Here is a 72,089-nt window from a genome sequence, read left to right on the forward strand (position 1 = left end):
CACGCCTCTGCAACATTGCGCGGACATCGGGGACAGTGCCTCTGGATTGGCAGACTGGGGTGGTGGTCCCCCTTTTTAAGAAGGGGGACTGGAGGGTGTGTTCCAACTACAGGGGGATCACACTCCTCAGCCTCCCTGGTAAGGTCTATTCTGTGGTGCTGGAGACGAGGGTCCGACGGGAATTTGAATTTCAGATTCAGGAGGAGCAGTGTGGTTTTCGTCCTGGCCGTGGAACAGTGGACCAGCTCTACACCCTTGGCAGGTTCCTCGAGGGTGCATGGGAGTTCGTCCAACCAGTCTACATGTGTTTTGTGGACTTGGAGAAGACGTTTGACCGTGTCCTTCGGAGGCCTGTGGGGGGTGCTTCGGGAGTATGGGGTACAGAACCCCCCTGATATGGGTTCGGTCCCTGTATGACCGGAGTCAGAGTTTGCTGCCCTTTGTCACCGATTGTGTTCATACCTTTTATGGACAGAATTTCTAGATGCAGCCGAGGCGTAGAGGGGGTCCGGTTTGGTGGCCTCGGTATTGCATCTCTGCTTTTTGCTGATGATGTGGTTCTGTTGGCTTCATCAAGCCTCCAACTCCAACTCTCACTGGAGCAGTTCGCAGCCGAGTGTGAAGCGGCTTGGATGAGAGTCAGCACCTCCAAATCTGAGACCATTGTCCTCAGTCAGAAAAGGGTGGCGTGCCCTCTCCAGGTCGGGGATGAGATCCTGCCCCATGTGGAGGAGTTGAAGTATCTTGGGGTCTTCCACCCGGAAGAGCTGGATGAAGTGACTGGGGAGAGGGAAGTCTGGGCGTCCAGTAAATAGAGAGCTTCGCCTTTCGACTTAGCTCCTTTTTCACCACAACGGATCGATACAGAGTCGCATCACTGCAGACGCTGCACTGATTTATCTCCCGTTCCACAAGACCCCAAGATATTTGAACTCCTCCACTTGGGGAAGGATCTCATCCCGGACCTGGAGAGTGCACTCCGCCCTTTTCCGACTAAGCACCATGGTCTCAGATTTGGAGGTGCTGATTCTCATTCCAGCAGGTTCACACTCTGCTGCGAACCGCTCCAGTGAGTGTTGGAGATTACGGCCTGATGAAGCCAACAGAACCACATCATCTGCAAAAATCAGAGATGCAATACTGATGCCACCAAACCGGATCCCCTCTACACCTACAAATTCTGTCCATAAAAGTTATGAACAGAATGGGTGACAGTTGGCGGAGTCCAACCCTCACCGGAAACGACTCAGGCTTAGTGCCGGCAATGCGGACCAAACTCTGACAGCGGTCGTACAGGGACCGAACAGGCCGTATCAGAGGGTTCGGTACCCCATACTTCCAAAGCACCCCCCACAGGACTCCCCAAGGGACATGATCTGCTCTGGGTCCTTTTCCTTTTCCTTTAAGTATCAATGTACGTGTTTTATTTATTTGTATTTTGTTCAACTGTACCTATTCTTCCTGTGTGCTGTTGTCTTGCCCCTTTTTAATGTATGAGACCTGTCTAAGACAAATTTCTGTCATCTCTGGTGTCAGACGAGTAAAGTTTCGATTCAAATCTATTCTACTGAATATTTTCCATATTAGACGCAAAAAAACAATAACAAAAGCAGTCCAGACGCGCCATCCGTAAATATGGATGACCATGCTAAAGAAAAAACAGTGTGCAGTCTGCAAGATATGAAAGACAAGAGCAGAGCATTTTAAAAGTGTACAGTGTTTCAAGGAAACATTCTGATGCTGCACTTGAACATTTACAAAAGAAACCAATGCAGACATTAATTGTCATGATCTATGCATTGAAAAAATAGCAGAACTGCAAGTTGAAAACCAACAAGTTTAAGAAGAACTTGGTAGACTTTACACAAAACATGTACATCTCGCATCCCAACTGAAAGGAGTCGGCAGTTTAGAAGATCACCTCAAGTGACCGAGAGCTACAATTTTATACTGGTTTACCATCGAGAGCTCGTTACATGTGGTTATTCTTCATTCTGTTGTTGTGTGTTGACAACATGTAATGACACCAAATCGCGTCTTTCTGTGCCTTCACATGAAGTTGAAATTAAAGCTATATGCTACAAAGACCTAGCATACCGCTTCAAAACATTAAATTTAGCAGAGAAACTGGCTTTCTTAATTCAGTGGCCAGAAAAGGATTGCTTACGAAGCAATATGCCAACTGTATTCAATCCTACCCAAAGTGCACCAGCATAATTGACTGTTTTGAAGTATTTACAGTATTCAAAATCCTGGTGCATTAACAGGACGTGCACAGATGTGGTTCGACTATAAGCGTCACAATACACACACCAACCGGAGTCGTTTTATTTGTATCAAAAGCTTTTGGTGGTAAGGTCATGACACAACGGTGTGGTTATCTTGACAAACTTCCAGTGGCGCGCTGTGAGTTTGGGACCTAGTTCTTCAATGATCTAATCCACCTCTCAATAACACCATCACATCGCAAAAATAATGTATAATAATGTGCAAAAACGCTACACATGTATGTTTAGTTTGTGGCATTAAAAGAAGAGACAGAGGCATTCCCCATATTTGAGGATAAATGCCATTGTTACTAAAGCAAGAAACACAGTTATCTTCACATTTTAATCCGTCAGCTCTAAACTGCTATAGAGGTTGTCGTGTATACACTACAATATTACAGTTTAATATCAATATTTATCTGATAACATGACAAAAACGTTAAACATTTTGGTGGCGGCACGGTGGCCGACTGGTTAGAGCGTCAGCCTCACAATTCTGAGGAGCCGGGTTCAATCCCCGTCCCTGCCTGTGTGGAGTTTGCATGTTCTGCCTGTCTCTGTTTGGTTTTTCTCCGGGCACTCTGGTTTCCTCCCACATCCCAAAAACATGCATTAATTGGAGACACTAAATTGCCCATAGGCATGACTGTGAGTGTGAATCATTGTTTGTTTCTATGTGCCCTGCGATTGGCTGGCAACCAGTTCACGGTGTAACCCGCCTCCTGCCCGATGACAGCTGGGATAGGCTCCAGCATGCCCGTGACCCAAGTGAGGAGAAGCAGCTCAGAAGATGGATGGATGGATAAATGTTTTGGTTTTTTGTTTTATAATCAGGGCAGGAAGCCTGTTAGCCGAGTCGGTGATTTTATTTATTTATTTATTTATTTTGACTGGGAGAAGCCATTTCCCACCAGTGGGTTTTAAAAAAAAATGCCAGTGATCTTCCATGTGTAGTGCCAAAGCCACAAGTTGGAAGGAGGCGAGACAGCTTTGCAGTCCTTTATGGAATAGATGTCATTATTGAAGACTACTTGAGGCGTGGATTCACAAACTGTGAAATATTAGTTGTTCTGGAGGAATCTCATGCTATCCGAGTCAGCCTCTGGACCCTGGAAAGTAAGCGACAGAAGAACCAATTGTGGAGGAGACGAAACAAGATGGATGACGCTCAAGTGGCAGGCTTCATCGACCACCAGTTGCAAACGTCTGGCAAGCAACACCGCTACAGATGGATGTTTTTTTCTTTTTGTCTTGAGTTTGTTGTCACATTTCTGTCGGGCCAATTATATATTACTCGTGCACTCACTGTAGTAGTCTCGCCACGCTGCACTATTTGCATATCTGTTGTTGCTCAATACTGGCCACTCATGCCAGAGTAGCCTCTGCTCCATTTGCACATTGACTGAGGAGTATTTGTTTTACTCATTTCAGTAAGCTCCTCTTTGAATAGTTTCGATAATGTATTGAGAGTTTAATTTTTCTTTACTGTTTTGTGTTTTGGATACGTACTTACGACTGATCGGGGGCTGTTCCCCGAAGCACCTTAGCGCATCAAAATGGTGAGAAGCCGTAGTTCCGAACCAGTGGATGAACAATTTTGGCGTATCCGAGGACACTTTTGATGATCTCTGCTCTCAGCTGGCTGCTGAAACCTTTGACTGACAATGGCAGGCTGGCCACCCAGCAGTTCATGTACAATAACAACTCAAGCAGAGCCAGAAGAACAGCTGAGCATGCATTTGGAAGACGAAAGGGCAGGTGGAGATGCCTGTTGAAACGCAATGACTGCCACTTGAGCAAAGTCTATGGTCTTAACATGTTGTGTTGCATCATCTGTGTAAACTGAATGGGGATAATGTTCCCTTGTTAAAGTGAAAAAACTTTGGAAAAAAAAAAAATCTTCCACACATTTTTACAAACAATTAATGTAAGTCGTGTAAAACTGTTAAACTTTGATAATGCAGCATTGTTCACAACCCTTTTACATTTATATGAATAAAAATTAAAATGATAAATATTGGTCAGAGTATTGGATGCTTGCAATATTATATTTAATGTAACATCACACTGTGCCCGTATATGACAGTCATACTGCTCAAAATGGAGAGCATTTCCTAAACAAGTGAGAGAGAAGTGAACTAACCTGCTCCGCGTAGCACAATGAGAGGCTGCAGAGTGAAAAGAGCATAAAGTTGTTGACGTTGTGGCTCGTTCTCCACTTTTGATTCCCAACGTTCCTGTTCGTACTCTGCTCTCCTTCTTGCACACATTTTCACAACACTTTCCACGAGCGAAAACAGAATGCACATTCATTCAAAAGCTGCTGTCGACTACTACTCACGCCAGGCACTCCACACACAGACTGTCTGACTTGAGCCCACGTTCAAGCTTAAATGTCCCTTTGCTCTTTCATCTTTGCTGACGTCACGACAGCCAATCACGAGGCACAAGCAACTCATGGTCCATGGGGATTCCAGTCTAACATCAAAGGACATCCACAATAAAAGTATAATAATAATACAATATGCACTGCACATCTTGCTGTATTTATCTATATTGTATTATTTTATATTTAGTTTCCATCGTATTCATTTCCCTCGCTGGCCCCGTTGGTGGCGCACCAATGACGTAAAGGAAATGACGACACAGAAATGAGGCATTTGGTGAGCAATGGGTGGTGCGCGGTTGGGAAACGCTGACAAAAAATATTATTTTGCGTAACTGTAACATACAAAAGTCACACAATATTTACTTTGTAAACGAAAAAAAACAAGACTATCAAACAAAACTTCTTGACTTGCAAGCAAAAATCAGACATTGGGAGATAATGTAACAAGCAAAAAAAAAAAAAAGCTTACTTGCAATGAAAATATTTTTTACTTGCGATGACGATATTCGCGTGTGCGCTCCTCAGCTTTATGGCAAAAACAAACAAAAAAACAAATAAACAAACAAACAAAAAAGCCTCATGAAGATTTGAGGCTTTCCTTCAATTTGTGCCGGAACAGATTCAGAGTCAGTGAGAACAACATTAGTGACATCTGGTGGACGAAAGAAGTCACAGCAACCGACGTCACTAAACTGAGTGAAACAAGACTCTCTCGTTGTCTTTTAGCAATAAAAGATAATATACGATGTTGGTCGATGTAGTATTTACGTAATTCTGATCGTGTTAATTTAATTTAAAATGGGAATGCATTACAATGCTATGTACAGTTGACTTTGGAGAAGATCCCCCACCAGCGTGCCAACTCACATGTGTCAATACTTACGCAATATTGGGATTCATTGCAGATGAGCTCATTGGGTTGGGTCAGCCTCTCACCCAGCTGGATCATTTGAGTGTGGGGCAATGGACTTCAGAAGTATGACTCGCATCATTCATCCTGGCTGGAGTCTACATTCCGCCTCAAGCTAACACGAACGCCGCACTGCAAACGCTTGCCGAACGAAATAAAAAAAAAAAACACCCGGACTCACCCCTCATTATTCTCGGGGACTTTAACAAAGCTAAACTCAACCACGAACTCCCAAAATACAAGCAGCACATCGACTGTCCTACCAGGGAAAATAACATTTTAGACCACTGCTACACTACGGTAAAAAACACATACCGTGCTATACCTCGTGCAGCCCTGGGCTCGTCTGATCACTGCTTATTTCACTTAATACCGACGTACAGGCAAGAACTTAAATGCGCGAAACCTACAGTGAAAACAGTGAAAAAGTGGACCAAGGAAGCCAAGATGGAACTTCAAAGCTGCTTAGACTGCACAGACTGGAGTGTCTTTGAAAATTCAGCTGGCAGCCTGGATGAATATACGGACACTGTTACATCCTATATCAGTTTCTGTGAAGATCTGTGTGTATACCAACAAAGTCATTTCGCACATTCAAAAACAACAAGCCGTGGTTCACTGCTAAACTTAAGCAGCTTCGCCAAGCTAAGGAGGACGCATATCAGAGCTGGGACAGGGCCGTGTATAATCGCGCTAGAAACCTGCTGACTAAAGAAATTAACATTGCAAAGAGGAACTATGCAGCAAGGTTGGAAAAACAGTTTAGCGCTAACGACTCTAAATCAGTCTGGCATGCATTCCAATCGCTGCCCAATTACAAGCGACGATCCCCCCCAAGCTGAGAACAATAGCACACTAGCCAACGACTTGAATACCTTCTACTGCAGATTTGAAAAGGAAACTTTCACACCCCGCACCCATCCGGACGCACCCCCGACCACAATCACACCTCTGACTTCTGCATTAACCATCCACGAACAGGATGTGAAACGCATCTTCAAACAACAAAAGATTAACAAAGCGGCAGGCCCAGACCATGTGTCCCCATCCTGCCTCAAAGTCTGCGCGGACCAGCTCGCGCCAGACTTCACTCAGATCTTCAATAGATCTCTGGAACTGTGCGAAGTACCATCCTGTTTCAAACGCTCCACCGTCATTCCAGTCCCCAAGGAACCTGCAATCTCGGGTCTAAATGACTACAGGCCTGTCGCCTTGACATCTGTGGTCATGAAGTCCTTTGAACGTCTCGTGCTGGACCACCTCAAGAGCGTCACAGGCCCCCTGCTGGACCCCCTGCAGTTTGCCTACCGAGCGAACAGGTCTGCGGATGATGCAGTCAACATGGGACTGCACTTCATCCTAGAACACCTCGACAGTGCAGGGACCTACGCGAGGATCCTGTCCGTGGACTTCAGCTCAGCGTTCAACACCATCATCCCTGAACTCCTTTCCTCCAAGCTCAGCGTCTCACCTGCCATCTGCCAGTGGATTTACAGCTTTCTGACGGGCAGGACACAGCAGGTCCGGCTGGGGGAGGCCACCTCATCCACACGCAGCATCAGCACTGGGGCGCCTCAAGGTTGTGTCCTCTCTCCGCTGCTCTTCTCTCTCTACACGAACGACTGCACCTCAGCGCACCCGACTGTCAAACTCCTGAAGTTTGCAGATGACACCACTGTCATCGGCCTCATCAAGGACGGTGACGAGTCTGCATATCGACAGGAAGCGGAGCGGCTGGAGCTGTGGTGCGGCCGACACAACCTGGAGCTGAACACGCTCAAGACTGTAGAGATGATCGTGGACTTCAGGAGGCATACTTCGCCACAGCTGCCCCTCACGTTGTCCAGCTGCCTTGTGTCAACCGTCGAGACCTTCAAGTTCCTGGGAATTACAGTCTCTCAGGCTCTGAAGTGGGCGACCAACATCAACTCCGTCCTCAAAAAGGACCAGCAGGGGATGTACTTCCTGCGGCTTCTGAGATAGCACGGCCTGCCACAGGAGCTGCTGAGGCAGTTCTACACAGCGGTCATCAAATCAGTCCTGTGTTCTTCCATCACAGTCTGGTTTGGTGCTGCTACAAAAAAGGACAAACTCCGACTGCAACGGACAATCAAAACTGCTGAAAGGATTGTTGGTACCCCCCTACCCACCCTTGAGGACTTGCACGCTGCCAGAACTAAGACAAGAGCATGCAAAATCCTCTCGGACCCTCACCATCTCTTCCAGCTCCTTCCCTCCGGTAGGCGCTACCGATCAATGCAAACTAGAACTAGTAGACATTCCAACAGCTTCTTCCCTCTTGCGATCAAAACAGTAGGTGAGGTGTTCTTAAACATCTCACCTACAATTCCATTGCAACACGGTGGCAATTTTTTGTCTTGAGTTTGTTGTCACATTTCTGTTGGGCCAATTAGATATTACTCGTGCACTCACTGTAGTTGTCTCGCCACGCTGCACTATTTGCATATCTGTTGTTGACCAATAATCAACATCAGCCTCATTTGCCTCAGCTCCCCTGAACTAATAAGTGCGATGGAAACACAAACCACATGGGCCACAGGAAACTTTTGCTACCGGGAGCTCAAAGTTGCTGGGCTGGTTGGTGGAAAAGCCCCCAAGATTATTTGGGGAGACAGATGAGTTAAATTAATTTGAAATAATAAAAATAGCCAGGTCAACAACAACAATAAAGTGTGAAAAAGTGTAAATTAATAAAGTGCAAGTTTCAATAATGGTATGGATTGGCATTTGCAAATTAACATATTAATGGCTTTTTTTGGAGGGTGGGGGGGGCATCCTTGGTTAAACACAGAAAGACTTATTCCCAATTTTGCACGGAGCAAAAAACCGAAAATAATTAAATAAACAAATAATTAACAAATCTATATTTTTATGTCAAAATACTGTATACAGTATGCATTATATTGATTGTATTGTAGTATTTCTTTAATTGAGACGAGCGCTCCGCTTAACCAAACTGCCTGTTTTGTGTGTGTGTGATTGTGATTGGTGGGGGGTAGATTGTGAGGCAGCAATGCCTGGGTTCATGACCCTTGTCCTGCATGCTTCCCCTCCTGTCCTGTCCTGTCCTTCCCTCACAGAGTGTAGCACTACTGCCCCATACAATACTCATATCTAAAATGTCATTGTTCTATCCTCCTTTTTGCTTGACTTAACAGCCGAACCGGACAAAAGAAAAAGTAAAATAAAAGTAGTTAGATGAAAGCCAAATTATAATGTTTCAGTTTTTCACTAATCAAATGGGTGGGGCCAGAGAAAAAAACATCGAATAAAACCCTATTGCAGAGTAATTATGGATAATCAACTGATGTTTCATGAACTATTTCCAGGTGGGGTATTCCGCAGGAGACCAAGGCATCAGAGGCATACATGGAGACCATGTCAACAAAACACCTCAACTTTGATGTGCACTCTGTATTCTTTTCACAATGCCCTCATCTCGGAGCATCACCTGACAGGAAGGTGTCCTGTGACTGTTGCGGCTCTGGGTGCTCGCAGATCAAATGTCCCGACAAAAGACAGGACACATTTAGAAGGATCAAAAGACTTTTGCTTGGTTGCTTCCTCACCCTCACACATGACACTGCGACTTAACACACGGTACAACAATTACGTTCAAGTACTGTGCCAGATTCATGTTACAAAATCACAATTCTGTGACTTTTCTGTGTGATCACCTTCAGAATTGTATATTACGAGAACAACCCCAAATCCAAGTTTCAGAAGATACGTTATGAAGGCAACAAGGTTTTCAAGTGTGGAGTGTTGCCAGAATTGCTAGGAAAGTGGTACATACGAAATACAGTGCTGAATCTCGGTGTAACATCTGATCTGTAGGCCTGTATCTGGAAAGGTAAACAGAATATAGGGAACAACTGTTGGTAATTTTTGTGAAAAAACCCTTGAACACCCCAGGCCTTCGACACAAATGAGATGCTTCCTTGTGAGGTGATTGAAATTAGAAACTTTATAATGCTGTGCTGTTTTTAGGTGCTTCATGTTCGAGCTCGAGCTTTTAAATCTGAAGGACGCTCAATGAACACCGCAAAGCAGTCCGTTACAATAAATTATGCTGACACGTTTCTTAAAAAAACACAATGGGAAGCTGCATCTTAAGTGTTCTCTTTACGGCCACAGTATTAGAGGATGAAGCCTGCTTGCCGTGACTTGTGTCCAACGGCGAAAGATTCTTGATACTGTTGACTGATGAATCCCAAAGAGGTAGCCGAAAAATTCCTCAGACAGATAAGAGACGCAGCTTTATCAGTGTCAGACAAATCACCTGAGGAGACTTGAGGGAATGTTCTTTAGTGGCAGGAAAAAACGATGACACAAATCCAAACAAGAACATGAAAGTCTGTAACTTGGGCAGTCCTGTGCAAAATGTTATTTTCTTGTCATCAAATTGTGAAGGGTCAAGGGTGCGCTGTTTCAACTCACTTTCTAAACTGTGAACTTTATCCCTCAGTGACCGACATTCAGTGTTCGATGATTGAATCTGTTCATGTAACGACGCAATGTGTGTCTCGTCTGTCTAGACCTCAGTCCCAGGGACTTCATCCATCTGGACCTCTGCTCTGGTGCAGGAGTTTGATGCTGAGTCAGAAGAGCTGCGGCAGCTAGCTCTCTACTTGTGTTCACAAGTCTTTTCTCCGAAACCTTTTGAGATTGGAGACATCTTTCCAGTTTGTGGACAGCCCGATTTCGATCAGCGGTGGAGGTGAAACTGAATAAACTTGGCACGTAGTCAGGCTGGAGGGGATCATCGCTCTTCCTTTCTGAAACAAAACAACTAAGAAAGTAATATTCCATTTATTATCATGATTTCATTCTCACTTCCTAAATTTGGCTTGTGTACATGTATTTTGATGGATATTTATTGAGAATCACAGTCCATCAGTTAAACACAACAAGGCTTTTAGAGGGGAGTGACAAACTAAAAAAAAGGAAAGAGAGTGAAAGGATAACTAAATAATATAGGAAAAGAAGACAAACAAGACAAAGAGCGAGCTCCAAACATGACGAGGAAAGGAAATCATTATATACCGAGACCAATGTCTCAAAAGTATTCTCTGTCAATTGACTGTCTGTTGTGGTACTCGAGCAAGTACCGGAGACAAATTCCTTGTGTGTTTTTGACATACTTGGCAAATAAAGATTCTGATTCTGATGGCACATTAGATATGAGTGTTGTATGAGGCAGTAGTGCTGCATCCTATGAGTAAAACTGCAATTTTATTGCTTTGTGGGATAAGTTTTCGTGACCCCTTTGTAAGTAAAACTTGATTCCTTTGGCGCATCCATTCGACACGCCCACAGCGTCGTTGGGCTGGGAGGTTTATTCAAATTTTGAAGCCTGATTTTATATTCTTAGCAATTTGTTTTATTCATTCAAATTTGGCAGGCTTGTCAACATTATCCTTCTCTGTGGTGTGTCGAATTTACATGCCATTTTTTGGCTTCGTGCCACTTTAAAAGCATTTCAGTTCTTTTCAGTGGAGAAAATGGATTTGAGATACAACTAAATTGAGTTCCTCTTATTGTTGGAAGCGTATTTTATGATGATCACATATACCGGTCACTGCTTCTTGGCAGTCGAGCTCAATCAATCATTCATTAATTTGATATGGACATCACTAAAGTATTGGAAAACAAAGCATGCATTAGTTTGTGTATTTTGGCACCAGTGCTCATTTGGAACATTTGTCATGAGAGGTTTTTAGAAAAGACAGACAACACGATGATGACTGTCCATCCATCCATCCATCCATCTTCTACCGCTTATCCGGGTCGGGTCGCGGGGGCAGTAGCTTTAGCAGGGACGCCCAGACTTCCCTCTCCCCAGCCACTTCATCCAGCTCTTCCGGGGGGATCTCGAGGCGTTCCCAGGCCAGCCGAAGGACGTAGTCTCTCCAGCGTGTCCTGGGTCGTCCCCGGGGTCTCCTCCCAGTGGGACGTGCCCGGAACACCTCAACAGGGAGGCGTCCGGGAGGCATCCGAATCAGATGCCTCAGCCACCTCATCTGGCTCCTCTCAATGCGGAGGAGCAGCGGCTCGATTCTGAGATCCTCCCGGATGACCGAGCTTCTCACCCTATCTCTAAGGGAGAGCCCGGACACCCTGCGGAGGAAACTCATTTCGGCCGCTTGTATCCGGGATCTCGTTCTTTCGGTCACGACCCACAGCTCGTGACCATAGGTGAGGGTAGGAACGTAGATCGACCGATAAATTGAGAGCTTCGCCTTTCGGCTTAGCTCCTTCTTTACCACAACGAACCGATACAAAGTCCGCATCACTGCAGACGCTGCACCGATCTCCCGTTCCATTCTTCCGTCACTCGTGAACAAGACCCCAAGATACTTGAACTCCTCCACTTGGGTCAGGATCTCATCCCCGACCTGGAGAGGGCATGCCACCCTTTTCCGACTGAGGACCATGGTCTCAGATTTGGAGGTGCTGATTCTCATCCCAGCCGCTTCAGACTCGACTGCGAACTGCTCCAGTGAGAGTTGGCGCTCACGGCTTGATGAAGCCAACAGAACCACATCATCAGCAAAAAGCAGAGATGCAATACTGAGGCCACCAAACCGGACCCCCTCTACGCCTCGGCTGCACCTAGAAATTCTGTCCATAAAAGTTATGAACAGAATCGGCGACAAAGGGCAGCCTTGGCGGAGTCCAACCCTCACCGGGAACGAGTCCGACTTACTGCCGGATATGCTGACCAAACTCTGACTCCGGTCGTACAGGGACCGAACAGCCCGTATCAGGGGGTTCGGTACCCCATACTCCTGAAGCACCCTCCACAGGACTCCCCGAGGGACACGGTCGAACGCCTTCTCCAAGTCCACAAAACACATGTAGACTGGTTGAGCGAACTCCCATGCACCCTCGAGGACCCTGCCGAGGGTGTAGAGCTGGTCCACTGTTCCACGGCCAGGACGAAAACCACACTGCTCCTCCTGAATCTGAGATTCGACTTCCTGACGGACCCTCCTCTCCAGCACCCCTGAATAGACCTTACCAGGGAGGCTGAGCAGTGTGATTCCCCTGTAGTTGGAACACACCCTCCGGTCCCCCTTCTTAAAAAGAACATGAGCAAGGTTTTGTCCGAGGTGGGAGTTGAAACTCCTTCTGACAGGGGATTCTGCCAGACGTTCCCAGCAGACCCCCACAATACGTTTGGGCCTGCCACGTCGGACCGGCATCTTCCCCCACCATCGGAGCCAACTCACCACCAGGTGGTGATCAGTTAACACCCGAGTGTCCAAGACATGCGGCCGCAAGTCCGATGACACGACCACAAAGTCGATCATCGAACTGCGACCTAGGGTGTCCTGGTGCCACGTGCACGTGTGGACACCCTTATGCTTGAACATGGTGTTCGTTATGGACAATCCGTGACGAGCACAGAAGTCCAATAACAGAACACCGCTCGGGTTCTGATCGGGGGGGGAGGGGGCGTTCCTCCCAATCACGCCCTTCCAGGTCTCACTTGTCATTGCCCACGTGAGCATTGAAGTCCCCCAACAGAACAATGGAGTCCCCAGCGGGAGCGCTCTCCAGCACCCCATCCAAGGACTCCAAAAAGGGTGGGTACTCTGAACTGCTGTTTGGTGCATAGGCACAAACAACAGTCAGCACCCGTCCCCCCACCCGAAGGCGGAGGGAGGCTACCCTCTCGTCCACCGGGGTGAACCCCAACGTACAGGCGCCGAGCCGGGGGGCAATAATTATACCCACACCTGCTCGGCGCCTCTCACCGTGGGCAACTCCCGAGTGGAAGAAAGTCCAACCCCTCTCGAGAGGACTGGTACCAGAGCCCAAGCTGGTGTGTGAGGTCGAGAAGTTCCGACTAGATATAGTCGGACTCGCCTCCACACACAGCTTGGGCTCCTTCCCTGCCAGAGAGGTGACATTCCACGTCCCTAGAGCCAGCTTCTGTAGCCGGGGATGGGATCGCCAACTTCCCCACCTACAGCCACCGCCCAGCTCACACTGCACCTGGACCCACGTTACCTTTTCGGCTGTACCCGGCCGGGCCCCATGGGTGCAGGCCCGGCCACCAGGTGCTCGCCTTCGAGCCCCACCACCAGGCCTGGCTCCAGTGGGGGGCCCCAGTGACCTGCGTCCGGGCAAGGGAAAACGAAGTCCATTGTTTGTCGTCATCATTAGGGGTCTTTGAGCCGTGCTTTGTCTGGTCCCTCACCTAGGACATGTGTGTCATGGGTGACCCTGCCAGGGGCATAAAGCCCCAGACAACTTAGCTCCTAGGATCACTGGGACACACAAACCCCTCCACCACGACAAGGTGATGGCTCAAGGAGGGGACGATGATGAATGTGGTAGATAAAATACACAAATATAGATTTTTGTAAATCCGTATGATAGTCATTATTTTTGATATTAAACATTTACAATTTCAAAGTGGGCGGCACGGTGGGCGACTTAGAGCGTCAGCCTCACAGTTCTGAGGACCCGGGTTCAATCCCCGGCCCCGCCTGTGTGGAATTTGCATGTTCTCCCCGTGCCTGCGTGGGTTTTCTCCGGGCACTCCAGTTTCCTCCCACATCCCGAAAACATGCATGAATTGGAGACTCTAAATTGCCCGTAGGTGTGAATGTGAGTGCGAATGGTTGTTTGTTTGTATGTGCTCTGCGATTGGCTGGCAACCAGTTCAGGATTTACCCCGCCTCCTGCCCGATGATAGCTGGGATAGGCTCCAGCACGCCCGCGACCCTAGTGAGGAGAAGCGCCTCAGAAAATGGATGGATGGACAATTTCAAAGAAAGCTTCTTGATCACCGCAATTCCCACCAGCACACTTTGTGTTTATTAGGTCAATCCTTAGTAGATAATCTTTGACTGAAACTGAACAAGCAAAAGCTTTCTCTCCACTGTGTCTTGTCATGTGTCGTTCGCTCTTACAAGCAAAAGTTTTCCCACACTGAGAACATTTCCATCTTTTGTTGTCAGTGTGACATGTCATAACACCTTTGGACTTTTTATCATCATCATCTTCATCAGAGCGAGGTGTTTCATGGTCTGTGTTTTGGTTTGGGTTGTGTTTAGTTTTGTTCCATGTTTTCCTGTGTTCCATGTTTGTCGTGTGCTCATTAGGTTGTCGTGTCCACCTGTTCTCGTCTACATTGTGTCGACCAATCAGCTCTCTCCAGCCACTCGTGTCTTTTCCAGGTGTTCCTCGTTGTCTCGTCAATTTTTAGTTCCCTGGTTTCTTTCAGTTATTGTCGGTTCATTGTCTTTGCCATGTCATAGTCGCCAGTTGTCTTTATCATTGCGGTATGTCATTGTCAGGTGTCATTTTCCCTATCTATTCCACGTCTTACTCACAGGTCATTGTTTGTTTCCAGTTTTAGTTTGGTTGTTTGTTATCTGTTGTGGGACCTTGTTCAGTTTTGCTTTATCCAATATCCTTGTTTTCCTTTTTTGAAGATTAAATATTATTTTGAGAATCCCGCACTCCTGCCTTGCCTCCCTGCTTCCCTGCAATTGGGTCCACCATGTTCTTGCCTTGCGTTCCTCGCCTTCGCCCTAACCACGTACGTGACAGAATGAACCGACCAGAACAGGACCCAGCGGGAAGAACATGGCGTCACCCTGGACACCACCAAACTGCCTCCCACCGTCCTCAGCCTGCCATCCATACCTACCCTCCTCCAGTAAGCCCTATCGTTCAGTCTTTTCTGTCCTTTTCATTGGGTCCCCCCACTTGTCCTAGTTATTCACCTTGCCCTACTATTTTACATCCACATGTTTCTTTAGATTCAGATTTTTCTGATTGTGAAGATGGCACCGATTTAGTTAACCTCCTGCCTGATTCTGACTCTGACACAGACTTAGATTTGTCTGGTTCCTTCCCTAGTTTATCCCGTCCTTGTCAGTTTTTGTCATGTCTCCCTGTTTCCAACCCCAGTGAGTCCAAATCCTTTTTTTTTTAATCAGTTTATTTGAAAGGGGACAATGCAATTTCATAAAACACATGAAATACACATGGTTAAAAAAGCCAGAATTAGCCAGAAGGCTAGTTTTCATCTGTATCCCCTGGCCATGATGTAAAAAAGCAGTAAAATACATCTACAAGACAATATAATACAGGATACATAATCAAAGACTTACTATACTATTAAGAGAGAATAAAACCACGAATCATTTGATCATAACAAAAAACAACAACATCAAAGCATACCTGTCTTTTAGTGTTGGCAGCTTTAGGTGTTAACTAGCCACATTTTCAGTTTTTTTGTGAAGGCCTTGTATGTTGTAAGCAGTTTAACCTCCTCAGGTACTGAGTTCCACTCCCCAGCGCTCCTCACTGACCAGGCTGACTTACTGAAAGTGCTCCTGCGCAGAGGAATGAGACAGTCACCTCTGACAGAGCCTCGAGTGACACGCTCAGAGCTGTTTCTTTGGCTGATGAACTAAGCCAGAGGACCTGGAGCCAAATCATGCAGTACTTTATAAATCAAATTTAAATCTGCAAATATGCAAAGACTGTCCCAGTTTAAAAGACTGTATTTTTTTTTAAATTGCACAGTGATGATAGTGCCTTGGTTTTTTATCCATCACTTTAATTACTTGTTTGTACAAAACTTCCAATGTTTTTTTGCATTCTGACCAGCCTGGGACCAGCTGGTTATGCAATAGTTAAAGTGACTAAGAATCATTGAATATAAGTAAATTTTTGCGGCTTCAGTTGACATTTCATTTCGAATTGCACGAAAATTTGCGAGGTTTAATTTGATATTTTTACACAATTTGTCAATATGGGCTTTAAAGGAAAGCTGTGAATCTATTATTAACCCAAGATATTTTTTAGCAATTTAGCAAGTATGTCGGGGTCAGGTGATACTCTATTTGTTTTAGTGAAATACATGCCTACAGTTTTAGAAATGTTTAGCTGTAGACAGCACTCCTGCAACCAAGTTGTGACACAGGACATTGTATTAGTGAGTTTAGCAGCAACAGTATCTTTGGAGCGACCATGAACAAAGAAAACCGTGTCGTCTGCATACATTACGCACTCTGCTTCAGAACAAACAGTGGGCAAATCGTTGATATAAAGACTAAATAAATGGGGGCCTAATATTGATCCCTGAGGGACTCCAGAGGTTAGCCTAAGAGACTCTGATTTGCAGTTGTTAACTGATACAGATTGTGTTCGGTCATGCAGATATGATTCAATCCAGCTCTCAGCTTTGCGAGAGAAGTAAAATTTTGAGAGCTTGGTAAGAACAGAGTGATTTACTGTATCGAAAGCTTTCCTGAGGTCCAAGAACACCGCCCCTACAACTCCACCCTTGTCGAGAGAAGATTTTATTTTCTCAATGAAGAGGCATGTAGCCATTTCAGTGGAATGCTTGGATCTTTCCCTCGGACCTTTTCTTGGGCACCCGTTTGGCCATTTACCCAGACCGCCGCATGGTGGTCAACGGAGGCGCCCAAGTAAAGGTCAAATTTTACCCCCTCGTTTTTTTCCCCCCTGTTCACAAGTCACTTAATTTTTCACCTGTTGTTCCACGGCTCCAATTAAGTCACGTCTTGTCAAACCTGCCACCATGTTCAGTACCAGCCATTTTTCCTAGTTCACCTTCCGGAGACCTTGTGCACTCTGCCACTCCCGTACCCTCTACTCCCAAACCTCAATGGCGGCAGGCTGAGGAAGCTACTGTAGGCTCCCGTTCCAGCTCCTCTGCAGCTGCGGCAGGCTCCCGTTCCGGCTCCTTGGCGGCGCTCGTCCAGCGGCCGCCACCCGACCCTATTGCCTGGCCCCTGCATTACCATTGGTTTCGGCACCGTGGCCCTCCGCCTGAATGGCCCTGTAAAGACCCTGGTGCTTGGTGTCCTGGACGACCTCCTGAACCTATCAGCCAAGCGCCTCACCTCGGGTGGCCTGCACTGCCACCAAACTGACCTGAGGGGTGGACTCTGTACCCTCCTCCAGGCCCCCTTCCGCCCACCCTGGGTTGGTGACTTTTTGGTTGTTGTTTGGGGAAGGTCTGGGATACGTTCCTTTAGAGGGGGGTTACTGTCATGGTCTGTGTTTTGGTTTGGGTTGTGTTTAGTTTTGTTCCATGTTTGTCGTGTGCTCATTAGGTTGTCGTGTCCATCTGTTCTCGTCTACTTTGTGTCGACCAATCGGCTCTCTCTAGCCACTCGTGTCTTGTCCAGGTGTTCCTCGTTGTCTCATCAATTTGTTCGTATTTAGTTCCCTGGTTTCTTTCAGTTCTTGTCGGTTCATTGTCGTTGTCACATGTCTTTGCCATGTCATAGTCGCCAGTTGTCTTTATCATTGTGGTGTGTCATTTTCCCTATCTATTCCAGGTCATAGTTTGTTTCCAGTTTTAGATATTCAAGTGTTTTTGTTACTTTGGTTTGGTTGTTATCTGTTGTGGGACTTCGTTCAGTTTTGCTTTATCCAATATCCTTGTTCTCCTTTTTTGAAGATTAAATATTATTATTTTGAGACTCCTGCACTCCTGCCTTGCCTCCCTGCAATTGGGTCCACCATGTTCTTGCCTTGCGTTCCTCGCCTTCACCCTAACCACGTACGTGACAAGGAGAGGGTGACGTCATGTCGTCACTATCTGAGAGTGGAGCTAAGAGGCCGTCTGCTTGTGATCCTCCACAGTGTCCCTGCGTTGCGGTTTTTCCACTTAGGCGTTGTCGCTTGGGCCACATTTGCTTTAAGTTGAGAGCATTTTGTTTTTGGAAGGTTCCCAATGGATTCAAGACATTCAATTATTTTTAATGGTGGAAATGGATTTGACATACAAGCAAATTGAGTCACTCACGGTTTTAAGAAGTGTATTTTATTAAAGAAAAACTTTTTTGCTAAAAAACAAAAAAGTTTATCAGTTTGAACATGAAATATCTTGTCTTTGTCGTGTATTCAATTAAACATAGGTTGAACATGATTGGTAAATCATTGCATTCTGTTTTTATTTGTTTAACACAACATTCCAACTTCATTAGAATTGGGGTTGTATATCGAGTACAAGTGGTTCTACTATTGCTTGTGAATTGTATTTATTGCTTTGATTTTCATCTTGTATTTAGGCACTGAAAGCGATGGTGGAAAAACAAATATCCGAAGGAGGCTAAAGCTGCTAGAATGAAACATGTGGACCTCCTCTATTTGCTACACTTGTATATCATCCGATGCTATGACAGCCAGTCAAAGTCCACGTCTGTCGCACAATGCCACCTCCAGAAACGTCTTTGTGATCTATACATACATTTCATCTATACATACACGCATATGCTACACAATTGTGGTGCAATCAATTCAAAATTGAACTGGCGCATGAGGAAATGAATCTGAAAAGAATTAGTTCACGTGGCTGTCTTCCTTTCTCAAGCAGGCATTTCACTGTCGATTTATTTAAACAACAAGCTTAAGAAACATATTTCACTCTCTATTTTCACTCAAAATTATCAACAACAACAACAACAAAAAAATACACCCATGCTTTTGATATGGGAAAAAAAACACCCTGGAAAACAGAAGTTCAATGAGGAAATGTAATTGGCTCCTGCTCGTTATGTGTCAGGATGTGACAGGCTGACATGTCCAAAATGTAAGCGGGCCAAAATCTGGCTGACAATCAAGTATTTCATCAGTAAATTATTGTAAAATGACAACTGAGTGCATATTGGAGGGCTTTTTTTTCTGCAGACATAATTTATGAGTCCAGAATTATGGAATAAGTGTCTATGTTCAGTCCATTAACGAGTCCCTTTTAAGTATTTTGGCACCAATGTTAATTCTTACCACTTGCAGGGTTCTTAGAAAATATATGGACAACAAGATAGATACAATAAAAGCTGGTACACAGAATACAAGCATGTAGATTTTTGTAAGTCAGTAACATAGTAATTACCTATTAGAGTTAACATTCACATATTCATTAAATGCTTCTAGAGCACTGCTACTCTCACCAGCACACTTGTGTGTCTTAACCTGATACTTATAATAGAATCTCTGACCACAAACTGAGCAGGAAAAAGCTTTCTCACCAGTGTGCTCTTGTGTGTATTTTTAAATTTCCCTTTTCAGAGAATCTCTGACCACAAACTGAGCAAGAAAACGGTTTCTCACCAGTGTGTGTTCTTGTGTGTAATTTTAAATTTGCCTTCACAGAGAATCTTTGACCACAGACTGAGCAGGAAAATGGTTTCTCACCAGTGTGTGTTCTTGTGTGTACTTTTAAGTGTCCCATCTGAGAGAATCTTTGACCGCAAACTGAGCAGGAAAAGGGTTTCTCACCAGTGTGTGTTCTTGTGTGTACATTTAAGTGTCCCTTCAGAGAGAATCTTTGACCACAGACTGAGCAGGAAAAAGGTTTCTCACCAGTGTGCATTCTTGTGTGCATTTTGAAGCTTCCCTTCAGAGAGAATCTTCGACCACAAATTGAGCAGGAAAAAGGTTTCTCACCTGTGTGTGTACTTGCGTGTAAATTTAAGTGTCCCTTCACAGAGAAACTTTGAGCACAGACTGAGCAGGAAAAAGGTTTCTCACCAGTGTGCGTTCTTGTGTGTATGTTTAAGCTTCCCTTCACAGAGAATTTTTGACCACAAACTGAGCAGGAAAAAGGTTTCTCACCAGTGTGTGTTCTTGTGTGTACTTTTAAGTGTCCCTTCCGAGAGAATCTTTGACCACAAACTGAGCAGGAAAAAGGTTTCTCACCAGTGTGCATTCTTGTGTGTCGTTTTAAGCTTTCCTTCACAGAGAATCTTTGACCACAAACTGAGCAGGAAAAAGGTTTCTCACCAGTGTGGGTTCTTGTGTGTACTTTTAAGTGTCCCGTCTGAGAGAATCTTTGACCACAAACTGAGCACGAAAAAGGTTTCTCACCAGTGTGTGTTCTCATGTGTTTTTTCAAACGACTCTTATCAGCAAATGTTATCCCACACTGAGAACATTTCCATCGTTTGTTGTCAGTCTGAAATGTCATATCAACAACTTCAGACTGTCCATCATCATCAGTGTGAGTAGAGTGAGACATCATCTCGTCACTATCTGATAGTGGAGCTAGGAGGCCGTCTGCTTGTGATCCTCCACAGTGGTCTTCATCACCTTCTGTTGTCATGTGTTGAGTTGAGCTGCTGTTTGGAGGCCCCGCCCCTCTGCTCTCCTCACTTTGACCTGCATCTTCACACTTCAAAGGGACACCAGTCGATGGAAATTTGGTGATATCCTCCTCCTCTTCCTGTCTGATGTTGGGGCGCAGTTCTTCCTCCTCTGTTTTAATTGAAATGGGCTCCTCTTCGACGTGGTGGACCTCTTCGCCCTCCACTTCCTCTTTAATGTGAGGGGGCACTGGCTCCTGCTGCTCAGTACGGAGATCTTCAGTGATGTCTGCAAGACACGAGAAGACAAACACACATGGTTTGGTAAATCTGTTCTCATGTTGTGACTTTAATGTTGTGTATTATGCTTTAGATTTATATTTAAGGTTAATGTGAAAGCCAGATGAGTTTTATATATTGGAAATAATAAAATTTGGCAGGTCAACAACAACAATAAAATGTGAAAAGTATAAGCATATATTTATTTAATGATACAAGTGTCAAAGGAAATACAGTGGATCCATGCATACTCCGGGTTTGGCATTTTCAAATTTTTCTGTATAGGTTTTTTTATGTAACTTGTAAAAATAATTTCAGCAACAGTAAAGTAAATATACAGTTCCAAATAATTTTAAACAGCCTCACCGCATTCATCCCAACATCGTTTAAAACGTTTGTGAGGGATACTGTGCATGATCACTGTATTTGTTTTAGCTTGTTATGAACCCTGTATTCAACATGTGCTATGATGGAATATCATAGATTATGTATAAATTTAACTATATCACATTGTAAAGTTTGCTTTGCTTGTATTTTTAGTTGGTTTACTCATTTTCAACCACCCCCTCTGAATAATTTCGAGTGACAAAATATTGACAACTTGTTCCTTTTTTCTTCAGTTTTGATGTTTAATTTATTCAATACCTTGTCTTGGCACTATACCACTACAACAAGCCGTGGTTCACTGCTAAACTTAAGCAGCTTCGCCAAGCTAAGGAAGATGCATATCAGAGCGGGGACAGGGCCCTGTATAATCGAGCTAGAAACCAGCTTACTAAAGAAATTAACATTGCAAAGAGGATCTATGCAGCAAAGTTGGAAAAACAGTTTAGCGCGAACGACTCGAAATCAGTCTGGCGTGCATTCCAATCGCTGACTAATTACAAGCGACGATCCCCCCAAGCTGAGAACAATAGCACACTAGCCAACGACTTGAATACCTTCTATTGCAGATTTGAAAAGGACAGTTTCACTCCACACACCAACCCGGCCGCACCCGCGACCACAACCACACCTCTGACTTCTGCGTTAACCATCCATGAACAGGATGTGAGACGCATCTTCAAACAACAGAAGATTAACAAAGCAACAGGACCGGACCATGTGTCCCCATCCTGCCTCAAAGTCTGCGCGGACCAGCTCGCTCCAGTCTTCACTCAGATCTTTAACAGATCTTTGGAAATGTGCGAAGTTCCATCCTGCTTCAAACGCTCTACCATCATTCCAGTCCCCAAGAAACCTGCAATCTCTAGTCTGAATGACTACAGGCCTGTCGCTTTGACATCTGTGGTCATGAAGTCCTTTGAACGTCTCGTGCTGGACCACCTCAAGAGTGTCACAGGTCCCCTGCTGGACCCCCTGCAGTTTGCCTACCAAGCGAACAGGTCTGCGGATGATGCAGTCAACATGGGACTGCACTTCATCCTAGAACACCTCGACAGTGCAGGGACCTACGCGAGGATCCTGTTCGTGGACTTCAGCTCAGCGTTCAACACCATCATCCCTGAACTCCTTTCAACCAAGCTTCTCCAGCTCAGCGTCTCACCTGCCATCTGCCAGTGGATTTACAGCTTTCTGACTGGCAGGACACAGCAGGTCAGGCTGGGGGAGGCAACCTCATCCACACGCAGCATCAGCACTGGGGCGCCCCAAGGTTGTGTCCTCTCCCCGCTGCTCTTCTCTCTCTACACGAACGACTGCACCTCAGCGAACCCGACTGTCAAGCTCCTGAAGTTTGCAGATGACACCACTGTCATCGGCCTCATCAAGGACGGTGACGAGTCTGCATATCGACAGGAAGCGGAGCGGCTGGAGCTGTGGTGCGGGCGACACAACCTGGAGCTGAACACGCTCAAGACGGTAGAGATGATCGTGGACTTCAGGAGGCATCTTCGCCACAGCTGCCCCTCACGTTGTCCAGCTGCCTTGTGTCAACCGTCGAGACCTTCAAGTTCCTGGGAATTACAATCTCTCAGGACCTGTAGTGGGCGAACAACATCAACTCCGTCCTCAAAAAGGCCCAGCAGAGGATGTACTTCCTGCGGCTTTTGAGAAAGCACGGCCTGCCACCGGAGCTGCTGAGACAGTTCTACACAGCGGTCATCGAATCGGTCCTGTGTTCTTCCATCACAGTCTGGTTTGGTGCTGCTACAAAAAAGGACAAGCTCCGACTGCAACAGACAATCAAAACTGCTGAAAGGATTGTCGGTAACCCCCTACCCACCATTGAGGACTTGCACGCTGCCAGAACTAAGACAAGGGCGTGCAAAATCCTCTCGGACCGTCTGCACCCCGGTCACCAGCTCTTCCAGCTCCTTCCCTCAGGTAGGCGCTACCGATCAACGCTAACTAGAACTAGTAGACATTCCATCAGCTTCTTCCCTCTTGCGATCAACTTCTTAAACACCTAACCTATAATTCCATTACAACAAGCTGGCAATTTTTTGACTTGAGTTCGTTGTCACATTTCTGTGGGGCCAATTATTTATTACTTGTGCACTCACTGTAGTTGTCTCGCCATGCTGCACTATTTGCATATACTGGCCACTCATGCCAGAGTAGCATCTGCTCCATTTGCACACTGATTGAGGAGTATCTGTAACATTTGCACAACCGACATTGTCCCAGATGATCGCACTACTTGTCACTTTAAACCGCATACACTCCTTGAAGTCTCAGCGCCCTTTGCACAATGGTCATTGCACCGGACTATTGCAATATTAGTCGTTCGAACTGCTCTAAGTGCTAGAGGACTCTGCATCTTTTTGCACAATTGTTTTTTGTCAATGTCTTTATGTCCCCAAAGTGTTCTGTAAATTGACTGTTTGTTGTACTAGAGCGGCTCCAACTACCGGAGACAAATTCCTTGTGTGTTTTGGACATACTTGGCAAATAAAGATGATTCTGATTCTGATATGTCATGACAGTTTTATTTAAAGAATGACAGATTAGGAGAAATAAAGTTTATTAATATTTTAACCAAGTTACTCAAATAGATTTCCAAGTCAACGAAAACATGATGCTCCTGTGAAATTATTGTATGGTTTTTGCATAGATTCAACCTGGATAATTTTACTCGGAGTTCCTGCCAGCAGCGAAAAACACTTACATAATAAATAGCCTAGTTTAGCTTGCTTGCCGTAAACAAAGAGACATTTGTAAGGAAAATATTGCGAAACAAAGACCAAGTGTGAATACAAAGTATTGTGATATCTGTGTGAAATGTGTGACAGCAAAGTACATGGAGGGTTAGCCAACCTATCTCACACTCAGTCACTGCGCACTCAGATTGACTTACTTGAGCCAACGTTCCAGCTGAAATGTTCCTTTGCACTTTCATCTTTGCCAATGTCACAACTGCCAATCAACAGGCCCCGCCCTTAACGACTCACACTCAAGGACTTCAGACATTACACGGTACACTATTGAACAAGTAATAAGAGGGGAACTACTTATAACCTGAGCCTTGAGGCATGCTGGGTTGCTGTCAACTTCGCTGATGCTACAATAGCATCAGGATCCCTGGGCAGATTTTTTTTTTAATTTTAACATCAATTAAGCAATCTGGAAGACTCTGGAGAGTCTAAAGAAAAAAAATCTTCGCGCAGAAAAACATTTATTTACACTGCCCAAGTACGTGTTGATTTACAAATTTAAGATTCAAATCAAATTTGCCTCGTTTGTTCGCTTTTTTTGTTCTGACCTCCAACTTGAGCCAGGCCCATCTCCACCTGCACCCGATGCCTGCTTCAAGCTGTGCCACATGAATAGCATCCTTCTCTTTAAGCACTCTCATTATGGAAAACAATTGACTAAACTCACTCATCCAACTTCAAAGGGTAATCCCAAATGCATCCTCCATGAAAATATGAAGTGCAATATTTTTACGTTTTTATTGGCCATTTCTGAATTTGAAATTAGTTCATTCTGTGTTATGAAATAATTCCATACATCGCTCCGTCGCTTAACACATTTAACATTATCATCCGTAAATTAATTAGATAATTGTAGGGTTGTTTCCTAATTAATACAAGACGTACTCGCGGATCAGCTCCTGTCGCCGATGTTACGTGTGCTTCGTGGTTCCGCTGGGACCGCAACCAGTGCCTTGACCCGCAGCACCTCAACGCGCAAATACGAAAGACCAGTGCAACAAATACGACACTGGCTGATCTGATGAGCAAAAACGGTGCTTAAACGTAAGAGTAGCAATAGAGGATGGTGGGAGGTGGGTAGAGGAACCAAACATTGTAATCAAGTAAGAGTACTGTTACTTGACAATGATGTGACTCAAGTAAAAGGAAAAATTACTGAAGAGTAAAAAGTACACAGTGAAATAATTACTCAAGCAAATAGCACAAACAATAATAAAATAAAATTAAACTAGTGCTGCGAGCAGCTCTAATTGCGCCCTCGCACCCTGGCCCCGTTGTGGTACTGGCAGTTTGAGGTCCTGGCAGGGTGGGGTATTGGCACGATGAAGTAAGGGACGCAAATTTCTCTCGGACAGTAGGTTGGACACCACGCTGTAGGACAAGTGCAAACGTATGGCCCATAATGAGTAAATGTGGGCAAAACAAAAATGGAGGATGACCAGCAAATGGGCCCCGGGCCATAGGTTTCACACCACTGCTGTATGGTAAGTGCAAAGCTATGACCCATACAAATGTTGGAAATACGTCTGCCTGCAAATGGCCCCTGGGCTATAGGTTGAACACCACTGATGTCAGAAGCGCAAAGCCGTGTCAAAGGTTACATTGAGAAAATGCGGGCCGCCCAGAAATGGGGGGATGGCCCGCAAATGGCCCCCAGGCCATAGTTAGACAAATGAATAAGTTGCCAAGAGAAGTGATGTCAGCCCCAAGTGTGAATGTTTTTAAGCGCGCGCTAAAAACTCCCCCCCAAACCCCCCTCAGAGCATTTACACTTTTAAATATTTCTTGCACTGTTTGCCATTTGAATTGTACTTGTATTTTGTTTTGTTTTTTTTTGCATTTGTTTTTAAATGCTTTTAAATCATGTAAAGCACATTGAGTTACCATCTGTAGGAAATGCGCTATTTAATAAATTTGCTTTGCAATCATATTCCCCCCCACCGACAGCACTTGACTCAAAATGTCGCCACTTGCAGATACGATGCTAGTGCACTTGACCATTTGTCTCACATTGCTTAAATCACTGAGCAAAACCGTCCCTTGACGAATATGACAAGCCCCCAGAATGAAGTCGCACACACTCTACTTGTCACCATCGTAATAAATTGGCCGCAAATTTGACTGTAGTCCTAATCAATAAAACCTGCGCGACGTTCATCTCGGAAAGAAGGCAGCTTGCCTTCTTTTTTTCAGATTTGTCTTCTCCGAAGTCACCACCATCATCTTCCTTATTTGTGTTTAACGGCAGCTTGCGAACCACCACAATCTTTTTTTTCCCCCCACCCACCGACCTCACTGGCAGTTGCGAATGCGATTTTAGGATTGATTACAATTAAATAAATTCATTATGAATAGATGTAACCTACAGCAATTTCTTGGAAAGTGTTCTATACATGTATTAACCCTAACCTAATTAAACAAACATGGAAAAGGTTTGTGGTTGGAAGGTCCATCCATCCGTGCCGCCACGATACAATATTCTATTTTAAAACAATGTATGATTTTCAGGTTCAAAGATGGCCCCATCCCTTAAAAAGCTAGAACGTGCATTTGGATCAGGCAAAAAAAAAATAAAAAAATTACACCATAAAGAGTTGCTTCTAATTCAAACTACTATGCAGCCTTCCCAGACACCTGGCACCTTTACTCCGAATGGTGAGAAAGATGGAGCCGATTAATGCCACTTGCAGGCCGAAAATTCCACGGATGTCAGCTGGTCCACACGTTGCGTAAACGGCGGAACGTGCGAGATGACGTCTTTACTCCGATTAGGGAAGGCAAAGAGAATTGTTAACCGTTTTATGATTCGGGGGTTTGCCGTCTGGGTGGCCAGCCCCGTCTCGGGTGCCAGCGGCCACCACGTAGCTCCGCCCCTGCCGCAGACCCACATAGTACACATTATAAGATATTAATAATTTTATGTTAAATGCATCATCAAACGGGGCCCGTAAATAAACACAAGAACATCATTCAAATTAGAACGGATGCAACAAGTGAACCAACCTGCTCTGCGTCGCACACTTTGAGGTTGCAGATTGAACACAACGTCCAGTAGTTGACGTTGTGGCGCTTTCTCCTCTTTCGGGCCCCAAAGTTCCTCCTCGTACTCTGCTGTAGTTCTTGCACACATTTTCACACGACGATCCCAACACTTTCCGCTCTACGTTGGAGGGATGACAAAGGCAAGTGATCATCGGACACGTGAAACAATTATATCAGGATTAAGATTTGGACACTGTGGGTTAAATTGTACGTTAGTTAAAATGGCAAAGCACCAAAATCAACAAGAAAACAGCAGAACGTGCAAATCTGCATTGTAAGAAACATGAGACAGAAAGAAGAGCAAATTTGTGTTGAAACATTATAGACGTTCTACAAAAGGATTCAGAATCCAGATTAAGATAATAATAACAAATAATAAAGATTCAGAAAATAATCGGAAAATGACAGAATTTAGTTTAGTTTACCAGTGACCAAGAAGAACACTTTACCTGAGGCTTGATCTCTGCTTAGCGAATTGTTGATCAGAAATGTGTCTCTTTGTTAGCAAGTTAAAATAAGCTAAGCTAAACTCGGCCGAGAAGCTTCCACGTGCACGAGACGACTCCAACCGGACACGAAGATTGCACGAATGATGTTTTCGTCCACTAAAGTCGTGATGAGGGGCGTCCCGCGTCGAGGATTCACAACATTCGGTCCAAATTCAGCAAGACTCGCCGAAGCGCGATGGTGCCTCCTCCCACATGGCGAGCAGGGAAAGGAGATGTATTACCCATGATCCTTTACGGCAGGCCACCGATTTGAGCCAAACCAGCCGCCCTAATTTTGTTCATACTCGGCATTACGGTAATAAGCGCCGACTCGCGGCGAAAGCCACATTCAAAATAAAAGCCCGACAGGGACGTCAATGTTTCGGATTTAAAATCATTCTATGAAATAAACTTTCTGTGATAACGCAATCAGTCCACTTGTGATAGAAAGTAAGCTACGCCACAATTGCAAACAGCAATGTTAATTCAAATCTTGATGCATTTAAAAAATAAAGTTGATTTTAAATCTGCATACATGACTGCAAGTATATCTTTTTTCCAAAAATATAGAGAAGAAAATAAGAATAACCCCATTAGTATCGCAAGACCAGTCCAGCTCTGTCCCGAAATCTGTATAGTTCACTGTCATTACCCCTGATTTTAAAAAAAATAAATAATAAAATGTCTTTGGTATCTTTGGTCCAGTTCTGGGGGACACGAGATCACCTCAGGTCTCCACCAAAAGGTCCCATCCAATTCTGATATTCCATCCATCCATCCATCCATCCATCCATCCATCCATTTTCTGAGCCGCTTCTCCTCACTAGGGTCGCGGGCGTGCTGGAGCCTATCCCAGTTGTCATCGGGCAGGAGGCGGGGTACACCCTGAACTGGTCGCCAGCCAATCGCAGGGCACATACCAACAAACAACCATTCGCACTCAGAGTCACACCTACGGGCAATTTAGAGTCTTCAATTCATGCATGTTTTTGGGATATGGGAGGAAACCGGAATGCCCGGAGAAAAGCCACACAGGCACGGGGAGAACATGCAAACTCCACCCAGGCGGGGCTGGGGAATGAACCCGGGCCCTCAGAAGTGTGAGGCTGACGCTCTAACCAGTTGGCCACTGTGCCGCCAACCAGTATTTTCTTCTAACTTGTCATTCCTTAAATAAAACTGTCATTACATGACAGTAAATTAGAAAAGACAGGTGCCAAGACATGGTATTGAATAAATTAAACAAAAATGTAATAAAAAGGAACAAATTGTCTGTATTTTGTCAGTTAAAATTATTCAGAGGGGCCAAATAAAAAGCAAGGGGTCAAAATAAAAGCAAATACAAGCAAAGTAAACTGTACAATGTGATACAGTTACACATTTACATTATGTGATATTCCATCAAATCACAAGTTGAATACAGGGTTCAGAACAAGCTATAAACAAATGCAGTGACCACGTACAGTCTCCCTCACAAACGTTTGAAAGAATGATTTTGGGATGAATGCGGTGAGGCTTTGTAAAATTATTTTTCTCTGTATATGTTTGTATTTACTTCTGCTCCCCCCACCAAACAAGTTAAGAGAGGCTACATGTTGTATACAGACCGCATTGTGTATTTTGACATGAAAATGTATTTAAAAAAAACACTGAACATTTCTTGTCACGTCACTGAAAAATGAGAATAGGCAAGTCTTTCCGTGAGTGACCAAGGATTAACCCCCCCCCCCAAAAAAATCACAATCTTTATTAATCGTGAAGTTTTTTCCTCTGCATTTTACCCATCACATTTGTGGATACAGCAAACACACGCACTTGTTCGTGGCACACACTCAAACAGAGGGCAACTTAAAGGTCAGATGAAAAAGATGTTATGGGGTCAGTTAAAATTCATATTTGCATTGTTTATTTGTTATGTAATACATGCACGTAACAGCAAGTTTTCAACCATAGCTGAGCTAAAAACAAGGTTTTTACGACGCAAATTGAGTCTTCTCCGAACATACCCAACTCTCAAGACACCGGTGGGTGTGGTTACTCTATCCACCCCATGGGTTACCAGAAGTGACGTTACAACTGCAAAACACACTATACGCAATGGCGAGCAACGTGTTGGCCGATGTGGAGGAGGAGGATTTTGACGTCCAGGATCACCCAACTCAACTTGGAATCGTCAAAGCGTACATGTTTAAGCCGATCAGACAGTGGTGACGATGAGCAGCCAACTATGCACTCATGGCTTGAAATAATGCCACCACAACGGTGCCAATATTTTTTAGCACGACTATACCTATTATATATTCATATATGTTTCAGTGACACGGCACAAGCTTTTACATAGGATGCAGTATTCCTATATATTGTGTGCCCCTCACTCAAGTTGCGCTGCACAGAAAGTCTTTGCCGTGTGTCTGTTGGCTTGTCATACAGGCAAAAGTACAGACAACCGTACTGAAAAGTACTACGGGGGTCTTTTTTTCCCCGAGCACGTTTCTTCCCCTGTCGATTGACTTTGGATATCCACTGGTCACATATTACTTTTTCACTTGGAAAACCCAAAAAAATAAAAAATCTCTTGCCACTGCATGAAACATTTGTATAACCAAATGCCACACAATAAACCATCGTGACATCGTTAAATCATACGACAATAAATATACGAGGAAGGGGACAACAGCATGGAACAATAGCACACAACGCCGAATGAACCGGATGTTTGGCTTGTGTGACGTCACAGCGTGGGATGCAAAACGCAGTAGGCGCATTCTGCATCATATTTATTAATTTAACTGCTGGATATTTGCTATATAATCACTTCGCAATGGCAGTGGTTGTCTGGAAAAGGGTTCTAGAGTGATCCAGAAACATTTTAAAATCTTTTTCCTCTGACCTTTATGCGCCCGGGGAGCAGTTCGGAGTATTGGTGTCTTGCTCAAGGACAGCACAACTGTGGGTCCGGGCAATGTTGGGGGTGGGTGGTTCTTCGTACTTCTTGGCCACAGTTGCCGAAATTATGTTTACAAGAGGACACTGTCACAAAGAAACAATACCAAAAAAGTGCCAAAATTGGGAATATGCAGGGGTCCATTGTATTACCTTTATTGTTACTTGTGTTTTTACGAACTTCATTATTTTACACTTTTTCACGTGGTTGTTGTTGTTGACCTGCCCAATTTTATTATTTCCAACATATCAAACTCATCTTGATTTCATATTGAAGGAACCTGTGTTTTAAAATCTCCTATTACTCCCGTGGTTCCACGCGTGCTTGTTTTCGTGAAAGAACTTCGTTCACAACAATGTATAAAAACCAACCAATTTATTCCTGAAAGAGGAGTCTATACATTTTGCAGAGCTCTGGGTTTGTAACTACCCTATCTTATCCTTAGCAGATAAAGTAGTCGAACTGAAAAATCTAATTCTACCCCAGATTTATACAATATTTTAAAACGGGCCAGTATGGAATCGCTGTCGTCTGATTGGTCCGTAATCTGACGTCATCGTTGTTCTGCGGACCATCTGATCTGGCTCCAGACTTCTCCTCCAGGTGTCGCCTGCAGATGTCGCCTGCATTCAATGTTTATAGTGGCTCCCCGCAGTTCCTTTCTTCCTTTACATCTGTCTCCAAATACCCCCTGATGGGGGGGGGGGGGGGGGGGTTCTCCTGCAATATACTCCTATCTGATTATACTCAATACACATTCTTGCTCTTCCAATCCAGTTAAACCATGAAACTCTATATTGTATTCTATTACATATAGAATAACATATTAGAATATACAATATTCTATATTCCCTTCAATATTAACCTGAGACTATGTGAGTCCTGGGATGGACATGTCATGGAAACAATGTGTCCCTGGAACTCATCACGGAATACAGATGCAGTAATCTATATGTAATCTATATCAAGGTTCTTGCTTCACGGTCCCGCAATATTGCAGAGTTTTATAACAGGTGTTACCCTATTTTTTATACTGTTTGTCCAATATTTTTATGTTATCTATTGCTCTTGTTCTCTCTCAGTGTATTAAATGTGTTTAGGCCTGTCCGAAGACACAGATTGATCGTACTTTATGTGCCACTGCAAATTTTTGGGCATCTGAGACGCGATACGCACATCAAATGAGCTCCCTGCATAATACACAACATTAGTCCCGAACATGAGAAAAGATTCAAAAAACTATGTGTGTTTGTCTTTTTGTGTCTTGCAGACATCACTGAAGATCTTCGTACTGAGTGGCAGGAGCCAGAGCCCCCTCGCATTAAAGAGGAAGTGAAGGACGAAGAGGTCCACCACATCAAAGAGGAAGAGGAGCACATTTCAATTAAAAAAGAGGAGAAAGAACTACACCACCACATCAGACAGGAAAAGGAGGAGGACATCACCAAGTTTCCATCGACTGGTGTCCCTTTGAAAAGTGAAGATGAAGGTCTAAGTGTGGAGAGCAGAGGAGTAGAGCCTCTAAGCAGCAGCTCAAGTCAATACATGACAACAGAAGCTGATGGAGACCACTGTGGAGGATCACAAGCAGACGGCCTCTTAGGTCCACTATCAGATTGTGACGTCATGATGTCGCACTCTACTCATGATGATGGTGATGGACAGTCTGAAATTTATATGACATTTCAGACTGACAACAAAGGATGGAAATGTTCTCAGTGTGGGAAAACATTTGATAATAAGAGCACTTTTAAACAACATGTGAGAACACACACTGGAGAAAAACCATTTTCCTGCTCAGATTGTGACCAAAGATTCTCTATGAAGGGAAGCTTAAAAATACACACAAGAACACACACTGGTGTGAAGCCTTTTTCTTGCTCAGTTTGTGGTCAAAGAGTCACTCAGAAGGGAACATTGAAAATGCACACCAGGACCCACACTGGTGAGAAACCTTTTTTATGCAGTTTGCGGTCAAAGATTTCCTGTGAAAAGACATTTAAAAATACACACAAGAACTCACACTGGTGAGAAACCTTTTCCTGCTCTGATTGTGGCCAAAGATTCTCTCAGAAGGAAAACTTAAAAACACACACAAGAACGCACACTGGTGAGAAACATTTTTCCTGCTCACATTGTGGCCAAAGATTTTCTGTGAAGAGATATTTAAAAAGACACACAAGAACCCACACTGGTGAGAAACCTTTTGTCTGCTTAGTTTGTGGTCAAAGATTCACTCGGAAGGGAAGCGTAAAAATACACATGAGAACCCACACTGGTGAGAACCCTTTTGTCTGCTTAGACTATGGCCAAAGATTCTATAAGAAGGAACACTTAAAAATACACACAAGAACCCATACTGGTGAGAAACCTTTTGTCTGCTTAGTTTGTGGTCAAAGATTCACTCGGAAGGGAAGCATAAAAATACACACCAGAAACCACACTGGTGAGAAACCTTTTTCCTGCACAGTTTGTGGCCGAAGATTCACTCATAAGGGAATCTTGAAAATACACATGAGAACCCACACTGGTGAGAACCCTTTTGTCTGCTTAGACTGTGGTCAAATATTCTATAAGAAGGAACACTTAAAAATACACACAAGAACCCATACTGGTGAGAAACCTTTTCATTGCTCAGTGTGTGGTAAAATATTCACTCAGAAGGAAGGTTTAAAAATACACACACGCACCCACACTGGTGAGAAGTCTTTTTCCTGCACAGTTTGTGGCCGAAGATTCACTCATAAGGGAACCTTGAAAATACACATGAAAACCCACAATAGTGAGAACCCTTTTGTCTGCTTAGACTGTGGCCAAAGATTCTATAAGAAGGAACACTTAAAAATACAGACAAGAACCCACACTGGTGAGAAACCTTTTCACTGCTCAGTGTGTGGTAAAATATTCACGAATAAGGAAGGTATAAAAATACACACACGAACCCACACTGGTGAGAAACCTTTTACCTGCTCTGTTTGTGATCAAAGATTATCCGAGAAGGGAAGCTAGAAAAAACACGAGAACCCACACTGGTGATAAACCCTTTTCCTGCTCAGTTTGTGGTCAAAGATTCTCTCGAAAGGTACCTTTGACAAGTCACACAAGAACACACACTGGTGTGAAGCCATTTTTTTGCTCAGTTTGTGGTCAAAGATTCACTCAGAAGGGAACATTGAAAATGCACACCAGGACCCACACTGGTGAGAAACCTTTTTCCTGCTCAGTTTGTGATCAAAGATTCACTCACAAGGAAACCTTGAAAATCCACACAAGAACGCATACTGGTGAGAAACCTTTTTCCTGCACAGTTTGTGGTCAAAGATTTTCTGTGAAGGGAGATTTAAAAAGACACACAAGAACCTACACTGGTGAAAAACCTTTTTGCTGCTCGGTTTGCGGCCAAAGATTCTCTGAAACAGAACACTTAAAATTACACACAAGAACACACACTGGTGAGAAACCTTTTTCTTGTTAAGTTTGCAGTAAAATTTTACGAGATTACCACAAGGTTACTGTGAAAGTCCAACCATTTATTCACAAGTAATGAGAATAAGCATGTCTAAATTCACTCCCCCAGGAGGGAGACAAATTTTACTCTATGGAGATGATGTTCTCCTGGCATCTCCAGATGGAGAGACATGCATCAAAGATTCATTGGCCTTACTGCATCATCTCGCAGAAGAGGGACATAAAGTTAACAAAAATAAATTGCAATTGTGTAAAAGGCAAGTCAAATATCTAGGCCATAATTTAAGTGTAGGAGGAAGGACTATATTAGAAGACAGGAAAACTATAGTCTTAAAAAATCCTAAAGAAACAGAATAGTCATTTTTAGGTCTGACGAATTATTGTAGAGCATGGATTCCAAACTATGCAGAAATTGTTGCACCATTGTCAAAATTAATGTATGAAGACAACCTTAAAATGACATCACCTGTTTAATGGAGGACAGAGGCAGAAAAGGCCTTCTGTGACATGAAACAACATTTGGTGTCCAGTACTGCGCTGGGCCTTCCAAATTTAATGATAAAACATTCATTCAAATGGTAGATTTTCAAAACTATTACATGAGCTCCGTACTTATACAACAATACGGTGATAAGCTAAGACCAATAGCGTATTTTGCAACTAAATTGGACAGCGTGACGTGTGCATTACCGCATTGTGTCAGAGCAGTTGTGGCAGCCTTGATGGCAGTCGAGAGCAGTTCCACAATTGTGTTATTTCATCCATTAACTCTTAAGGTTCCACATACAGTGTCTGCTCTCCTATTGCAAACGAATATGGCGTTTTTATCACCTGCAAGACATTTATCTTGCATGGCCATCTTGCTGTCACAACCACATTTGACTGTTGAGGGATGCACAACCTTAAATCCAGCCACACTAATACCCTTACCTGATGAAGGCACGCAGCATGATTGTCAGGAATTGGCTGAACAAGCTGCTGAATTAGTAGCATTAACCGAGGCATGCAAACTAATGCTAAATAAAGATGTTACAATCTATACTGATAGCCAATATGCGTATTCCACAGTTCATGTGTTTGCGCAATATTGGGATAACAGAGGAATGATTACGTCAACAGGGAAGCCAGTAACACATGCTGAATTACTTAAACAATTATTACACGCAGTGCAACATCCACGAAAAGTGGCAATTTGTAAATGTGTCGCACATACATCTGGCACTGACAAGGTTTCGAAAGGAAACGCATTTGCTGACAAAGCCGCGAAAGAAGCAGCCTATAAACCATTTTTAGGTTTAAAAAAAACAAATTAACAACAAACCTTAGATGACCAAACACTAAAAGACATGCAACAACAAAGTCCACAACAAGAACGCAATTATTGGGAAAAACAAGGTGCAAAACTACAAAATGAAATTTACATTAGCACAGAAGGGAAACAAATACTTCCAAAGAACCTATTCAAATGGGATGCTATATTGAGCCATGGTGTGTCACATGTCTCAACCGGAGGGATGGTGGCACAGATACATCGACACTTTACAACCTATGGTTTCAATTTATATTCAAAGAATTATTGTAGAGCATGCATGATCTGTGCACGACATAATCCGCAAGGGCAATTGCGACCTACTAGAGGTAAATTCCCAGTGCCTACATACCCCTTCCAATGCATTCACATGGATTACATAGACTCACCCCTCATTATTCTCATTATTCTCGGGGACTTTAACAAAGCTAAACTCAACCACGAACTCCCTAAATACAAGCAGCACATCGACTGTCCTACCAGGGAAAATAATACTTTAGACCACTGCTACACTACGGTAAAAAACGCATACCGTGCTATACCTCGTGCAGCCCTGGGCTCGTCTGATCACTGCTTAATTCACTTAATACCGACGTACAAGCAAGTACTTAAATGTGCGAAGCCTACAGTGAAAACAGTCAAAAAGTGGACCAATGAAGCAAAGATGGAACTTCAAAGCTGTTTAGACTGCACAGACTGGAGTGTCTTTGAAAATTCAGCTGGCAGCCTGGATGAATATACGGACACTGTCACATCCTATATCAGTTTCTGTGAAGAGGTTTGTGTACCAACAAAATCATTTCGGACATTCAACAACAACAAGCCGTGGTTCACTGCTAAACTTAAGCAGCTTCGCCAAGCTAAGGAAGATGCATATCAGAGCGGGGACAGGGCCCTGTATAATCGAGCTAGAAACCAGCTTACTAAAGAAATTAACATTGCAAAGAGGATCTATGCAGCAAAGTTGGAAAAACAGTTTAGCGCGAACGACTCGAAATCAGTCTGGCGTGCATTCCAATCGCTGACTAATTACAAGCGACGATCCCCCCAAGCTGAGAACAATAGCACACTAGCCAACTACTTGAATACCTTCTATTGCAGATTTGAAAAGGACAGTTTCACTCCACACACCCACCCGGCCGCACCTGCGACCACAACCACACCTCTGACTTCTGCGTTAACCATCCATGAACAGGATGTGAGACGCATCTTCAAACAACAGAAGATTAACAAAGCAACAGGACCGGACCATGTGTCCCCATCCTGCCTCAAAGTCTGCGCGGACCAGCTCGCTCCAGTCTTCACTCAGATCTTTAACAGATCTTTGGAAATGTGCGAAGTTCCATCCTGCTTCAAACGCTCCACCATCATTCCAGTCCCCAAGAAACCTGCAATCTCTAGTCTGAATGACTACAGGCCTGTCGCTTTGACATCTGTGGTCATGAAGTCCTTTGAACGTCTCGTGCTGGACCACCTCAAGAGTGTCACAGGTCCCCTGCTGGACCCCCTGCAGTTTGCCTACCAAGCGAAGCGTGCAAAATCCTCTCGGACCGTCTGCACCCCGGTCACCGGCTCTTCCAGCTCCTTCCCTCAGGTAGGCGCTACCGATCAACGCAAACTAGAACTAGTAGACATTCCGACAGCTTCTTCCCTCTTGCGATCAACTTCTTAAACACCTAACCTATAATTCCATTACAACAAGCTGGCAATTTTTTGACTTGAGTTCGTTGTCACATTTCTGTGGGGCCAAATATTTATTACTTGTGCACTCACTGTAGTTGTCTCGCCATGCTGCACTATTTGCATATACTGGCCACTCATGCCAGAGTAGCATCTGCTCCATTTGCACACTGATTGAGGAGTATCTGTAACATTTGCACAACCGACATTGTCCCAGATGATCGCACTACTCGTCACTTTAAACCGCATACACTCCTTGAAGTCTCAGCGCCCTTTGCACAATGGTCATTGCACCGGACTATTGCAATATTAGTCGTTCGAACTGCTCTAAGTGCTAGAGGACTCTGTATCTTTTTGCACAATTGTTTTTTGTCAATGTCTTTATGTCCCCAAAGTGTTCTGTAAATTGACTGTTTGTTGTACTAGAGCGGCTCCAACTACCGGAGACAAATTCCTTGTGTGTTTTGGACATACTTGGCAAATAAAGATGATTCTGATTCTGATTCTGATTCTGATTAAGTCAAAGTGAGGGAAAGAAGTACTGTTTGGCTATCATAGATTCATTTTCTAAATGGATCGAATTATTCCCAACAAAATCACCTGATGCTCTGACTGTGGCAAAAGCACTATGTAAAGACATCATTCCAAGATATGGCATACCTGAAACCATTTACAGCGATAATGGGACTCATTTTGTAAATCAAATAATCAATAAAATAGGAGGGTGGCACGGTGGTGTGAATGTCACATTCACACCGTAGGTGTGAATGTGAGTGCGAATGGTTGTTTGTTTGTGTGTGCCCTGCGATTGGCTGGCAACCAGTTCAGGGTGTACCCCGCCTCCTGCCCGATGACAGCTGGGATTGGCTCCAGCACGCCCGCGACCCTAGTGAGGATAAGCGGCTCAGAAAATGGAGGATGGAATAAAATAGGAACCATGTTCCGCATCAATTTGAAAAACCATTGTGCTTACCACCCTCAGAGTGCAGGTCTAGTGGAAAGAATGAATGGGACAATAAAAAATAGACTGAAAAAATGTATGGAAGAGACAGGAAGGTCATGGACACAGTGTCTTGACCTCGTTAAAATGTACATCAACATTACAAGCACCACAGGTTTAACACCTTACGAAACATTGTTTCGAAGACCTTATAGACTTCCGTTGTTTAAACAAAAATGGGAACTTGATGACGAAACAAACTTAGCTGATTACATGAGAAAGTTGTTAGAGAAACAAAATGATTTAAAAGTATCTGCTGAAAGTAAACATGTTTCCCAGCAGGAAACCAAGTTGGTTGGACCAGGAGACTGGGTCCTAATTCGAAGCATCAAAAAGAAGCACTGGCATTCACCAAAGTGGGATGGACCGTATCAAGTGTTATTGACAAATCCAACAGCCCTAAAAATAGCAGAAAGAAATACATGGGTTCATTTAACACACTGTAAAAGAGTCATTTCAGCTGAGTACTCAAATAGGGAAGGTGAGCAAAAGTCTGATAACGGAGCGGGAGCAGATGTGTAGATTCTGAAAACACTTGCTGGTCAGTGAAGAAAAAAGACACCAACCCGTTTCGTGAGAACTCAGCAGAATGGCACACCCACGTTGGTTACGACATTCGATAAGTTGTTACGTAGCAACTTTGGCTACTATGGTGTTGGTTTTGTTTATGTGGTACATGGGACGTCCCACCCTAAATGATACAACCAATTTTCTAGATAGAAAATCACCTACCAGCTGGACTAATATGACGAACCCAATAATGAAACATTTTGAATCATTAACTCGTATCAAAAGGAGTACAGCTGATGATCAGAACTGAGGGCATGGCCTCCAAACGCGGCAAACCGGTTTAATATTTTGTGCCCCCCAAAATCAAACTGCTTTAATCATAATTCCATATGCGGCTCTCACCAATGATGCTCAAGAGAATGGGCAGAATTGGGGATTTGGATATGACCGGTATGCAACTATAGGCTTTGGATGGGAACGCCTCATTGGTGAAACAGGTTATCATTGGTCCAGTTGGTCACTAAAAACAGCAAAAGAACATAGAAAGAAGTTTAACATAAGCAAAACGGCCCATCGTTTAATCTTGAAATACAAATCAAGTCACCCAGTGTGTTTGATGATGAGCTTGTGGGCATATTCTGGCGGAAAAGATCCCCAATTCCGAGTAGCATTGTGTTATGGGAACCGTGTTAAACCAGAAATGCCATTGAAAACTTCAAAGAAAGGTGGACAAATTTTAATGGTTAACAACATAACTACTGATGATTGGTTCCTTGTTGTCACAGGAGTTTCAGGACAAAATAACAATTGGTTACTATTGGTGGAACAAGCAGCAAATGTAACGAGAAAAGACTGTGTGGTTTGCATGGGTCCCAGGCCTTTGTTGTGCATAGTTCCCGCACAATTATCACAAGATTGTATGATTCCATTAATGAACGCTACTGTACCAACTGAGAGGTGTAAATCATGGGATCCTATATATACCGTAACAAAAGCAGATAAACACAAACCAATGTTTTCTAATTTAGGACCACCGAATAATTTTACTTGTATAAACATGATAAGTAAAGGCAAAAAATTAGGACCACTGAACGACACACAGTGTAAAGTAACCTTAAAAGTCGGACCAAAGTTTATGCCAGTATCACGGAGCGACATCTGGTGGTGGTGCGGAGATGATAGACTGTTTGATAGATTACCTAAAGATATATCTGGATTGTGCGCTGTTATCACTTTGATATTGCATGTGTCAGTATACCCTATGCCTGTTCAAGATTTAATGGAAAGGGCACCAATGTTTTTGTCCAATCTAGAACATAGACAAAAAAGAGATTTATCCTGGCAGAGGCAAAATTATCCAACATAAAACATACATCGACGCCATAGGTGTTCCTCGTGGGGTTCCTAATCAATACATATTAGCTGACAAAGTTGCAGGAGGATTTGAATACTTCATATGCTGGTGGTGTACGATTAATAAAAATGTTGATGGGATAAACTATATCCACTTCAATGTACAGAGATTAGGAAATTGGACTCAGAGTGGGTTGGAAGCTGTGCATGAGCAGCTCAAGGACGTTCCAAAACCGCATAGCTGTCGACATGCTCCTCGCAAGAGAGGGAGGTGTTTGTGGTATGTTTGGAGAACAAACAATACTGCTTTAGATGGCAGCTGGACCAGAGCCATTGATGGTCTACGGACCTTCAATCAACACTCCTTGTGGGACAGCTGGATGGACGTTTTTGGGAAATACAAAACCCTAATTTCACCAATATTGATATCAATTGCTGTTTTTGCAGCCATTCTGACATTGTGTGGATGTTGTTGTATCCCATGCATTCGGGCTTTAATCAGTAGATGAATCACCACAGCAATTACCCCCATAGGGGAACCGTATGGAGCAGATGTATCCTTTATTATTGATAATGATGACGATGATGTTGTTTTACCTGATTTGTTTCCTGATCCAGGTGATTACGATGTTTAAACTACAACAGTCATGTGTGACAAGTTGACTCTGAGTGTAAATGTATTTGTTTCATAAAAATGATTCTACAGTTAAAAAATCGAAATGAAGTGACTAAAATGATATGAGAATTTGTGCAAATACATGATAAACAGGAGGGAAATGTTAAATGTATTGTAGAAGTTATCATTTATTTGCTTAGCTTGCATGAGTATGATGGACGATTTTGAGAAAGGAAGATGTCTCGCCTTCAAGAAGATGACTCAGCAGGAATCATCCGATGGAAGGGCGCCTTGACCAAGGACGTGGTCGGGGACGTGGCAGGTGTTGGTGCCATGTCTTCACCTTGAAACCCTACCCTTAGTGTGTTGTGTCTTGTAGCTTAGTATGTCTTGTAAAACCTCCCTATTTCAAATAAATACAGGAGCGACGGGAGAGATTGTTTAGAGCGTGTTGAGAGGCTGTAATCTGAACAATCTCCCATACGCCCTCCTTATGAGAAAAAGAAACCAGCGTCTTCATTCCTTTTGTGTCTATTTTTTATAATGTTGGGTAAAATAAATCCAACAGAATACCAGGTGCCGTAAGCTTTTTCACTTTAGATTCTCAGTGGAATCGTTTTCTTATCGGTGGTTGACCTTAATTATAATGCAGTCATTCACTCTCTTATGACTTACCGTCTCTTAATTAGGAGAAAGAATCTTCACGTACCTTTTTTTAAACATCCCGTTTCTCCTTTTCCGACACTAAAAAAAAAAAAATATAATCTATACACACATATCACTCTCTCTCTCTCTCTCTCTCTCTCTCTCTATCTATATATATATATATATATATATATATATATATATATATATATATATATATATATATATATTAGTATCACGTGATACGTCACAATTCTATCACATCAGTGCTTTTAATTGGCTCAAGGCTAAGGATACGAAGGTATGGATTTTTAAATGACACGTAATTATTGCACATTATTGTGTGGACCTCAAAGCCACGGTTTATGAACCTGAACCACTTCCGAGGAATACATTACAGTCGAGTGAATGGCAGTATTTGTAGGAGTAGATTCTTCTTCTTCTTTTCCTTTCGGCTTGTCCCGTTAGGGGTCGCCACAACGTGTCATCCTTTTCCATGTAAGCCTATCTCCTGCATCCTCCTCTCGAACACCAACTGCCATCATGTCTTCCCTCATGACATCCATCAACCTTCTCTTTGGTCTTCCTCGAGCTCTCTTGGCCTGGCAGCTCCATCCTCATCATCCTTCTTCCAATATACTCACTATTTCTCCTCTGGACGTGTCCAAACCATTGAAGTCTGCTCTCTCTAACTTTGTCTCCAAAATATCGAACCTTGGCTGTCACTCTGATGAGCTCATTTCTAATTTTATCCTACCTGGTCACTCCAAGAGCGAACCTCAACATCTTCATTTCCGCCACCTCCAGCTCTGCTTCCTGTTGTCTCTTCAGTGCCACTGTCTCTAATCCATACATCATGGCTGGCCTCACCACTGTTTTATAAACTTTGCCCTTCATCCTAGCAGAGACTCTTCTGTCACATAACATACCTGACACCTTCCTCCACCCGGTCAAACCTGCTTGGAACCGTTTCTTCAATTCCTGAGCACACTCACCATTGCTCTGGACGGTTGACCCCAAGTATTTAAAGTCCTCCACCCTTGCTATCTCTTCTCCCTGTAGCCTCATTCTTCCCCCACCACCCCTCTCATTCATGCACATATATTCTGTTTTACTTCGGCTAATCTTCATTCCTCTTCTTTCCAGTGCATGCCTCCATCTTTCTCACTGTTCCTCCAGCTGCTCCCTGCTTTCACTGCAGATCACAATGTCATCTGCAAACATCATGGTCCACGGGGATTCCAGTCTAACCTCATCTGTCAGCCTATCCATCACCACTGCAAAAAGGAAGGGGCTCAGGGCTGATCCCTGATGCAGTCCCACGTCCACCTTAAATTCTTCTGTCACACCTACAGCACACCTCACCGCTGTTCTGCTGCCCTCGTACATGTCCTGTATTATTCTAACATACTTCTCTGCCACTCCAGACGTCCGCATGCAGTGCCACAGTTCCTCTCTGGGTACTCTGTCATAGGCTTTCTCTAGATCTACAAAGACACAATGTAGCTCCTTCTGACCTTCTCTGTACTTTTCCATCAACATCCTCAAGGCAAATAATGCATCTGTGGTACTCTTTCTAGGCATGAAACCATACTGTTGCTCGCAAATACTCACTTCTGTCCTGAGTCTAGCCTCCACTACTCTTTCCCATAACTTCATTGTGTGGCTCATCAACTTTATTCCTCTATAGTTGCCACAGCTCTGCACATCACCTTTGTTGTTAAAAATGGGCACCAGTACACTTTTCCTCCATTCCTCAGGCATCTTCTCACGCACTAGAATTCTATTGAACAAGCTGGTCAAAACTCCACAGCCACCTCTCCTAGATGCTTCCATACCTCCACAGGAATGTCATCAGGACCAACTGCCTTTCCATTTTCCATTCCATTTATGTCTCAAAAGTGTTCTCTGTCAATTGACTGTCTGTTGTCGTAGTGGAGCGGCTCCAACTACCAGAGACAATTTTTTTGGAAATTCATTGCAAATAAAGATGATTATGTTTCTGAAGAGTTGGTGACCAGGATCTGGAGGTTCCGAGAGGATTTTGCATGCTCTTGTCTGAGTTTTGGCAGCGTGCAAGTTCTCAAATTCTCGAGTGTGTTTACTTTTCAAAATCTATGATCTGATCACACATTTGTAGTGTTGAGAATGAGTTCGCATCATCCACACAAAAAAATCCAAAATAGACCAGCCAACAATTGGAGAATAAAGATGACGCGATCCGCTCGAGATATTTTTAAGCGAAATATGATATTTTATAAATATAAAATGTATATAAAATAATAAAAAAATAAAATGGATACACACATATATCTGTATATATTGTCAGATTTCTCTTACCCGCAGTCGGGAGAAATGTCCTGACCGACTCTCCGTTTAAAGGGTCGAGCTCCCCCCTTTTTCCCTTGCCGGCACCAACACCGTACGCGCGAGGGGACGAGGAGCTATTAAGCCGGTGTCGAGATGAATTCGCCTAGGTGTGCTAACTGCCTTTAGTTTTACGGAGCCAATCCGGTCTGCCCTCACTAATCACCCCTTGATGAATAACCGCACCGAGTGAAAGGGTAATTAAAATGAGTACTCCATTTTTACAGCAGCTTCATCCCTTAAAAATCGTTTGCACTTGTTAAAGACCTAGTAAATTTAACAGTCCTTGTTAGGACCGTACGGATTTGTTTTTGTATTAAGCCGAAGTGATATAGATGAGTTACTCTCTTAGGAATAGTAATACGATCCGGTGGTATTGGTATCGTCGACGTTCAATCACTTATAAGAGGTTGAGTGTTAACATTGAGACTAATTCTAATTATAAGAATGACAAAGATATAATAAAATTAAAGCAAGGTATTTATTTCAGTGATTACATTAGGTTAAATTGATAATATGAGAGTCAGGGTTTGTAATATAAAATGCACAATAATAAGAATAATAAAAATGAAAAGAAATCGAAGTAGTTTAAAAGTAATCAGTCCTAAAACAAGTATTTACCTTTTGAGTGAGCTTTAAGGAGTGATCAAGTCCTACGGAGCCGTAATGCCAATTAATAATAAGATAATTTGGACATAAGAATACCTGAACAGCTGACTAGCTCTTTACCCTTATTCACGCAATGTCAATAGCGGTTCTATTAGTTACCTTATTATAATATCCTTTTAGTCTTACCCAATTAAAGAGGAAGATTCAAAAATGAAGTCTTCCTGCCAGCCTGTCCCTGATCATTGCGATGGAAAAAGAACAAATGGTCTCCCTACCTCAAGAGAATCAGGAGCCCCGTTTGTCAGTGTGAGGGGTTCTTATAACCTCGGTTCCAACCTTTCAGTGTCCTGACTTTTGACCTGAGTGGAAAGCACCTATCTTTCCATTACTCATTCAGTGTCCTGACTTTGGCCTGAGTGGAAAGCACCTATCACTTTATTACTCATTCAATGTCCTGACTTTGACCTCCTTTTTGCTCACCCAAAATAGGTTCACAGTAAATACAATCGACTACAAGCATATTTCATGTCTTGTAGGCTCTTCAATAAATTCATTCAATGACAAGCATATTTCATATGTCTTGAACACAACCAATACACTTCATCACATCACGTTAATCTCTAAGCATTCTGCAATACATGTGTATATGTTAATTGTCAGTTAAATGTATATACATTCATGTGAATACAATTCTCTCATGCATTTCAACAGGTCCGTGCTTACTTCATAGAGCATTCGTGTGCTTCGTTGCCTGAGAGAGACAACCTTACACAGGTTACAGTCTTTTCATAAAAGCTGTTCCAAAGCATTGTATAATAGTAATACAAAAGTAAGAATAATATATAACAGCCTTACTAGGCTTGATGTACTTTTTATCAATGATTTCCAAAAGAACATCTGAATTATAACATCACAGAGAACATCAAACTTATCTCAAGGATATAAAATCAAGCAATTGATTATATAAGCAGTTGACCTCAGTATGTGTTTGTTTACTATGACAAGGATTTTTAATAGTATTGATATTTATAAGAAGACTTATGCTTGACCTGGCGACTCTTACTTTGTGATCTAATTTTGGTTTGTCAACCTCTGGTGGTTGAACCAGGAATTGAAACCTGAATTTGGTTTGGCAGCCTCTGGTGGTTGAACCAGGAATTGAAACTGGGGCAAAGCTCAATCACATGAACCCAGCCACATAAGCCAATTACAACCTTTTGTACCATCGCTTATATGTTTGGCTTGGCCGCCCACTCGACAATATATATATATATATATATATATCTATCTATCTATCTATCTATCTATCTATCTATCTATCTATCTATATTAGTATCACGTGATACGTCACAATTTTATCACATCAGTGCTTTTAATTGGCTCGAGGCTAAGGATACAAAGGTATGGATTTTTAAATGATTAGTAATTATTGCACATTATTGTGTGGACCTCAAAGTTCGCATCATCCACACAAAAAAAATCCAAAATAGACCAGCCAACAATTGGAGAATAAAGATAACGCGATCCGCTCGAGATATTTTTCAGCGAAATATGATATTTTTTTTAAATATAAGATTTTGCTTTTCAGGTAACCATGTGGCTTATGGCCATACTACCCTGAGAAGGCTCATTGTGTGGTAGAGTGGCTGCAGGCGTGGAGGTTTGGCACAGCTGCACTCGTTAGTGGAGCATGAGCAGTACAGGCAGCAGGAGCTCTGTGCTCCTCCGGCTACCTGTTACTTGTGTTTGTTGATTGTTTTTTTTGGTTTTTGCTTTTTGTTTTGGTTTTTTTTTTTTTTTTTCTTTGTGACCTTTTTCCTCCTCCCAGCTTCCCGCTGTGGAGGACTGTTTTGATTTAATTGTTTTTCACCCCTTCAGGTCGAATGGACGGATTGGTTGTTGGTCAGGACAGGCTTGGAGACATGAGGCAGGTGAACAAGATGGATTCGGGGCGAGGAGAAGGTTTGACGGGTTGCAGTGGTTCGGTGAATAAGAATGTCGTGACAAAAAGGTATGAGAAAGATTTAACATTGATTCTTGAAATTGACAATGGTGATGCCATTACTCCATTAATATTAATTAGGGGAGCGGCTGAAGTATATGGGAGCATTACAGCATGCAGGGTTATTGCAAAAGATAAATATGAAGTGACTGTTAATTCTGTTAATGCAAAGGAGAAACTGCTCGATGGATTTTGTATTGGGAGTGCCAGAATTCATGGCAGGGAAGTTGCCTCTGATGAGCTGGTTGTTTCTTTTATGGGGCTGCCAGCTTATCAGAATCAGAATCAATTTACAGAACACTTTGGGGACATAAAGACATTGACAAAAAACAATTGTGCAAAAAGATGCAGAGTCCTCTAGCACTTAGAGCAGTTCGAACGACTAATATTGCAATAGTCCGGTGCAATGACCATTGTGCAAAGGGCGCTGAGACTTCAAGGAGTGTATGCGGTTTAAAGTGACGAGTCGTGCGATCAACTGGGACAATGTTGGTTGTGCAAATGTTACAGATACTCCTCAATCAGTGTGCAAATGGAGCAGATGCTACTCTGGCATGAGTGGCCAGTATATGCAAATAGTGCAGCATGGCGAGACAACTACAGTGAGGGCACGAGTAATACATAATTGGCCCCACAGAAATGTGACAACGAACTCAAGTCAAAAAATTGCCAGCTTGTTGTAATGGAATTATAGGTTAGGTGTTTAAGAAGTTGATCGCAAGAGGGAAGAAGCTGTTGGAATGTCTACTAGTTCTAGTTTGCGTTAATCGGTAGCGCCGACCTGAGGGAAGGAGCTGGAAGAGCTGGTGACCGGGGTGCAGGATTATATCGAGGATGATGATATCCTGGAGAAACTACAGGCTTGGGGAGTCTCAGCAGTCTCTGAGGTGAGGAGGAGAATGTGGCCGGGAACGGACATTGCGGACGGTACAAGGTTTGTAAATGTGAAATTCACCACCACTGTACAGTCTCTGCCTTACTCGGCTAGGTTTGTCACAGCGGCAGGTCTAGAGTACTTTCGTGTGATTCACGATCGACAGGTTAAAGTTTGTCGAGGGTGTCTCTCTCCCAGCCATGTGTACAGGGACTGTCCCGAGTTTCTGTGTAGGAAGTGTGGAGTCCAGGGGCATTATGTCCGCGAGAGTCAGGTGCCCAATTCGCAAAGGTGTGATACATGCAGGCAATATTTTCCTCTCTGTGTTTGTGAAAAGGGGAAATTAGATGGTGGAATCCCTTGTGCCCGGGCTGCTGATGCCAAGTCCTCCATCCTCGCTGTTTCGTCTGGATCGCTGGCTGCTGGTCTGGGGGAATCAACTATGGCACGTTTGCTGGTGGAGGCGCCTGTGACGGTGGGGGCTGGAGGTATTGTTCCTCGCCCTACTCCTGAACGGGGGGGGGAAGAAATCCCTATCCCTGATGCCGGGGTGGCAGAGGCTTAAACCTGAGATGGGGGTGAGTGCTGGGCCGTCTCCACTCTCTGCTCATGAACAGGAGGAGGCGACTGTTGAATTTAGGCGTACTCCTAGGCCGACGATTAAAAGTCCTAAGCGGAAAAAAGAGCAAATACAGTCTGTGTCTTCTATTCAGAAGGGAGGCACCTCACAGAACAGTGAGGGGAGGCATCAGACTGGGCTCTCAGGAGGGGATGTTTCGATTGAGAGGCTGGCGCGTTTTCCCGTGTCACAGCTTTTGCCCCCTCGTATCACCCGTTCGTCTGCCACCCTAGAACCAGTCCTGGACTCAGATGAGGGCATGGAGGTTGATGTGATGGAGCGGAAGAAACGGCAATGTGAAGGGACTGGAAAGGGTGGGCTTAAAAAATTTAAGTAGACTCGACGAGTCCATCTTTTCTTTTTTTGCTTATGATGAATTTTCTTCTAGTGTCAGCAAATGCCTGTGGTCTTCGTAGTGACCATAAAATTCACAACATTATGTGCCACACCAAGTGGGATATTTTGTGCTTGCAAGAAACTTGGTGGGAGGGCGAGCACATTAAGAAAATAGAAAATATGAAGCTTGGTTCGCTTCACGTGGCATTAGGCACATCAAGATCTTGTGGGGTTGCCATTTTGACGAAATGCGGCCCCTTAGGTCATCCCATCCTAGTGCATGCTGACAATCAGGGGAGATTCATTATGGTAGAATATGATGGACCGTTGAAGTTCCGGTTGATAAACATTTACGCTCCCAATGTGGAGTTAGATAGGAGGGACTTTTTCCTGCATGTATTCTCCTTTGTGACTGATAGAACCTTGTTGATTGGTGATTTCAATACATATCTCAGTAAACTGGATGTCAGTGTAAATAATGTTTTTAGGACTGATGTTAGCAGGAATTGTCTTTTAGATCTGATGACCGGTAGTAATATGGTAGAAATCTGGAGGACTTTAAATCTAAGTCGGCCAGTTTTCTCCAGGGCGCGGGTTGTCCAAAATGAACTGAAGCAATCACGCATTGATCTCTGTTTAACATCAGCCTCTCTTGTGCAGAATCTGGATAGGCCACTGTACACATGGTCGAGTCAGAGTGACCATGCGTTGCTCTCCGTTGAACTGGTACTTGGGGGGGAGTCGGAGGACCGGCGGGCTTTGGGTGCTAAACAAGAAATGTAGAGGTGCGGTCCTTAGGGCGAGGGGCGCAATACGCAGTGGAAGGGGAACGCTCCACTGCTTTTTTCTTTGGACTCGAGAAAGCAAAACAGAGTAAGGCCTATTTTAATTCTTTAGTGTCGAGAACTTCAAATAAGGTGCTAACGGATGTAGGGCACATTTTGGAGGAAGTAGAGCGTTTTTACGGAGATTTATTTGCGTCACAACGCACCTCAAGTAATAATGCTCTGGAGGCAGTTGGTGCTTTAAATAAGGCTTTGACCCAAGAGGATATGGAATGGTGTGATGCTCCCATCTCTGAAGCAGAAGTTTTTAGTGCGATATTGTCATTGAATAATCACAAAAGCCCGGGGAGGGATGGAATAACTGCTGAATTTTACAAAGCGTTTGTAAGCCAACTCACGCCCATCTTGCATAGGGTTTTTACAAGTATGCAGACATTCGATCGGGTTGCCCCGACTTTCAGCGAAGGTATTGTCGCACTGATTTTTAAACTGGGGGACTGTACAAATCTTGGTAATTACAGGCCCATTAGTTTGTTGAACAGTGACTACAAGGTCCTCGCGAAGGTTTTAGCGAATAGGCTTAAAGCGGTGATAGGCAATATTATTTCAGAAACACAAACATATAGTATACCATGCAGGGAAATTGCTGACACAATTTTGACTCTGAAATATTTGATCAAACAGATGAATGACACTGGTGGGATCCATGTATGCATTGATTTTGAGAAAGCATTTGACAGAGTTGAGCATGATTTCTTATGGTTGGTTTTGAAGAAGTTTGGTTTCGGTCAAATATTCATAGGATGGATTCAGAGGTTATATTTGAGTGCTTTTAGTAGGATTAAAGTCAATGGGTTGCTGACTGGCCCTGTGAGGCTGGGGAGGTCGGTGAGACAAGGATGCCCTTTGTCCTCACTCCTTTACAGCCTTGTGGCGGAACCGCTGGCTGCCATGCTCAAGCAGAATAATGATATTAGGGGTATTCTGACACCAGCAAACAATGAAGTTTGAATTCTTCAATATGCAGATGACACAAATTTGTTCGTCAGGGATGTAGAGAGTCTTAAAATGGCTCTCCATGAACTGAATGTTTACTGCCAGGCCTCTGGCGCAAAGATAAATACTAATAAGACGACGATGGCTGTGTTTGGTGCGACGCAGGCTACTCCTAGCACCTGGGGTTTTCGTGAGGCCGGGAACAGCTACAAAGTCCTGGGAGTCTTGTTGGGTAAGCTTGCGGAGGTATGTAATAGGAAAACATGGGAGAACATTTTGAATAAAATAGAAAGTCAACTTAACGTATGGAGGTTGAGAAATCTAACCCTGAAAGGTAAAGTCCTAGTGATAAATGCTTTGTGTATTTCAAAGTTGGTACATGCCCTGACTGTTACTGATTTGCCTGGTGACATTTTGAGTAAGCTCAAGGCAATTTTCAGCCGTTTCATGTGGAAGAGAGAAAAGGGTTTGGTGAGTCATGCTACGCTTATAGGGGATCACGGAGCGGGTGGTTTGGGGTTGATTGACATAGACACAAAGAAGAAATCTTTACGGCTAAAAATCATTAAAAAAATGTTTGGACTTGTCCTTCACAGCCCCGTGGAAGGACTTTGTTATACCCACCCTGCGGGGGTTGGGGCATTTTGGTGACTATAACTTATGTCAAATGTTGCCGAGGTCATTGTTCCCAACCCAAGATCCTTTTGAGAGGGAGGTTCTGGAGGCCTGGTGGGCGCTCAGGCCATGGGTGAGAGTAGAGCCAAAGTCGCTGCAACAATTGCTGAAAGTCCCGCTGAGGTTCAATCCCGATCTCATGGACGGAGGGCCAGGGAGTGGGGAGAGAATGTTCAGCGATACCTTTGAGAGGGCAGGAATAAGAACTATTGGGGATTTATTAGATGGGAGCGGGAACTATGACATTGTCAGGGTTCGGACTCTGTTCCGGTCGCGGGGAGTCCTTTTCCGCAGAGCGGTTGTTTTGCGCTTGGCTGGAAGAATCAGGGAATCCACACTCCGGAATTGGGGGTCTTTTTTGGAGGGTTCACCCTCTGGAGGGGACCCGGGGGCGGAGCGGGATGTAGGTTTTGTGCTGGTCGACGGGACAAGGTTTTTTGGTTTGTCGGAGTGGAGCACAAAACGACTTTACAGGGTTTTAATAGCCGGAGTGTTCCGGAGACCTGCAGCGGAAAGCACATGGACACGGACATTCCCTGCACTGACCATTAAATCCATCTGGGCCAACATGTTCAATTGGTATAATGCACCAAAGGTCAGTAATACTGACTTCAAATTTCGACACAGAATAATTTTCCCTTGCACAACACTCAATGCAATTTCTCCTTGCGTTTATAGCAGGGACTGTGTGGTGTGTAAAGAGGCACCCGAGGACTACGAACATCTTGTCCTCGGGTGCAGAGCCGTCCGTGAGTTCCGTTCTAGGTTGGAGGATCTCGCAAGGAGGCTGGGCCTGAGACTTCCCCCACCGGTGGCACGTGAGGCTGGTGATCATGATGTCGGGTTTTTCCTTTTTGGTTTAGTCTCATCATCTTTCTCGTCGTCATTATCATTGCAGGCCATCAATAGACCAGCGATCCGGTTACTTCTGTCCATTGCTCGTCACACGGTCATCGTCACGAGGAATATCTACTTGCATGACAAGGGCACCGGCAATCATTGGGCGATCTTCAAGGCTCAAGTTGAATCCCACTTCACTCTCCTACATGCCTGCTCTGCCAGCCGTTTCGTGGACTGTATAGCAAAAAACAATGGGCTTGTGAGAGTTTCGCCGACTTGTCACCTCACTTTGTTTTTAGTTTTTTGATTACATGTACATATTGTAAATAATGCATTTTTTGATTAAAAAAAAAAAAGCCTGATCTCGTCCGATCTCGGAAGCTAAGCAGGGGCGGGCCTGGTTAGTACTTGGATGGGAGACCGCCTGGGAATACCAGGTGCCGTAAGCTTTTTCACTTTAGATTCTCGTGGAATCGTTTTCTTATCGGTGGTTGACCTAAATTATAATGCAGTCATCCTCTCTCTTATGATTTACCGTCTCTTTATTAGGAGACAGAATCTTCAAGGACTTTTTTTAAACATCCCGTTTCTCCTTTTCCGACAGTAAAAAAAATAAAATAATAATAAAGATGACGCCATCCGCTCGAGATATTTTTAACCGAAATATGATATTTTTTAAATATAAAATGTTGCTTTTCAGGTAACCATGTGGCTTACGGCCATACTACCCTGAGAACGTGTTATCTCTACTCAGCGAGTGTATACTCAAACTGCGCCGCAGTAAGGGGGATGTCACTCGCCGAGCAGCAGAGTTTCGAGGTGGGAGGGTAAAGAAGGCTGAGTATGTGAAGAACCAGGTAATCAGAACTAATTGATCAATTAAGCGCATCCAAAGAAGAATGGAAATAATACCCCAAATGGTTCCCCATACTATTAATTTAGCCAATCGCCAAATCCATATCTTCTTACTTTTATTCTTCTGAAGGCTAATGACTAGGTTCATCACGTATAAGGCCATGGCTATTGCCAGTATACCCTCCAACACCACCGCTCCGTAAATTATCTCAAAGACTTTCATTGATGTTACGTCTAAGACTATCCAGCATGTTAACAAAAATGTCTCTATTACGCCTTTGGGTGTTTTATAATCAATTATTATTCGGCCATGCATATACACAACGAACATGCCGAGTCCGAAGGTATAAGTACAATACACAAATCTTAAAACCAAAACTTTAACTATAGCTATGGCACAAATGATGATCTGAGTCACTTAATTAAAATGCCATTGTCCAGTACAGTAATAGATCACCCATATTGCTAAAATCATCCAATATTGAAGTTCATTACTCACATTCTGCAAAGCGCCTGGCTCGATGCGCACTCTTCCACCACGAAGTTGGAACTGAGGAGGACAGCGCCGCGTGCCAGCCTTTATACTCGCACAGGCTCCACCCCCTCCTTGGTTTCTTCATCCTTGGCCATCAGACACTTCCGCTTTGGCTCCTCCCCATTCTTGCGCAGCTGCATGTAGACCTCTTCAACGACGTTTATTTTTGGAAGCGTCCCCCTCTTTCTGTACTGCCCAAGCATGGGTTTTCCTTGTTGTCCTCTTTTGATGATCGCCACAGTTATTGCAGCCACAGTTATTATTGTCCCAATAGCAACCACCATCCTATATCCTTGGCCAGGTCAAGTAGCCAAGAACCTATATCTAGGCTTTCTTTCACAATCTCTACCGCAGTTGTGACTAGGGCTATGCCGACTTATTTGATATTTCCCCCCAGAACCTTACCTACTCTCTCATACCATTTACAATTATGTCGTTTATCGCCACGGCCGCATGACAACCAATGTTCATAGCGTTCGTAGCATGTCCCGTTGTTTTAAATTTTATTAAAGCCTACCCAGTCGAAACCTGTTATTTCTTTCCCTTCACATAAGCTCTTCCGGAACGCATGTCCCTCGAGAATCTGTATTTCAGGGTCAGGTTTGTATGGAATATAGCCTTGGGCGTTACCCTGGTTAATTGTCTTTTGTTGACCGTAATCTTTCTGCCATCGCGTGCAATATTGTCTGTCTTCAGCCTCATGTCGTATCCACTGATTCTGACTATTCTTAATCCATACCGCTCCCTCTATAGTAGCGTAATTTCTATCTGGATATTTATCCCTACAGTGCTCCTTAAATCTTGGTACACTGTCACACGGTTGTCTCGCTAATTGTATAGTACAATTATTTTTTGGTTTATTACAAGTCATTACCCAGGGTCTGGGGTTGGCATAAAGATCAACTCCTCCACCACTTATTCTTGAATAATCAGGCCACAGATCTTGTTCCTTAGAGTATACTGTTGTCAAATACTGATACTTAACCCAATAATTTTGTGATTTGTTTCAGCACGGAATCACGAACTGTTGTAACTCTTTCTGGTTAAAACTCCACCAAGTCTTAGTTTCGTCTCTCGTGTGGTATTCTTTCCATGCTTGCAAAATTCCTTTGACTGTGTCATTCTTTTTCAGGCTTGTACAATTGTAAATCCACTTGGTAGAAAGTGCTCCTATTTCTTCTTCCAAAGGACATCTAGGTGAGGTGCCCTTTGTCCATTCTTTTCCATGAAGTTGCTCAACTATTCTCAGAACTACACATTGATCCAGTTTGTGGAAATCACTGTCGGGCACTGAGAGCAAATCCATTGGGGTAGGAAGTCGTTGATAATACCATCGCGTCACTCGCGGTACTAACTTATATGATGATTCCTTCCTCTCAGCAATCCATCTGGACGCACGCACTGGTCTTATCCATGTTAAGGAGTTATTCAGCCAGGGTTCGTAGTCCACTTCAATTCCTTGGTATTTTAGGTTACCCACAGACTGGATAATCAGGCTTACAAATTCAGGTGCAATGCATTGGAGATACATTCCCCTATAGGCCAATATATGGAAATGGTAGGAACTGTTGGTTTTCTTACCAGTATTCCATAGACGGGGGTGTAGAGAAGGAGTTTCTTGCATCAACTTCTGCTGACACTCTTTAATTTTATCTTCCGTGGAGTGTCGCTTCCTCGGAGGCTTCTTTTTTACTCTAATTTCCAAACCATTTCTATAAGGCGTCGGTGTTACCTTAGTTGGTTCAGTGGTTGAGGATTCTTGACCGTCCTTTTCCATGGATGGTTGGTTTGCACAGGTGAAAGTCAAACAGCTCCAGCATGGTTCCCATCTCGGGCGCACAGTGGTGCAAGTACGATTCAGGGGTGCCGCTATGGAAACGATGTCCCTGTTGGCCGCCTTGGGTATCCAATATCCTCCTGAGCCGTCAGGCAGACCTGCGCACTGTTCGTTGGTATACCACATTGGTTCCGCGTGACCTATTTGGAGCCAATTTTTCCTAACCTCTCTTTTCTCACTCTGTTCTAAGCACAGCACAGTCATCTTGATAATAGGGATTCCCTTAGTCCATTGAGCCTGTTGAACAATATGTGTGGTACACACCTTCTTGGTCATCGCTGGGTATTAGGTGCAGTTCCTCAGCCATGCTCTTAGGTCCTTTCCTCCTTTCCGTATCTCCAAGGGCCCTGAACTATTTTTGGGAGATTTGTTACAATCATTAATTGTGTCTTGTCCTGTGCCTGAATCGGATCTATTATCCTGTTTCCAATATTCCACTGACGGTACTCGACGAACTTTCCAACATGTTTGATTAGTTATCTTTGTAGTTCCGTGTCGGATAGTAGTCAAATCCAAAAGATCATTTTGTTTGAGTTCATACCGAGTGTTAAGGTTCATCATTAACATCAGTATGACGTACATGATGATACTGCCGCACGCTAAGATACCAATACGTTTCATTCTCCTCCTGTATTTGAGCCAAAATGTCCGTGGTGTGTTATAACGGGGTATTTCATCTTGCCTGAATGCGTCCCATTCTTCATCTTGGTCGGGTTGTTCATACATGGTTTCTTCCGATTCTTTTCCGGTCGGTGTCTCATCTGCATTTTCTTTTTGTTTTATCTCTCGTCCTAAGTTGTGATAAGTATGAACTGGTTGTTTTACCTCTTGATGTTGTGACAAGGGGTCCTTCACAGTTCCTGGCTGGGGAGTATTATAATGCGGGTTAGGGGTATCATAATGCGGGTTAGGGATATCGTAATGCGGGGTGTCAGTTGTCCGAAGGTTCCTCCCTTCCATCTTCCTGCCTGGTTCCCTTTCCATTCGATTAGTTAGTCTGTTGCATTCAATCTTCTCCTCAGCTCTGGGTTCGGTCATGCTTGTTCTTGGTTGCGACTGTTGCTCCCTTCTGGCAGTCCTTACTTTTAATTGTTCCAATCTTACTTCCTTTTTATACTCGCTCCGCCCTCGAGTTCGAGATTGGTTCCGGTAACTTGAAAATTCGTCTGGTCCTTGAAGCCCAGTCGGGCTTACTATTCTTTCCAAAGCCTTTTTGGTGCAGATAAATTAGCACTATTATGAAGCCAATTAGTGCAATTCTAATAATCGCGCCTACTGCTGCACTAATTACATCTACCTTGTGCTGGTTCCCCTTCTGTAGTTGTGTGTCTTCCGGAATGAGAAAAGATGTAGAGGAGCCGCTACTGTTAAAGCTACACGTGTAGTTGTTTTTCTGCGATGATGCCACCCGTATCTGAGTGGTGATTCTGAAAAGGCGGTCTTCTGTCAACACAACGGTGGTGCTGGCGTTGAGTTCTCGCTGGTGATTGTCCTCCCAGGTGACCGTAGATTTTGGATAGCCCTCAGACTGACAGGTTAGCACGAGCTCCCCTTCTTTTGCTGTTTTGAAAATGTTTTTGGTGACCGTTTTGAAAGGTGCAGTCACATATAACTTAATATCCTTATAGTCAGCTCCGTTTGTTGTCCCTATTATACATTGGTAGGTTCCCGTGTCATTGATGCGAAGCCTGGTTACTTGCAACTTCGCCCAGCCATCTTTAATCTGTTCGGTGAGCAGTCTGGCGCGACCCTGGAAGTCTGGATGTCGGAAGGAGGCTTGTTCCTGCCTGCGATCCATACGGTACACTTCCCGAGATCGAGCCGGCGAGATCCAGTGCCAAGATACCGTCAAATCCTCGTATGGATGCTGAGACAAAGGGAAGAACCGGCAGCCCATCACCACGTCTCCTTCCAATTCGGCTTTATATGAGGTTCGCTCCGCGGTAGTGGTTCACAAGACCTGGAGACATGGCTGCTTAGTCCACTTCATTTAGATTTTGTTTTGTTATTTTCTTCAGCAAAATAGTTATTTTACCTTTCTCTGCTTCCTTGGTTGGGGTATCTGGCTCTTTTTCTTATGGCTTGAATATCTGTCCGGTCCTTGGAGTCCATCGGGCAAATATTCTTTTTAGCAATCCAGTTGTCCCTCTTCTATCTCATCCAGTTTACGGGATAAGTAAGACACATCGGCTGATAAAGCGAGCAGCCTCCCGGTAGTCTTTGGTATGAATTCTTCTAATTTATCGAAAAGGGCTTTCTGTTCTACAAATGCAGCATGATGCTGTGTCACTAGAGGTGTGATCTCCTCCTGTTCTTTTTGTATCACTTGTAGTGCTGTTAATGTGAGCCTTAGTGCAGTTGCTATGCACATCGCTCGTTCCTCCAATCTAGCAGTACGAGCTTCCAGGTCATTCAGCTGATCCATTCCTTTCTTTCTTCGTTATGCTGTGTGAGACTGTGCCGCATTAGGGATTCGGCACCAGTTAACTTGCTTTGATCCCATTTATATATTTACTCTCACATAGGCCCCACCCCTTTAAGGGGTGTCTCTTATAATTCAATTGTCTTCAATCTAATTATATCTTCTTTATCGTATAATTCTTGCAATTGTCAACAACATTTTTCCAATTATGTCTTATATAGAAACCTTTTGCCTTTCCAATTTAATTACGGGATTTTCTGAGTCGCGCACTTAATTCTCCTTCTTTAGGTTTTTAATCTTCCTTCGACGAGGAAGATAACTCTTCGCTTGGTCTTTTCCACAGATGAGAGAGCCGTATCTTAAATATTTCGTCACCAACCTCAATCGTTTGTGTTCGGCGGCCTTCCTCTGTTTCCTGTGCCTCCTTTTCTGGGGAGGATTTCCTCGCGGTAGGTTGCCGTCGTTTATTCTTTTTGGTCTTTCCTGGCGTCCAATCCTCATCTTCTTTTGAAGCGCTTTTTTTCGCTTTCATTACTTGTCCTATTTTCCTCCATCTTGGACTTCCATATTTCTTGGGCCATATTTCATTATATTTTGGGCATCCTCTCAGCGACTGATGTTTGGTCCTATTTGGCAGTATATGCCCGTCCCCATTACAACCAGGGTGGGGGCACCTTGTCTTCCTTATTTCAAGGTGTTCTTTTAGACTATAAATCTATTCATCTTTGTCCTCTGAATCGTTTGAGGCAGTTTCGATTGGCTCTTGCCAATTTTCTAATTCCGCTGTTGCCGCTTCTGCTAGTGTTAACAATTCTGTCCTTCCACTTAATTCACTTAAGACCCTCATAGGGCTTCGACTTAAATCTCTTTCCCTTCTTCTGACGGTTGTTCTCACTGACAACTCCATACCTAGGGAGTATATTCCTTCATAGGGTAACATGGCTACTCTGACTCTGACTTCAACCCAATATTTCACTGCTGTTTGGGCTGGAATCACCAGGTGAGGTGTCGCTGGCCTCATCTGGAGTGTGGCAACCTTCTCTTTATACTCCAACCTCTTGGGGGCTTCGTCCAACAACGTTAGAGGGGTATCTTCTTCTTTTCCTTTCGGCTTGTCCCGTTAGGGGTCGCCACAGCGCGTCATCCTTTTCCATGTAAGCCTATCTCCTGCATCCTCCTCTCGAACACCAACTGCCATCATGTCTTCCCTCACGACATCCATCAACCTTCTCTTTGGTCTTCCTCGAGCTCTCTTGCCTGGCAGCTCCATCCTCATCATCCTTCTTCCAATATACTCACTATTTCTCCTCTGGATGTGTCCAAACCATTGAAGTCTGCGCTCTCTAACTTTGTCTCCAAAACATCGAACCTTGGCTGTCCCTCTGATGAGCACATTTCTAATTTTATCCAACCTGGTCACTCCACGAGCGAACCTCAACATCTTCATTTCCGCCACCTCCAGCTCTGCTTCCTGTTGTCTCTTCAGTGCCACTGTCTCTAATCCGTACATCATGGCTGGCCTCACTACTGTTTTATAAACTTTGCCCTTCATCCTAGCAGAGACTCTTCTGTCACATAACACACCTGACACCTTCCTCCACCCGTTCCAACCTGCTTTGACCCGTTTCTTCACTTCCTGACCACACTCACCATTGCTCTGGACGGTTGACCCCAAGTATTTAAAGTCCTCCACCCTTGCTATCGCTTCTCCCTGTAGCCTCATTCTTCCCCCACCAGCCCTCTCATTCATGCACATATATTCTGTTTTACTTCGGCTAATCTTGATTCCTCTTCTTTCCAGTGCATGCCTCCATCTCTCTAACTGTTCCTCCAGCTGCTCCCTGCTTTCACTGCAGATCACAATGTCATCTGCAAACATCATGGTCCACAGGGATTCCAGTCTAACCTCATCTGTCAGCCTATCCATCACCACTGCAAAAAGGAAGGGGCTCAGGGCTGATCCCTGATGCAGTCCCACGTCCACCTTAAATTCTTCTGTCACACCTACAGCACACCTCACCGCTGTTCTGCTGCCCTCGTACATGTCCTGTATTATTCTAACATACTTCTCTGCCACTCCAGACTTCCGCATGCAGTACCACAGTTCTTCTCTGGGTACTCTGTCATAGGCTTTCTCTAGATCTACAAAGACACAATGTAGCTCCTTCTGACCTTCTCTGTACTTTTCCATCAACATCCTCAAGGCAAATAATGCATCTGTGGTACTCTTTCTAGGCATGAAACCATACTGTTGCTCGCAAATACTCACTTCTGTCCTGAGTCTATCCTCCACTACTCTTTCCCATAACTTCATTGTGTGGCTCATCAACTTTATTCCTCTATAGTTGCCACAGCTCTGCACATCACCTTTGTTCTTAAAAATGGGCACCAGTACACTTTTCCTCCATTCCTCAGGCATCTTCTCACGCACTAGAATTCTATTGAACAAGCTGGTCAAAAACCTCACAGCCACCTCTCCTAGATGCTTCCATACCTCCACAGGAATGTCATCAGGACCAACTGCCTTTCCATTTTTCATCCTCTTTCATTCCTTTCTAACTTCCCCCTTACTAATCATTGCCACTTCCTGGTCCACCACACTTACCTCTTCTACTCTCCCTTCTCTATCATTTTCCTCATTCATCAACTCCTCGAAGTATTCTTTCCATCTAGCAAGCACACTGCTGGCACCAGTCAACATATTTCCATCTCTATCCTTAATCACCCTAACCTGCTGCACATCCTTCCCATCTCTGTCCCTCTGTCTGGCCAGCCTGTATAGATCCTTTTCTCCTTCTTTAGTGTCCAACCTGCCATACATGTCATCATATGCCTCTTGTTTGGCCTTTGCCACCTCTACCTTTGCCCTGTGTCGCATCTCAATGTATTCCTTTCGCCTCTCCTCGGTCCTCTCAGTGTCCCACTTCTTCTTAGCTAACCTCTTTCCTTGTATGATTTCCTGTACTGTGAGGTTCCACCACCAAGTCTCCTTCTCTCCTTTCCTGCCAGAAGATACACCAAGTACTCTCCTGCCTGCTTCTCTGATCACCTTGGCTGCAGTGGTCCAGTCTTCTGGAAGCTCCTGCCGTCCACCGAGAGCCTGTATCACCTCTTCCCGAAAAGCTGCACAACACTCGTCCTGTCTCAGCTTCCACCACATGGTTCTCTTCTCTGCCTTTGTCTTCCTAATTTTCCTCCCCACCACCAGAGTCATCTTACACACCACCATCCTATGCTGTCTAGCCACACTCTCCCCTACCACTACCTTACAGTTGGTAACCTCCTTCAGATTACATCGTCTGCACAAGATGTAATCCACCTGTGTGCTTCTACCTCCGCTCTTGTAGGTCACCCTATGTTCGTGCCTCTTCTGGAAAAAAGTGTTCACTACAGCCATTTGCATCCTTGTTGCAAAGTCTACCACCATCTGTCCCTCCAAGTTCCTTTCCTGGATGCCGTACTTACCCATCACTTCTTCATCACCCCTATTACCTTCACCAACATGTCCATTACAATCTGCACCAATTACGACTCTCTCTGTGTCTGGGATGCTCAGAACTACATCATCTAGCTCCTTCCAGAATTTCTCTTTCACCTCTAGGTCACATCCTACCTGTGGGGCATAGCCACTAATCACATTACACATAATACCCTCAATTTCAAATTTCAGCCTCATCACTCGATCTGATACTCTTTTCACTTCCAAGACATTCTTAACCAACTCTTCTTTTAAAATAACCCCGACTCCATTTCTCTTCCCATCTACACCATGGTAAAATAATTTAAACCCTGCCCCTAAACTTCTAGCCTTACTGCCTTTCCACCTGGTCTCCTGGACACACAATATATAAACCTTTCTCCTAATCATCATGTCAACCAACTCCCGAGATTTTCCTGTCATAGTCCCAACATTCAAAGGCCCCACATTCAGTTCGAGGCTCTGTGTTTTCCTCTTCTCTTTCTGCCGAAGAACCCGCTTTCCACCTCCTCTTCTTCTTTGACTTCGACCCACAGTAGCTGAATTTCCAACGGCGCCCCGCAGGTTGACGGCGCCGGTGGCGGACGTTGTTAACCCGGGCCACGACCGATCCGGTATGGAATTCTTTGGATGAACGCTCATATTTGTTTGGCAAGGTTTTAAGCCGGATGCCCTTCCTGACGCAACCCTCTGCATTTATCCGGGCTTGGGACCGGCCTACAGTTTGCACTGACTTGTGCCACCCATAGGGCTGCATTATTATATATAGCTATATATCTATATATGTATATATATTGATATATATATATAGATATATGTGTGTATCGATTTTATTTTATTTTTACTGTCGGAAAAGGAGAAACGGGATGTTTAAAAAAGGTACTTGAAGATTCTGTCTCCTAATAAAGAGACGGTAAATCATAAGAGAGAGGATGACTGTATAAGAATTTTGGTCAACCACCGATAAGAAAACGATTCCACGAGAATCTAAAGTGAAAAAGCTTACGGCACCTGGTATTCCCAGGCGGTCTCCCATCCAAGTACTAACCAGGCCCGCCCCTGCTTTGCTTCCGAGATCGGACGAGATCAGGCGTTCTCAGGGTAGTATGGCCGTAAGCCACATGGTTACTGAAAAGCAACATTTTATATTTAAAAAATATCATATTTCGCTTAAAAATATCTCGAGCGGATCGCGTCATCTTTATTCTCCAATTGTTGGCTGGTCTATTTTGGATTTTTTTTGTGTGGATGATGCGAATTTTGAGGTCCACACAATAATGTGCAATAATTACGAATCATTTAAAAATCCATACCTTTGTATCCTTAGCCTCGAGCCAATTAAAAGCACTGATGTGATAAAATTGTGACGTATCACGTGATTCTAATATATATATATATATATATATATATATATATATATATAGATAGATAGATATTTGTGTGTATCGATTTTATTTTATTTTTACTGTCGAAAAAGGAGAAACGGGATGTTTAAAAAGGTTACTTGAAGATTCTGTCTCCTAATAAAGAGACGGTAAATCATAAGAGAGAGGATGACTGCATTATAATTTAGGTCAACCACCGATAAGAAAACGATTCCACGAGAATCTAAAGTGAAAAAGCTTACGGCACCTGGTATTCCCAGGCGGTCTCCCATCCAAGTACTAACCAGGACCGCGCCTGCTTAGCTTCAGAGATCGGACGAGATCGGGCGTTCTCAGGGTAGTATGGCCGTAAGCCACACGGTTACCTAAAAAATATCATATTTCGCTTAAAAATATCTCAAGCGGATCGCGTCATCTTTATTCTCCAATTGTTGGCTGGTCTATTTTGGATTTTTTGTGTGTGGATGATGCGAACTTTGAGGTCCACACAATAATGTGCAATAATTAGGAATCATTTAAAAATCCATACCTTTGTATCCTTAGCCTCGAGCCAATTAAAAGCACTGATGTGATAAAATTGTGACGTATCACGTGATACTAAAATATAAAAATATATATATATATATATATATATATAAGTGTGTATGGATTTTATTTTATTTTTACTGTCGGAAAAGGTGAAACGGGATGTTTAAAAAAGGGACATGAAGATTCTGTCTCCTAATAAAGAGACGGTAAATCATGAGAGAGAGGATGACTGCATTATAATTTAGGTCAACCACCGATAAGAAAACGATTCCACGAGAATCTAAAGTGAAAAAGCTTACGGCACCTGGTATTCCCAGGCGGTCTCCCATCCAAGTACTAACCAGGCCCGCCCCTGCTTTGCTTCAGAGATCGGACGAGATAGGGCATAATTTTTTTTTTTTTTTTTTTAATTTTAAAAAAATTCATGATTTACAATATGTACATGTAATCAAAAAACTAAAAACAAAAAGTGAGGTGACCAGTCGGCGAAACTCTCACAAGCCCATTGTTTTTTGCTATACAGTCCACAAAACGGCTGGCAGAGCAGGCATGTAGGAGAGTGAAGTGGGATTCAACTTCAGCCTTGAAGATCGCCCAATGATTGCCGGTGCCCTTGTCATGCAAGTAGATATTCCTCGTGACGGTGACCGTGTGACGAGCAATGGACAGAAGTAACCGGATCGCTGGTCTATTGATGGCCTGCAATGATAATGACGACGAGAAAGATGATGAGACGAAACCAAAAAGGAAAAACCCGACATCATGATCACCAGCCTCACGTGCCACCGGTGTGGGAAGTCTCAGGCCCAGGCTTCTTGCGAGGAGATCCTCCAACCTAGAACGGAACTCACGGACGGCTCTGCACCCGAGGACAAGATGTTCGTAGTCCTCGGGTGCCTCTTTACACACCATACAGTCCCTGCCATAAACGCTAGGAGAAATTGCATTGAGTGTTGTGCAAGTGAAAATGATTATGTGTCGTAATTTGAAGTCAGTATTACTGACCTTTGGTGCGGTATACCAATTGAACATGTTGGCCCAGATTGACGTGCAGGGAATGTCCGTGTCCATGTGCGTTCCGCTGCAGGTCTCCGGAACACTCTGGCTATTAAAACCCTGTAAAGTCGTTTTGTGCTACACTTCCGACAAACCAAAAAAACCTTGTCCCGTCGACCAGCACAAAACCTACATCCCGCTCCGCCCCCGGGTCCCCTCCAGAGGATGAACCCTCCAGAAAAGACCCCCAATTCCGGAGTATGGATTCCCTGATTCTTCCAGCCAAACGCAAAACAACCGCTCTGCGGAAAAGGACTCCCCGCGACCGGAACAGAGTCCGAACCCTGACAATGTCATAGTTCCCGCTCCCATCTAATAAATCCCCAATAGTTCTTATTCCTGCCCTCTCAAAGGTATCGCGGAACATTCTCTCCCCACTCCCTGGCCCTCCGCCCATGAGATCGGGATTGAACCTCAGCGGAACTTTCAGCAATTGTTGCAGCGACTTTGGCTCTGCTCTCACCCATGGCCTGAGCGACCACCATGCCTCCAGAACCTCCCTCTCAAAAGGATCTTGGGCGGGGAACAATGACCTCGGCAACATTTGACATAAGTTGTAGTCACCAAAATGCCCCAACCCCTGCAGGGTGGGTATAACAAAGTCCTTCCACGGGGCTGTGAAGGACAAGTCCAAACATTTTTTGATGATTTTTAGCCGTAAAGATTTCTTCTTCGTGTCTATGTCAATCAACCCCAAACCACCCGCTCCATGATCCCCTATCAGCGTAGCATGACTCACCAGACCCTTTTCTCTCTTCCACATGAAACGGCTGAAAATTGCCTTGAGCTTACTCAAAATGTCACCAGGCAAATCAGTAACAGTCAGGGCATGTACCAACTTTGAAATACACAAAGCGTTTATCACTAGGACTTTACCTTTCAGGTTTAGATTTCTCAACCTCCATACTTTAAGTTGACTTTCTATTTTATTCAAAATGTTCTCCCATGTTTTTCTGTTACATACCTCCGCAAGCTTACCCAACAAGACTCCCAGGACTTTGTAGCTGTTCCCGGCCTCACGAAAACCCCAGGTGCTAGGAGTAGCCTGCGACGCACCAAACACAGCCATAGTCGTCTTATTAGTATTTATCTTTGCGCCAGAGGCCTGGCAATAAACATTCAGTTCATGGAGAGCCATTTTAAGACTCTCTACATCCCTGACTAACAAATTTGTGTCATCTGCATATTGAAGAATTCTAACTTCATTGTTTGCTGGTGTCAGAATACCCCTAATATCATTATTCTGCTTGAGCATGGCAGCCAGCGGTTCCGCCACAAGGCTGTAAAGCAGTGAGGACAAAGGGCATCCCTGTCTTACCGACCTCCCCAGCCTCACAGGGCCAGTCAGCAACCCATTGACTTTAATCCTACTAAAAGCACTCAAATATAACCTCTGAATCCATCCTATGAAGATTTGACCGAAACCAAACTTCTTCAAAACCAACCACAAGAAATCATGCTCAACTCTGTCAAATGCTTTCTCAAAATCAATGCATACATGGATCCCACCTGTGTCATTCATCTCTTTGATCAAATATTTCAGTCAAAATTGTGTCAGCAATTTCCCTGCGTGGTATACCATATGTTTGTTTTTTCTGAAATAATATTGCCTATCACCGCTTTAAGCCTATTCGCGAAAACTTTCGCGAGTACCTTGTAGTCACTGTTCAACAAACTAATGGGCCTGTAATTACCAAGATTTGTACGGTACCCCTGTTTAAAAATCAGTGCGACAATACCTTCGCTGAAAGTCGGGGCAACCCGATCGAATGTCTGCATACTTGTAAAAACCCTATGCAAGATGGGCGTGAGTTGGCTTGCAAACGCTTTGTAAAATTCAGCAGTTATTCCATCCCTCCCCGGGCTTTTGTGATCATTCAATGACAATATCGCACTAAAAACTTCTGCTTCAGAGATGGGAGCATCACACCATTCCATATCCTCCTGGGTCAAAGCCTTATTTAAAGCACCAACTGCCTCCAGAGCATTATTACTTGAGGTGCGTTGTGACGCGAATAAATCTCCGTAAAAATGCTCTACTTCCTCCAAAATGTCCCCTACATCCGTTAGCACCTTATTTGAAATTCTCGACACTAAAGAATTAAAATAGGCCTTACTCTGTTTTGCTTTCTCGAGTCCAAAGAAAAAAGCAGTGGAGCGTTCCCCTTCCACTGTGTATTGCGCCCTCGCCCTAAGGACCGCACCTCTACATTTCTTAATTTCCATTGACTCCAATTTATTCCTCAGCAAGAAGAGCTCAGGGTTTACTGGTCCATGCCGATGCACGGCAGCTGTCGTAATTTCCAGTAACCGATTTCTTACGGCCCTCTCCTCCAATTTCTCTAACCAGTTTTTCTTCTTACAGTAGCTTATAGTTATCTTTTTAACCCTCATTTTAAAACTCTCCCACCAGTCTATAACGTTGTCAACACATTCAAGCTCCATCTCAGCCAAGCATAGGAGCCCGCTCACCCTGGAAACGTAGCAATCATCCTTGAGAAGGGAGTTGTTTAGCACCCAAAGCCCGCCGGTCCTCCGACTACCCCCAAGTACCAGTTCAACGGAGAGCAACGCATGGTCACTCTGACTCGACCATGTGTACAGTGGCCTGTCCAGATTCTGCACAAGAGAGGCTGATGTTAAACAGAGATCGATGCGTGATTGCTTCAGTTCATTTTGGACAACCTGCGCCCTGGAGAAAACTGGCCGACTTAGATTTAAAGTCCTCCAGATTTCTACCATATTACTACCGGTCATGAGATCTAAAAGACAATTCCTGCTAACATCAGTCCTAAAAACATTATTTACACTGATATCCAGTTTACTGAGATATGTATTGAAATCACCAATCAACAAGGTTCTATCAGTCACAAAGGAGAATACATGCAGGAAAAAGTCCCTCCTATCTAACTCCACATTGGGAGCGTAAATGTTTATCAACCGGAACTTCAACGGTCCATCATATTCTACCACAATGAATCACCCCTGATTGTCAGCATGCACTAGGATGGGATAACCTAAGGGGCCGCATTTCGTCAAAATGGCAACCCCACAAGATCTCGATGTGCCTAATGCCACGTGAAGCGAACCAAGCTTCATATTTTCTATTTTCTTAATGTGCTCGCCCTCCCACCAAGTTTCTTGCAAGCACAAAATATCCCACTTGGTGTCGCACATAATAATGTGAATTTTATGGTCACTACGAAGACCACAGGCATTTGCTGACACCAGAAGAAAATTGATCATAAGTAAAAAAAGAAAAGATGGACTCGTCGAGTCTACTTACATTTTTTAAGCCCGCCCTTTCCAGTGCCTTCATATTGCCGTTTCTTCCGCTCCATCACATCAACCTCCATGCCCTCATCTGAGTCCAGGACTGGTTCTAGGGTGGCAGACGAACGGGTAATACGAGGGGGCAATAGCTGTGACACGGGAAAACGCGCCAGCCTCTCAATCGAAACATCCCCTCCTGAGAGCCCAGTCTGATGCCTCCCCTCACTGTTCTGTGAGGTGCTTCCCTTCTGAGTAGAAGACACAGACTGTATTTGATCTTTTTTCCGCTTAGGACTTTTAATCGTCTGCCTAGGAGTACGCCTAAATTCAACAGTCGCCTCCTCCTGTTCAGGGGCAGAGAGTGGAGACGGCCCAGCACTCACCCCCATCTCAGGTTCAGCCTCTGCCACCCCGGCATCAGGGATAGGGATTTCTTCCCCTCCCCCCCGTTCAGGAGTAGGGCGAGGAACAATACCTCCAGCCCCCACCGTCACAAACGCCTCCACCAGCAAACGTGCCATAGTTGATTCCCCCAGACCAGCAGCCAGCGATCCAGACGAAACAGCGAGGATGGAGGACTTAGCATCAGCAGCCCGGGCACAAGGGATTCCACCCATCTAATTTCCCCTTTTCACAAACACACAGAGGAAAATATTGCCTGCATGTATCACACCTTTGCGAATTGGGCACCTGACACTCGTGGGCATAATGCCCCTGGACTCCACACTTCCTACACAGAAACTCGGGACAGTCCCTGTACACATGGCTGGGAGAGAGACACCCTCGACAAACTTTAACCTGTCGATCGTGAATCACACGAAAGTACTCCGGACCTGCCGCTGTGACAAACCTAGCCGAGTAAGGCAGAGACTGTACAGTGGTGGTGAATTTCACATTTACAAACCTTGTACCGTCCGCAATGTCCGTTCCCGGCCACATTCTCCTCCTCACCTCAGAGACTGCTGAGACTCCCCAAGCCTGTAGTTTCTCCAGGATATCATCATCCTCGATATAAGCTGGCAGCCCCATAAAAGAAACAACCAGCTCATCAGAGGCAACTTCCCTGCCATGAATTCTGGCACTCCCAATACAAAATCCATCGAGCAGTTTCTCCTTTGCATTAACAGAATTAACAGTCACTTCATATTTATCTTTTGCAATAACCCTGCATGCTGTAATGCTCCCACATACTTCAGCCGTTCCCCTAATTAATATTAATGGAGTAATGGCATCACCATTGTCAATTTCAATAATTAATGTTAAATCTCTCTCATACCTTTTTGTCACGACATTCTTATTCACCACACCACTGCAACCCGTCAAACCTTCTCCTCACCCCGAATCCATCTTGTTCACCTGCCTCATGTCTCCAAGCCTGTCCTGACCAACAACCAATCTGTCCATTCGACCTGAAGGGGTGAAAAACAATTAAATCAAAACACTCCTCCACAGCGGGAAGCTGGGAGGAGGAAAAAGGTCACAAAGAAAAAAAAAACAAAAAGCAAAAACCAAAAAAAACAATCAAAAAACACAAGTAACAGGTAGCCGGAGGAGCACAGAGCTCCTGCTGCCTGTACTGCTCATGCTCCACTAACGAGTGCAGCTGTGCCAAACCTCCACGCCTGCAGCCACTCTACCACACAACGAGCCTTCTCAGGGTTGTATGGCCATAAGCCACATGGTTACCTGAAAAGCAAAATTTTATATTTAAAAAAATATCATATTTCGCTGAAAAATATCTCGACCGGATCGCATCATCTTTATTCTCCAATTGTTGGCTGGTCTATTTTGGATTTTTTTTGTGTGGATGATGTGAACTTTGAGGTCCACACAATAATGTGCAATAATTACTAATCATTTAAAAATCCATACCTTTGTATCCTTAGCCTCGAGCCAATTAAAAGCACTGATGTGATAAAATTGTGACGTATCACGTGATACTAATATATATACATTTATATATATATATATATATATATATATATATATATATATATCAATATATATATATATATCTATATATCTATATATATATATATATATATATATATATATATCTATATATATATATATATATATATATATATATAGATATATATATAGATATATATATAGATATATATATATTGTCGAGTGGGCGGCCAAGCCACACAAATAAGCGATGGTACAAAAGGTTGTAATTGGCATATGTGGCTGGGTTCATGTGATTGAGCTTTGCCCCAGTTTCAATTCCTGGTTCAACCACCAGAGGCTGCCAAACCAAATTCAGGTTTCAATTCCTGGTTCAACCACCAGAGGTCGACAAACCAAAATTAGATCATAAAGTAAGAGTCGCCAGGTCAAGCATAAGTCTTCTTATAAATATCAATACTATTAAAAATCCTTGTCATAGTAAACAAACACATACTGAGGTCAACTGCTTATATAATCAATTGCTTGATTTTATATCCTTGAGATAATTTTGATGTTCTCTGTGATGTTATAATTCAGATGTTCTTTTGGAAAACATTGATAAAAAGTACATCAAGCCTAATAAGGCTGTTATATATTATTCTTACTTTTGTATTACTATTATACAATGCTTTGGAACAGCTTTTATGCAAAGACTGTAACCTGTTTAAGGTTGTCTCTCTCAGGCAACGAAGCACACAAATGCTCTATGAAGTAAGCACGGACCTGTTGAAATGCATGAGAGAATTGTATTCACATGAATGTATATACATTTAACTGACAATTAACATATACACATGTATTGCAGAATGCTTAGAGATTAACGTGATGTGATGAAGTGTATTGGTTGTGTTCAAGACATGAAATATGCTTGTCATTGAATGAATTTATTGAAGAGCCGACAAGACATGAAATATGCTTGTAGTCGATTGTATTTACTGTGAACCTATTTTGGGTGAGCAAAAAGGAGGTCAAAGTCAGGACATTGAATGAGTAATAAAGTGATAGGTGCTTTCCACTCAGGCCAAAGTCAGGACACTGAATGAGTAATGGAAAGATAGGTGCTTTCCACTCAGGTCAAAAGTCAGGACACTGAAAGGTTGGAACTGAGGTTATAAGAACCCCTCACACTGACAAACGGGGCTCCTGATTTTCTCGAGGTAGGGAGACCATTTGTTCTTTTTCCATCGCAATGATCAGGGACAGGCTGGCAGGAAGACTTCATTTTTGAATCTTCCTCTTTAATTGGGTAAGACTAAAAGGATATTATAAAAAGGTAACTAATAGAACCGCTATTGACATTGCGTGAATAAGGGAAAAGAGCTAGTCAGCTGTTCAGGTATTCTTATGTCCAAATTATCTTATTATTAATTGGCATTACGGCTCCGTAGGACTTGATCACTCCTTAAAGCTCACTCAAAAGGTAAATACTTGTTTTATGACTTATTACTTTTAAACTACTTCGATTTCTTTTCATTTTTATTATTCTTATTATTGTGCATTTTATATTACAAACCCTGACTCTCATATTATCAACTTAACCTAATGTAATCACTGAAATAAATACCTTGCTTTAATTTTATTATATCTTTGTCATTCTTATAATTAGAATTAGTCTCAATGTTAACACTCAACCTCTTATAAGTGATTGAACGTCGACGATACAAATACCACCGGATCGTATTACTATTCCTAAGAGAGTAACTCATCTATATCACTTCGGCTTAATACAAAAACAAATCCGTACGGTCCTAACAAGGACTGTTAAATTTACTAGGTCTTTAACAAGTGCAAACGATTTTTAAGGGATGAAGCTGCTGTAAAAATGGAGTACTCATTTTAATTACCCTTTCACTCGGTGCGGTTATTCATCAAGGGGTGATTAGTGAGGGCAGACCGGATTGGCTCCGTAAAACTAAAGGCAGTTAGCACACCTAGGCGAATTCATCTCGACACCGGCTTAATAGCTCCTCGTCCCCTCGCGCGTACGGTGTTGGTGCCGGCAAGGGAAAAAGGGGGGAGCTCGACCCTTTAAACGGAGAGTCGGTCAGGACATTTCTCCCGACTGCGGGTAAGAGAAATCTGACAATATATACAGATATATGTGTGTATCGATTTTATTTTTTTATTATTTTATATACATTTTATATTTAAAAAATATCATATTTCGCTTAAAAATATCTCGAGCGGATCGCGTCATCTTTATTCTCCAAATGTTGGCTGGTCTATTTTGGATTTTTTTGTGTGGATGATGCGAACTCATTCTCAACACTACAAATGTGTGATTAGATCATAGATTTTGAAAAGTAAACACACTTGAGAATTTGAGAACTTGCACGCTGCCAAAACTCAGACAAGAGCATGCAAAATCCTCTCGGAACCTCCAGATCCTGGTCACCAACTCTTCAGAAACATAATCATCTTTATTTGCAATGAATTTCCCAAAAATTTGTCTCTGGTAGTTGGAGCCGCTCCAGTACGACAACAGACAGTCAATTGACAGAGAACACTTTTGAGACATAAACACATTGACAAAAAACAGTCACTGTGCAATTAAGGGTTAAAAGCACTGATGTGATAAAATTGTGACGTATCACGTGATACTAAAATATATACATATATATAGATATATGTGTGTATAGATTTTATTTTATTTTTAAACAGGATGTTTAAAAAAGGTACGTGAAGATTCTGTCTCCTAATAAAGAGACGATAAATCATAAGAGACAGGATGACTGCATTATAATTTCGGTCAACCACCGATAAGAAAACGATTCCACGAGAATCTAAAGTGAGAAAGCTTACAGCACCTGGTATTCCAAAGCGGTCTCCCATCCAAGTACTAACCAGGCCCGACCCTGCTTAGTTTCCGAGATCGGGCATTCTCAGGGTAGTATGGCCGTAAGCCACATAGTTACCTGAAAAAAAGCAACATTTTATATTTAAAACATATCATATTTCGCTTAAAAATATCTCGAGCGGATCACGTCATCTTTATTCTCCAATTGTTGGCTGGTCTATTTTGGATTTTTTTGTGTGGATGATGCGAACTCATTCTCAACACAACAAATGTGTGATCAGATCATAGATTTTGAAAAGTAAACACACTCGAGAATTTGAGAACTTGCACGCTGCCAAAACTCAGACAAGAGCATGCAAAATCCTCTTGGACCCCCCAGATCCTGGTCACCAACTCTTCAGAAACATAATCATCTTTATTTGCCATGAATTTCCAATAAACACACAAGGAATTTATCTCTGGTAGTTGGAGCCGCTCTAGTACGACAACAGACAGTCAATTGACAGAGAACACTTTTGAGACATAAACACATTGACAAAAAAAAGTCACTGAGCAATTAAGGGTTGCTAGTTATCTGGTAATGCCAGTAAAACATTTTTTTACAATTGTGCAAAAAGATGCAGAGTCCTCTCGCATTTAGAGCAGTTCGAAAGACTAATATTGCAATAGTCCGGTGAAATGACCATTGTGCAAAGGGCGCCG

General features: G+C 43.6%; 1 protein-coding gene, 2 non-coding genes and 2 pseudogenes across 3 annotated transcripts; all 5 read right to left on the bottom strand.

Annotated features, from left to right (window-relative positions):
- Positions 1–18,400: 18,400 nt before the first annotated feature.
- On the bottom strand, positions 18,401–27,858 carry LOC133398386 (zinc finger protein OZF-like). The gene is made up of 3 exons (XM_061669978.1): positions 27,602–27,858; positions 27,114–27,270; positions 18,401–20,965 (listed from the first exon to the last, which is right to left on the bottom strand). Exons 2-3 carry the CDS (start codon positions 27,238–27,240, stop codon positions 19,620–19,622), a joined length of 1,473 nt encoding a protein of 490 aa, XP_061525962.1. The 5' UTR covers positions 27,241–27,270; positions 27,602–27,858; the 3' UTR covers positions 18,401–19,619.
- Positions 27,859–55,606: 27,748 nt separating this feature from the next.
- Positions 55,607–56,485, bottom strand: LOC133398385 (programmed cell death 1 ligand 1-like; annotated as a pseudogene).
- Positions 56,486–61,394: 4,909 nt separating this feature from the next.
- LOC133398387 (5S ribosomal RNA) lies at positions 61,395–61,513 on the bottom strand. Its single transcript, XR_009767800.1, has one exon. It is a non-coding gene; the product is annotated as a 5S ribosomal RNA (ribosomal RNA).
- Positions 61,514–62,015: 502 nt separating this feature from the next.
- Positions 62,016–62,134, bottom strand: LOC133398398 (5S ribosomal RNA). Its single transcript, XR_009767804.1, has one exon. It is a non-coding gene; the product is annotated as a 5S ribosomal RNA (ribosomal RNA).
- Positions 62,135–71,385: 9,251 nt separating this feature from the next.
- Positions 71,386–71,494, bottom strand: LOC133398389 (5S ribosomal RNA; annotated as a pseudogene).
- Between the last annotated feature and the right edge of the window lie 595 nt (positions 71,495–72,089).

The sequence above is a fragment of the Phycodurus eques genome, unplaced genomic scaffold (assembly GCF_024500275.1).
Source record: "Phycodurus eques isolate BA_2022a unplaced genomic scaffold, UOR_Pequ_1.1 contig_106, whole genome shotgun sequence".
In the NCBI taxonomy this organism is placed as follows: Eukaryota; Metazoa; Chordata; class Actinopteri; order Syngnathiformes; family Syngnathidae; genus Phycodurus; species Phycodurus eques.

Excerpts from the sequence above, each read along its gene's own strand:
- LOC133398386 (XM_061669978.1), bottom strand. The coding sequence starts at position 27,240 with ATGTGTGCAAGAACTACAGCAGAGTACGAGGAGGAACTTTGGGGCCCG. Across the intron at positions 20,966-27,113 it reads AAGTGTGCGACGCAGAGCAG|ACATCACTGAAGATCTCCGT; the intron begins GTTGGTTCACTT and ends CGTGTCTTGCAG.